Genomic DNA, 72,089 nt, shown 5'->3' on the forward strand with positions numbered 1-72,089 from the left:
GTGAGGTAACGTACTTTGTAGCACCATTGTCGAAATACCACACATGTGAATTTGCAGCAACTGGCAAGCATGCATCATGGACAGTAGGATTGTAAGTGCACTCTATGCTAAAAGCCCATTCTGCATCAACATCAGCATTATAGTCTCCTTTTACAGAAGACTCAACAATGGCTGCATTTGTAGTGGAACCAGTAGTCGTAGTGGAACCACCCTCTTTCTTCTTAGCCTCTTTGGCCTTCAACTTAGAACACTGCTTGATCAAGTGATCATTAGCTTTACAATAATGGCAACGCATCTTCTTTTTGCCCTTATCACCAGACGAATTGCTGCCAGTAGAAGCATTAGGAACATAACTTTTGCCACTCGCAGCAGAACCATAAGAAGTGGTCGCATTGCTGTTACCACCCTTTCTTTGAGAAGCAATAAAAGCTTGTTCAGTTGCACACTGCCTAGCCCTATTTTTTCTATAAAGTGACTCTTGCAACAACAATGTGAATAATGCATCAAACTTGACAACTTTAGGATTTCCTTGGGTCATTAGTCTCCAAGTACTAGCAAAAGACTGGTAGGAATCTGGTAACGCATCAAGAATAGTCTACACAAGGGAACTGTCTGAAATGACTTCATCTATAGAAATAAGTTGCTCATTGATATCCTTGACACTAGCAAGGAAAGTGTCCATATCATCTTCCTCATGCATAATCTTCGACTCCAGCTCGTTACGCAGCAAAGCAATTTCAGCCTCATTGCGACTTGCATAAAGACCTACTAGAATATCCCAAGCCTGTTTTGCAGATTTTGCTGAACGGATGTGAGGAGCAATGGTGCGCTTCACAGACAATGCAATCAATGCATGAGCCTGCACATCCTTGACATCCCAACGAGATTGTTCTACGGTAGGCAAAACAACTCTAATAGCAGGAATCCTTGCACCAAGACCTACAACATCCTCAACATTATTCCAGACTCCCTTTGACACAAGAACATGATGCATCATCTAAGCCCACATAGGGTAATTGTCCCCATCCAACCTATCCTCAGCAGCAAACATCTTGAACACATTTTTGTTGTTGTCAGCCATGGTAAATGCTACACATGATGTGAAAATTGCCCGAAAAGAGGAGAAATGAAGCGAGAACAACACGTGCTATATAGCACAAACCGTAGAAGATTGTAAGGCACCTGTTATGCAAAAAACGGTACTCACAAAAATTCTGCAAAAAATGACGAAATTGCCTATGCAGACCTGCCATTAGTGGAAACGGAGGCCGAAATGAGCCCGAATCAAAAATCTAAGCCCGAAATATTTTTCGACCTTCGAACGCTCGCCAGAACTCATTGACATCGGAGAAAGTAAGCAGGCATATGCTGGAGTAGCTGGTGACTAAGCCCGGGAGGATGCAACCTGGTCTGATACCAATTGTTGGAATTAGGGTTGTAGAGAAATGCACACAGCTTGGAGAAGACGAAGGAAGCTCAAGGCACACAATAGAGAGTGTGTTACTTAGTGTCCAATGGAAAGATAGATATCCATAAAGAGGAACAAAATGCACCGGCGGTCCTAGTGCGTTCACACACATCACTACCACATGTATATGGTAACAATTTTTGTCTATTTTGACCATTTTAAGCCTTTTTTTGTAAAAAAATGCCCTATTTTGTTCGTAAAATTCCCAAACAAGTTGGGAAAAATCCCTAAATTTGTGAAAATATTCCATTGGCCTCAAATTTCATGTTGAACCTCATTTTTATATCTGGGAAGCATCTTAGAAACGTCATTTATGGTCGCACACGAAACTTGCTATTTTTTGCCAAGATCCCCTGCATTGAACTTTCTAGGCAGAACGAGTGTGCCACTTTGAAACACTTGAAATTTAAAGAGAATTAGGCATGTTTCAATATGATAAACCATGCACCAGTGCCACATCTCAGGCCTCGCCTGCCAGGTAAGATATGTACACGTCTGCAACCATGGCATCCAGTTTTGCGTATATCCCACGATGTACACTGTAGCATTTAGTCCCACACATTAAGAGCATTAAGAGTGAGGTAGATATTTTTAGTTTTACATTATATACGTGCCACAACACGACATGAAAAAAAATGTGTCAAGAAGTGTGCAGTGTGGCTAGGAATGCGTCGGGCCTCTTAGTGTGAGTATTCGTATAGCACAATCAAGTAATTTGTAGATGATTTGAAGCAAAAAACACGCTTAAAAAGAACAAAACTCCAGCCATGAATTCTTCACTTTGGAAAAGAACAAAGATCAACTCAAAACTCTTGTTTGTTTTAAGATTAGGTGTAGCCTCGCTCCCAATTGCACAGATGCAGTGCTTTTTCGCCCTAATAAAAACCCTAAATTGACGCTTCGATTCTTTGGTGTGACCATTTTATAGAAGCTTCAAAAATTCATTGGGGAAGCTCAAGTGGTTATTTGAGGAGGGGAAACCCTAATTGGTGGCCTCACAGCCTCGAACACGTAGTAAAAGCAACATGGGACTACACTAGCACCTTGGATTGGAATGGCTCTATCTCCTTGCTTAGATTCCCAAAGGAGATCATTATTGGCTCTACAAGTTCCTTCTCACATTTAGAAACGATAGCACCATGGTTGATGTGGAATTTTGATCCTTTTTTTTGCTATTTTGACCAATTTAAGCCTTGTTTTGCCCAAAAATGCCTTATTTTGTTCGTAAAATGACCAAACAAGTTGGAAAAAATCCCTAAATTTGTAAAAATATTCCATTGGCCTCAAAGTTCATGTTGAACCTCATTTTTATACCTGGGAAGCATTTTAGAAACATCATTTATGGTCGCGCAAGAAACATGCTATTTTTTGCCAAGATCTCCTGCATCGAACTTTCTAGGCAGAACGAGTGTGCTGCTTTGAAACATTTGAAATTTCAAGAAAATTAGGCATGTTTCAGTATTATAAAACATGCACCAGTGACACATCTCGGGCCTCGCCTGCCACGTAAGATATGAACACGTCTGCAACCATGGCATCCAATTTTGCATATATCCCACTATGTACACTGTAGCATTTGGTCCCACACGTCAAGAGCATTAAGAGTGAGGCACATATTTTAAGTTTTACATTATATACGTGCCACATCAAGACATCAACAAAAATGTGTGAAGAAGTGTGCAGTGTGGCTAGGAAAGCGTCGGGCCTCCTACTCTGAGTATTCCTATAGCACAATCAAGTAATTCGTAGATGATTTGAAGCTAAAAACAAGCTTAAAAGGAACAAAACTCCAGCCATGAATTCTTCAACTTTGGAAAAGAACAAAGATCATCTCAAAACTCTTATGTGTTTTAAGATTAGGTGTAGCCTCGCTCCCAATTGCACAGATGCAGTGCTCTTTTGCCCTGATAAAAACCCTAAATTGACGCTTCAATTCTTCACTGTGACCATTTTATAGAAGCTTCAAAAATTCATTGGGGAAGATCAAGTGGTTATTTGAGGAGGGGAAACCCTAATTGGTGGCCTTACAGCCTCGAACATGTAGTAAAATCAGGAGGGACTGCACTAGCACCTTGGATTGGAATGGCTTTATCTCCTTGCTTAAATTCCCAAACAAGCTCATTATTGGCTGTACAAGTTCCTTATCACATTTCAAAACGATAGCACCATGGTTGATGTGGAATTTTGATCCTTTTTCTTGCTATTTTGACCATTTTAAATCTTTTTTTGCCCAAAAATGCCTTATTCTGCTCATAAAATACCCAAACAAGTTGGGAAAATTCCCTAAATTTGTGAAAATATTCCATTAGCCTCAAATTTCATGTTGAACCTCATTTTTATATTTGGGAAGCATTTTAGAAATGTCATTTATGATCGCACACGAAACTTGCTACATTTTGCGAAGATCGCCCCCATTGAACTTTCTAGGTAGAACGAGTGTGCCACTTTGAAACACTCAAAATTTCAAGAAAATTAGGCATGTTTTCATATGCTAAACATGCAGTAGTGCCACGTCTTGTGCCTCCCCCGCCTGGTAACATTTGTATACGTCTGCAACAACCAAGGCATCCGGTTTTGCATATATCCCACGATTTACACTATAGCATTTGGTCCCACACGTCGAGTGCAATAAGTGTGAGGCAGATATTTTTAGTTTTACATTATATACGCGCCACAACATGAAATCAACAAAAATGTGTCAAGAAGTGTGCAATGCCGCTAGGAAAGCGTCGGGCCTCTTACTATGAGTATTCCTATAGCACAATCAAGTAATTCGTATATGATTTGAAGCTAAAAACATGCTTAAAAAGAATAAAACTCCAGCCATGAATTCTGGACTTTGGAAAAGAACAAAGATCAACTCAAAACTCTTGTGTGTTTTAAGATTAGGTGTAGCCTCGCTCCTAATTGCATAGATGTGGTGCTCTTTCGCCCTGATAAAAACCCTAAATTGACGCTTCAATTCTTCGCTATGACCATTTTATAGAAGCTTCAAAAATTCATTGGGGAAGCTCAAGTGGTTATTTGAGGAGGGGAAACACTAATTGGTGGCCTCACAGCCTCGAACACATAGTAAAATGAGCACGGGACTACACTAGCACCTTGGATTGGAATGGCTCTATCTCCTTGCTTAAATTCCCAAACGCGCTCATTATTGGCTCTACAAGTTCCTTCTCACATTTCAAAACAATAGCACCATGGTTGATGTGGAATTTTGATCCTTTTTTTGCTATTTTGACCATTTTAAACCCTTTTTTCCCCAAAAATGCCCTATTTTGTTCGTAAAATGCCCAAAACAGTTGGAAAAAATCCCTAAATTTTTGAAAATATTCCATTGGCCTAAAATTTCATGTTGAATCTCATTTTTATATTTGGGAAGCATTTGAGAAACGTCATTTATGGTCGTGCACGAAACTTGCTACTTTTTGCGAAGATCGCCCGCATTGAACTTTCTAGGCAGAAGAAGCGTGCCACTTTGAAACACTTGAAATTTCAAGAAAATTAGGCATGTTTCAATATGATAAAACATGCACCAGTGCCACGTCTTGGGCCTCGCCAACCTGGTAACATATGTATAGATCTGCAAAACAACCATGGCATCCGCTTTTGCATATATCCCACTATGTACACTAAAGCATTTGGTCCTACACGTCAATAGCATTAAGAGTGAGGAAGATATTTTTAGTTTTACATTATATACGCGCCACAACACGACATCAACAAAAATGCGTCAAGAAAGCGTCAGGCCTCTTACTGTGAGTATTCGTATAGCACAATCAAGCAATTCATAGATGACTTGAAGCTAAAAACACGCTTAAAAAGTAAACACTTTAGCCATGAATTCTTCACTTTGGAAAAGTACAAATATCAAGTCAAAAATCTTGTGTGTTTTAAAATTAGGTGTAGCCTCGCTCCCAATTGCACAGATGCAGTGCTCTTTCACCTTGATAAAAACCGTAAATTGACGCTTCAATTCTTCACTGTGAGCATTTTATGGAAGCTTCAAAGCGTCATTGGAGAATCCAAAGTGGTTATTTGAGGAGTGGAAACCCTAATTGGTGGCCTCATAGCCTCGAATATGTAGTGTAAGAAGCACGTGGCTGCACTAGCATCCTGGATTGGAATGGCTCTATCTCCTTGCTTAGATTCCCGAATGATCTCATTATTGGCTCTATAAGTTCCTTCTCGGCTCCAAAAAGTATAGTATTGTTGTTGATGTGGCATTTTCATCCTTTTTTTTGCTATTTTGATTATTTTTAGCACTGTTTTGACCAAAAAGGCCCAAACATTAGGAAATTTCAGAGGTCATTTGGAGGGCCTTCTAAGAAAAATAGAATTTTGACCTTCTCTCTCTAGAAAATAGATGTGTTATGAGAAATTGTAAACTTGGAATAACCATTCAAAAAGTGCACTTACAAGTAGATTCTTGCCACAAAGTCATAACAGCCCTGATGATTGAAGAATTATAGTTTTCAGTTGCATTTAATCAACGTTCTAGAATTGGAGGGAGCTTCTTGTACATGGAATGTATGACTAAAGGAAAAAAGACGCATCCTTCCAAACCTGCTCTCTCCTTACTCTCTCACTGTTTGTGCGCTGATCTCAAAGAAATCCTCCCTTTCTTGCATTGTAGCATACATGGCTTCTTCTTCCACCCCCACAAATGTCCTCCTTTAAAAACCGTTCTATCATCTACACATTGACCTGGATCCCCAATATACGCCACTATGTAAGCGAGGCAAAACTAACATCAAAGTGACACCGATCATGACAGAGAGACTCAGAGCAAAGGGAGCAAAACACTTAGATATTTGGACAAAATCTTCACTCTATCCATTGAATCCCATGACCAATGCTTTCCCTACATTTTCAAATCACACTAACTTATTGACATTTTCAGGTAATGGAGAGAATGGATTGGCTACTTTAAAGCTCTAAACACCAAATCAAAAACTTATAAAGACATGTTGAAGCACCAAGCAGATGAGATTCAGAGACTTTCTAACTTACATTATGAGGACCAAAAGACTGTAATGCAATGCACACAAGAATCACAGGTCTTGCAAACCAAGGTACGTACATTACAAAACAAAAGAGAAAATGTTAGGCACTTGTGTCCGAAAGAAGAAACTACGGAATCTTGAAACGTTGAAGGTAGGCTTTGGCGGACTTAAGAAAATAATCTAAGCATTGAGGTGAGCATTGTAAAATGTCTAATTAATTTAAACTAATCTAAGTTTTTGCTTATGTTAGTTATGCTTTCGTTGTAGAGATTCTATCCATCCAGACAAAGAAAACATAGACCCGAAGGCCAATGTAGGAAAGCAATTAGAGTCATTGATAACTATTGGTCTACAAAGGATATAATGCATGACAAAAAGTTAAAGGTTTTTCAATGGGATGTCGTTGAAAAATTCATTTCAAAGAATGCAATGCCTGCCAAGCAAATATAGGGTACATTGGACTCCCTTGGCATTAGTAAAAGAGGCTACTGAGCTATTCAATAGTCTATATCTTCCATGTTTGTGAAGAAGGGAATGAAGTCTAAGCTTTTACCAATAGCTGCAATTCTTTGGAAGGAAAGACTCCAGCTCAATAATGAACATACCAAATTCATTGGATGTCCATTTCATATTCAAGATATTTATAGCTCACAGGGAACTACTATCACTGATGATGAGTACAACAATATCTTCATGGACCTGACTTTGCTGCAAACTAGAATGGTAGAGTTCTCCAATATCACATTCAAAGCGATAGGTTTCGTTCTACATTATCTTTTGAAGCTAGATGAGTGTGAGATTCTTAAAGAGAGGAAGCTAGAGCGAGTTACAATCACATTAATTAATAGGGCTATTTCCAAATGTCCCACTGATGACCCTTCAGGTAATAAAGTTATTTTCAATATTGCAGCTCTATAAAGCCCTCTATTGTACCTAAATTTTAAATCTATTTTTTCATATCTCATAAGGATTAATCTTGCAGGTAAAGAAAGAAGATCATAAAATTTTATTTTGGGTGCTCCATCAAACCCCTATTCCAGATATCATTGATAGGCAAATGAATCGAGGAGAGGCACTGGCTGTAGATGGGAGAGGAGACTTACAAGTTCAATGACATCTTGCAGGTGACCTCAAAACACTGAAGTGTATGTATAATTGTGGAATAGGTGCCATGGAAAAGTCTCCATGCTTGTATTGCATGAAGCCTGCAAAGGTGATGGATCCAAAGTGGTGGAGAAAGGCTCCTACTCGTCACAATCAAGACTCTAATTTCCAATCAGTCCTGGATATACCACTTGTAATGTCCATATTTGTACAATGCATGGTCTCTGCCGAATTGTAGAGAAGTTGGTATATCTGTCATTGGGTTTGCTTGGAAAATCAAAAAATCAGTTGAATGACAGGTCGCTCTAGAGGCTTTGGAACTAATTTTGTCAAATATTGGTCTACATGGGGGCAATGTGAAAATCCAACGAGATGAAAAAAGGTCAACCAATGAGAAAGATGTACCCTGCAAACCATCCATAGGTGGGGTCAAGGCATGCCATTTCTATCTAAACCTCAAGGTATGACATATGTGAAGCTAACAAAGCAAGGGAGAGTATATCACTCTACGTACATTAGCAAAGTTGAGCACTGGAAAAAACTTCGTTTAACAGTGAAAGACCAAAATCCAACAACTCGCAATACAAAGGGTGATTGTGGTGTTACATTGACACATTATTTCAAATGTGTGAGAATGATGATTGGTCGCAGGATAATCTCAGTCATTAGGTGAAATTTGGACTCACAAAGGGGCCCTTTAAGGAGTTTGACTTTACCTCTCTCTACCAAAACGTGTGCATGGATAAATTTTTGCAAACAAACTCCAAAGTTGGCAGAGTTTTGATAGTTAGAATGTCCTCTTCAAGATCTATCTACTAATATATAGCACGCCATGATTCCTCGTATTTTAGAAGATTCTTTTTTTGATTCACCTATGATGTGACAACTGTGTCGGAATCTAAGTGAATCAAAAAAAGAATCTTCTAAAATATGAGGAAACTCATGACGTTGTGAGCGGGATGAAAACACACACAGCGCCTCTATAACGACCCGACACACACTCTTGGAATGATACACACACACGCTATGGGGCACCACTTGGCTTACTCAACACACCTGGCCGAGACAGGAAACACACCTATGGAGTGAGCGGAGAGAAACTATCCACTTGCCCACTCCACACAAACACACACACACACACACACCCAAAAAACTCAGCTCAAAAGAGGAGAATTTCTGATGTTTAGATACAAATGAGCTTGGGCCAACACCAATGGGGCAAACAGCTCACACAATATGGGTAAAAGATACCAGATACAATCACAAACTAGAGCAGAAATTTCACTCATAGGAGAAACTTACACAGAAAAACAGCAGAAAAAGAGTGAGGAATTTGGCAAAATGGACAGCGCCATCGCGTTCGGAACGGCCCAAAACCCCAGTCTACAATGTCAAAGTGCTCAAATCCGACATCGGATGAGCAGTTTACGGCCAAAACAGGCTCCAAAAACCCAAAAAACACACCTGCGGCTGTTCCTCCTCTCTTCTCCACGTTTTTTCTGGTCTTCTCTCTCTTTTTTCAGTTCCCACACTTAGATTTATTAGTTGGGCACCCTTGGCCTTTTAGATGACCTCAAACGGACCCCGAACAGGCCAAAAACTGACCTCACAGTGCATAGTTGTCACCTTTTTGCATCATTCGCACACCTGGCACTCAGCTTTTTTCCAATAATGCATTTCGCCACCACGTGAAGTGGCCCCAAAAAGTGGTCCTAATGATGACCTTTCTGCATACCTCTCACCAGAAAACACCCACGTTGTGTCGGTCCTCATCCGCGTGCAAATATTGACCTCGTTCGCCCTCTTGACGCCACTAGATGCCATCTGACGCACTTGCTGACCTCACGTCGTCGGCCCGTGGATAGCTTCCTCGAGAAGTTTTGCGTGCTACCAACTTCACTTTATTGTAGAAAAAACACACTAGTACTGATAATAGTGAAAATCGCTGCACTATGTACATGCTGTCCTACCTGTACACATGTGGGCCCCACGTAACCACCTGGCTATGGAAATTGGGTAATCCTTTATTCGATGCACCATGCATGTGTATGTACATATACGCAATCCCTTGCTCAAAAAAACTCCTGACATAATTTTCCCATCCCCTAGCCTGCTAGATCATTCATGATCAGCATCAGCAAAGAGAGATATGAGACTCGCCGCATCACAGATCTCCTCATCCTTCACCAAAATTGCTTGCTCCACAGACAGCTCATCTTGCTCCACCATCATCAATCTAGCATGATACAATTTAAGACGCAATCCATTTACCCTTGACTTATGTAGAACACCATCCAGGTTAGCCAGCTGATATGTGCCATTTGGAAAACACTCCACTACCTTGAAAGGGCCTTCCCACTTAATTTGAAACTTCTTTTGGAAGGTGTTGTCCAGCTTACTGTTGTAGCGCAAAACCAAGTCATGTTTCTTGATACCCTTACTTTTGACCTTTTCATTTATCTTTGCCAAAGCCTTATCCTGCATCTTCCCATAATGCTCCAATGCGCTCATCCTATCCAACTAGACCTCTTGTAACTGCAAGAGCCTCTCTTTGAATGCATCACTAGGCGACCCAAGCAACTTCTCTAACATCTTGACCGCAGGCAACTCTACCTCCACAGGCAATAGTGCTTCCTTTCCATACACCAAATGAAATGGAGTAAACCTTGTACCTGTCTTCACTGAAGTACGGTAAGCCCATAATGCACTAGGCAATTCCAAATCCCAATTCTTTCCTTGGTGCTCTGTCACTTTAGAAAGAATTTGTACCAACTCACCATTGAATCTTTCATTTAAGCCATTACACTGCGGGTAAGAAGGAGTGGTATGCTGGTGCCTAATCTTCATCTTTGTGCATAAGAAGTCTAGCAGTTTAGCTCTAAATCCTGGCCCCTTATCTGAAAGTAGCTCTAATGGCACCCCAAACTTGCAACATATTTCATCATACACAAATTTTGCCACATCCTTTGCAGTGATTTGTTTTACTGCTATAGCCTCTGCCCATCTAGAGAGATAGTCCACTGCCGTCAAGATATAGCTTTTGCCCCTGCTTGCGATAGGTAACGGGCCTATTGCATCAATCCCCCACTTTTCAAACACATCAAACGCCATAATGGTTTTTTGTAGCTCTGGCTTCAACACTCTCTTCCCAAATGCTTGACATCTATTGCAAGACCTACACCGATGGTGAACATCCTTGTGCAAACTAGGCCATACATACCCCTCTTGCAAAATCTTATGCAAGGTGATCTTTATAGCAAAATGGCCACCACATGCACCTTCATGATTCTCTTCCAACACTCTGTAAAGCTCCTCCCGCCAAGGTACACGTCTCAACACGAGATCAACCACTTTCATGTATAACACGTCACCAATCAATTTGTACCTGTATGCTCTACGCACAAAGCCATACTTCTTAGACTTCTGAATCTCCTTTGGAATGATTCCTGTTAGCAAAAACTCCTCTTCTTGAGCCAAACTTTCCCGGCCATGATAAAGAGGTAAATTGGTCCTCAACACGAATAGCTCCCCAATCATGCCTTGAGCTGCTTCATGTGCCTCTCCATTTAGAGCACGTTCAATGTGTCTGATGCTCCATGCTTTGAACTTTTTTAACAGGCCTTTAATTCTGAAGCACATTTCCTTCAATGAGGTGTTCTTGCTCTTCCACACACCCAGCACTTGCTTCACCACTAACAAGGCATCACCTTTTATGCTCAACCTTCGAACCCCATGCTTCAAACAAATGTGTAATCCGGCTTCCAATGTAGCATATTCAGCCTCATTGTTACTATGCGCATCCAATTTGAACCCTCTCTTGCATACTAGCTTCCCCTCTGGATCATAAAGTGCTATACCCCCTGAAGCTGCATCATGGCTCTTTCTGTATGAACCATCAAAGAACAACACATGTGCATTGCTGATCTGTGGCACTTCTTCAACTACCTTTCTCACCACCTCTTCCTTAACAATAAGGGGATTCTCCTTGTAGGTCAACAAATCAGCTAGGGTAGCCCTTATACTATCTTCCACTAGAAAAGAGAACTCAAACTCTTGCAGCTCAATTACCCATTTCTTCACCACATTTGACATGTTAGTACCATTAATTAACTGTGGCAAAAAGGCATAACTCGTCAAGAAAACAAAAGGCCGTGGTAGCAAGTAATGACAAAATCGTCGACAAGCAAATATTACACTGGCCATCACTAGCTCTACTTCCGATAACTTTCTCTCCGCTACCAACTTCACTCGGCTTGCACAATACACTGGCCTCATATAATGGCTGCCCTTCCCCTTTTGCAATAGCATGGCTCCAATGGCATCATCCCCTACTGATGGATTTACATAAAAAACTTTCTCCCAATCAGGAGCCTGCATGGCTGACAACCCCCCTAACACCTCTTTCACCTCTTGAAACACTTCTTCACACTTGTCATCCCATTGCAATGGATCATGCTTTGCCACTTGTTGTAATGGATAAAGAAGCTACGAAGACAATGGAATAAACCGTGCCATGTACTTCACTTTGTGTATAAAGGTTTCCAATTGCTTCGTACTCATAGGTGATGGAAGAAGAATAATAGACTTCACCTTATCTGGATCAGCCTCAATGCCATTTTCTGACACCATATGGCCCAATAACTTCACCCTTGGCTGTGCTAGATGACATTTCTTTGGATTTAGTTGTCCTCCACATTCATCATATCGAGCCAATACCATCTGCAGCTTCTCATGGTGTTCAGCCCTACTGCTATAGACACAGAAGTCATCCATAAAAGCTTTAACACAACTACCAATGAATGGTTCCAACACCCAATTTGCTCTCTCTTGATAGAAGGAAGGTCCATTTGACAACCCAAATGGCAATACTGTGTAGCAATAGCAGCCCCACGGCGTAATGAAAGTTGTCTTTGTGCGGTCTTTAAGAGCAATCTTCAATTGAAAATAGCCTGAAAAACCATCACACACACTGTACCTCTCATAACCTGCCACTGAATCCAAGATCTGATCAATGAAAGGAAGAGGATATGGGTTCTTCTTAGTGGCTGAATTTAAGGGTTTAAAATCTATACAAATCCTCCACTTCCCATCCTTCTTTGGACTGACTACTACTGGACTCACCCATTCTGTGGTCTCCACAGGGACTATGAACCCTGCCTTCAACAACTTTTCCACCTCTTCTCGCAAGGCTTCCATTTGCTCTTGACCCATCCTTCTTAGCCTTTGCCGCACTGGCTTAGCACCTTCTTTCAGCTCTATATGCATCTCTTTGCCCTTGAACCCTCTGATCTCTTCATATGAAGTAATGAACAAATCAGGAAAACTAGCCAGCATGTGCAAATATATATCCTTCTCCATAGCTGAGAGGTCTCCACTGATCATTTGTGTCATCAATTCCTGCTTCTTTGACAACTCAACCTTGGTTTGCATCAGCCCTTCAATCACTTCATAAGGCCCTTCACTTTCATCTTCAACCTCATTCGCAAATGCAACTAAACCAATCTCCTGGATTTCTTTGTCCATCAAAAGAAATGCAACATCAGCATCCTCATCACTGCTGGTAGTGCTATCACTGTCCTCATCTGTCACGTGGGAAGAGTCTTCATCACTAGACTCATCCTCATCTTCATAAAGCTCCTCTAATCGTTTCCTTGTGTCCATATTATAAAGCTTCTTGGTACCTGTCTTTCCATAGAGGCTAATCGTACCATGTCGCCAATCTTGAACAGCTCCCACTGCACGTAACCATGGTCTGCCCAGTATAATAGGATATGCTCCCAACCCTGCTGGCATCACATGAAAATCAACCACTGCCTTTGCATCATATGCCTCCACTTCTAAGCTCTTTACAACACCCAAGCATTTTACTTTTTGATGGTTTGCCAATCTGATCCGAAAACCTGACACCCCAGCCACTGTGAGACCCATCTTCTCAACGCATGAGTGTGTTATGACGCATATTTGGGCTCCGCCATCCACATAACCTTGTCCCAAATTTTTCCTTTTATGCCACACATCTACTATTGGACAAATGTCTGGTAGCTCGTCCATTGCCAACACCTTCACTGAGCCTCTCTCTGGCTCTTTCTCCATTGGGTTAACCATCCTCTTCCACTGTCGCTTTAGCTTAGGCACCATCTCTATAAGCTGCCCAAAAGTAACATCTGCCTTCCTGCTCGTCACATCCTCCTTCAAGTCATAGCTTAATTGCCCATCCCCTAGTGGAAAATCTAAAACATGAAACTTTCGACGAGCTCTCCTTTTCCTCTTGGCCTTGACATCCTCGCCTTCATGGCTCTTTCCTTTCTTCTTACTAGGACCTGGGGCACTTCTTCCTTCCTTATCCTCTGTGGTCCTCTTCCCAATAGGCATCACTAATGTATCCTCTAGCTTTGATGCCTTCTCCAAGGTGACTACACTTAGCACTTTTGTCTTTCCCTTTTCCTCCTGGGTCAGTCCACTGGTTCCTTCGTCTCCCTTAATTTCGATGCCATAATCATTTGACCTAGTTAACACCTGTCTTGGCAATGAATACATGTCTCCCCCCATCCTTGGTGGCTTATCACATTGCGGGCTGATGTGACCCAACTCTCCACAATTATAACATGTGGGCGTCTGCCTCCAAAACCTACCATTGCTTTGTCCAACACCATTCCTAGGCCTTTCTTCACCTCCTGGCTGATTTGCAAACCTCCCTCGACCTCGATTATTTCCCACTTGACCTAGCATGTTTAGGATGAGATTCTTCATCAAATCTACCATTTGCCTCATGTCTTGCCTTAGCCCATCATCTTGCACTCATGTAGTGACCACTGCTGGCATAACCTGAGTAGTAACAGGAACTACTGGTTCATGATGAACCCCTGACATGCACCCTTGTAAAGACTCTATAGGCTGAAATTCAGACCTCATTGGCAAAGACTCCACCCCTAACTGGCTCATTTTCCTCAGCTTCCACTATTTGTTCCTTGCTACCTCTAGTGCATCCTCATATGTCCTAGGCTTCTTTAGCTCCACTCTCCAACGTATATTCTCCCAAAGACCAGCCAAGAACCTGTCCTTCTTCATCATGTCAGGCGGGGGTACCTGTGGTGCTAAGGCCTTGCACATTCGCTCCCATGCCAATGAAAACTTACGTATGTACGCATCTACTGGCTCACCTTCCTTCTGCACCAAAGTCTGTACTTCTTGCCACACTTTGTCAGGATCTTCTATCTTCACAAACTCCACTTCCAACCCATGTCGTAGATTGTCCCAACTCAACCTTACAGGTGGATCAGCCACACGCAACTCCTCTTCAAATGCTTTAGACCAAACTCATGCATCACTCTTCAAACAAATTTGGAGAAGGCGTAACATTTGCGTAGGGTCATGAATCTGGTTGCTAATGCAGGCAACCTCCATCTTTTCCAAAAATTCTTCCACATCTTCATCACTTCTTCCATGAAACTCGGGATAAGAGAAAGCCATGGCTACCCAAATTATGATGCTTTGAGAACCCCTTCGAACACACGTGCAAGAACCCAAAACTTTTCACTACCCAATCCCTAGAAACTTCAATGGAGCTCAGCTTTAGATAAGGACAAACACATGCACATCAAATGAGTTTTCGTAGTTGATCATTGGAATTACAACAGGCAAAGGACATTCCAGGATCTCTCTCAATCTTCTTGGCCCAAACATAAAGACTATGCGCTGCTGGAAAAAGATCTTCCTGGACACATGAACATTAATCTGAATTCTTTGAGTTAAATGAAAAGGACTGAACTGAGGGCCATTTTGATCATCCATTAAAGCCAACCATGAAGCTCCCAAGAAGGCACACCTGACTCAACCTCTGATTTTGCCAAAATTTCAACAGCATAACAGCGTAAATGGCTCAAAATACCAAAAAACCAGCCATCATAACTTGGGAAAATTTCGACAGAGTTTCCCCAGAAGTAGAGCAATGAGAACCCAAAATATAGACTGTCTATGTATGCATAAACTGTCAACAATAGAACCCGAGCATCAAGTAGGAATCACTAGTACATAGCCTATGGCGAGGTCACAAAAAAGGTGCTCCAGCTACCTGTATCATCGAAAGGATCTCCACATTTGAGAATCCCCCAGCTCAATAAAAACCTCACGCTATCGACCCTCACACGAAGGCTAATGCAAATCGCATATAGTCAAGTCTCAGAAATGACTATCTTCCAGACCAAGTCTCAGAAATGGCTGGGACTACCAAATACAACCAAGTATGGCTCCACAAATGCGTACAATGGCAGTTTCCACAAGTAACGTACAATCCAGCAGACAATGCGCTCAAATAGGCTCCAAGAGATGCATACCCACAACAACTACAAGTGACATCACTGCTAGTATATCACTGTACTCCAGCTACCTGTACCTATGTGAATCACCTGTACCTGTACCTGTACCTGTCCCTGTAACCTGTAACCTGTAATCTGTAATCTGCAACCTGTAATCCCGAATCTCGAAGCTCGAAGCTTATAAACTGAAGGTCTTGAGTTCGATCCTCAGTGGGGGCGCCAAAAGAATGTGAGCGGGATGAAAACACACACAGCGCCTCTATAACGACCTGACACACACGCTATGGGGCACCACTCGGCTTACTCAACACACCTGGCCGAGACAGGAAACACACCTATGGAGTGAGCGGAGAGAAACTATCCACTTGCCCACTCCACACAGACACACACACACACACACACACACACACAAAACTCAACTCAAAAGAGGAGAATTTCTGATGTTTAGATACAAATGAGCTTGGGCCAACACCAATGGGGCAAACAGCTCACACAATATGGGTAAAAGATACCAGATACAATCACAAACTAGAGCAGAAACTTCACTCATAGGAGAAACTTACACAAAAAAACAGCAGAAAAAGAGTGAGGAATTTGGCAAAATGGACAGCGCCATCGCGTCCGGAACGGCCCAAAACCCCAGTCTACAATGTCAAAGTGCTCAAATCCGACATCGGATGAGCAGTTTACGGCCAAAACAGGCTCCAAAAACCCAAAAAACACACCTGCGGCTGTTCCTCCTCTCTTCTCCACGTTTTTTCTGGTCTTCTCTCTCTTCTTTCAGTTCCCACACTTAGATTTATTAGTTGGGCACCCTTGGCCTTTTAGATGACCTCAAACGGACCCCGAACAGGCCAAAAACTGACCTCGCAGTGCATAGTTGTCACCTTTTTGCATCATTCGCACACCTGGCACTCAGCTTTTTTCCAATAATGCATTTCGCCACCACGTGAAGTGGCCCCAAAAAGTGGTCCTAATGATGAAATTTCTGCATAACTCTCACCAGAAAACACCCACGTTGTGTCGGTCCTCATCCGCGTGCAAATATTGACCTCGTTCGCCCTCCTGACGCCACTAGATGCCATCTGACGCACCTGCTGACCTCACGTCGTCGGCCCGCGGATAGCTTCCTCGAGAAGTTTTACGTGCTACCACCTTCACTTTATTGTAGAAAAAACACACTAGTACTGATAATAGTGAAAATCGTTGCACTATGTACATGATGTCCTACCTATACACATGTGGGCCCCACGTAACCACCTGGCTATGGAAATTGGGTAATCCTTTATTCGATGCACCATGCATGTGTATGTACATATGCGCAATCCCTTGCTCAAAAAAACTCCTGACAGCGTGCTATATATCAGTAGATAGAGCTTGAAGAAGAGTAAATTCTAACTGTCAAACCTCTGCCAACTTTGGAGTTTGTTTGCAAAAATTTATCCATGCGCCCGTTTTGGTAGAGAGAGGTAAAGTCAAACTCCTTAAAGGGCCCCTTTGTGAGTCCAAATTTCACCTAATGAAGTTTAACCAGAACCTTCATCTACTGAAAAAATCCTTCAAGACAACATGGACTGACACTCAAATTACTCATTACATGGTAAATTCAAAGCACCTCAAATAGTCTTAGTACTAAGTTTGTGCTTAAATTTCTAAATAAATTTCTTGTTTTGGAGCACATTATTTTTAATCATTTGCCATACTTCATCCAAAAGGATGGGAATCCAGGTATATGGAACACCCGAGGCTTGGAGAAGTCTCATTACATGGCTAGAAATGCCTACTTTAGACACACACAGCATGGAGGCTCTCGAAATAAGGCAAATAGTCTAAAGGATTTATTTCAGTCGTTTTATCGCAGAATCATTCACCGCATGCAGCAAAAGCAAGTAGTGTCCTCTTCAGCAACCGTACATGCAATCAGACGTTTGCAACTTCAAAAAGAAAGCGAGCAGACGCATTCAACAACTTAAGTGCTCTTGAAAGTCAAATGAGGTGGAGGGAGACAATGCAATATGCCAATCATAGGTGGAACAAGATAATTAAAGTTTAGATGATCGGAATGCCTATAGAATTAAATTCAATATGTACCACAACTATTTCAAACTTCTGATGATTTGCAAATATCATTTGGAACCTTGCCCTTGTGTCTAACCATTAAATGTTTGCCATACTCTAAGAGTTCAGTAGGGTTTTCTTTCCCTAAAGATAATGTCATTGTTGTGTATGTGTAGTAATATGCTGCACGGCCCCTAGTATATCCTAGCGAGTAACCAAAACATTCTCTCCCAAAAACCTTGTAGACGATGATAACTTTGTCAGCATTTTGTGGCAGCATTGGACCACCTAAGAAGGGAGATAGTGTCTTGAAAGCATAGGTTGCAGTATTCCCCTCTTGTGACATTTTGTTGTGGAAGATTAGGATGGGTGTTTCACATAGACTAGGAAGATATTGTCCTAGAGCTGTATCCCTACCATGGAACTATCTTCTTCCACGGCGAACAAAGTCGTCCTTTTCAGCAATCCATGACTGTAAACAAAAGAAGTGTGTGTGTGTGTGTGTGTGTGTGTGTGTGTGTTAGAGAGAGAGAGAGAGAGAGAGAGAGAGAGAGAGATTGGGCGGGGGGTGCAGGATGTTATACTATGAAACTCTCATCTTGCAAAAAAAGCTCATTCTTCCATAGGTTGACTGATCCGGTTGGCTCCTGTGCTGGTCGCTTAAACCAATCCTCCATATCCTGATCAGTAGTTGATGGCGTGAGATTATTTTGAATAGTTTGAAATGTAGCTTCATCAGGAAGGATTTCTTTATGCTTTGGTGCCTTTTCAAAGTAGAGTTTAAGGCGGTCCAGTGGGTTACTGAAGATCTACATTGCCTCGTCATCACTATTGTCATTTGAAACAAATCCCTTCCTCTCCTCCTGATACTTGGAGATAGTGGCCAGTGCAAAGTCCTCCCGCAAACAAAAAATACTTTGTATATCATAAAGAAAAATGTATGACCTATCTCCAAATTTAAACTCTGGCACTCCTGATAGCATTAAGGTGGCTTGCCACTCATTGAAACCTAACACATCTAGAGGTAGCTTGATATCTGAGGTTTTCACTAAGAAAAGATTGCTTTGTTCCACCTCTTTTGTTTCTTCTTCAAGATCAATGGACTCCTCTATCCCTGTCACTTCAATATATTCCTCATTCTTTTCCTCTTTTTCATCTGCTCGTAAATCATGTTCCTCCATGACCTCCTTAGGATATTTCATAAGACTTGTAAATAATCCATTTAAAAATATTAGAAATCCAAAGGATTCTTGAACCAGTTTGCACTCCCGTTCATGTAAGCTGCACCAATGGGGTCTGTACATAAGAGGCAGCTGATTGTACTTCTTGTAAGACTCTCTTTAAGAATCACATTCTTTTAAATGGACTACCACCATTTCACCAACATTAACCCTACTCTCTTGAGTGTGAATCTCAAACTTCTCTCATTCCAGCTTCAAGTGTTCACTCTGTTCAACTATAAACACATCAAGATTAAATGGATCTTAAAAAATGCAAGAGACCAAGTCATACTTAACACCATCTCCAGAAGAAACTGCAAAATCTAAAATCCTTTCTCATCATTCACTATAGGGTCTTCATAAATAACTACCTCTTTTTTCTTTGGGATTGTTGCAACACATTGGGCATTCTGCAAAGTAGGTGCTGAAAAATCCACATCTCTCTTAAGTGAGTTCAGTAAAGTAAATTTTGGAATAGAAGGAGACTCCATTTTGACACATGGATCAGTATCAGGCTCCTCCAAACTCATGGCTCTGCACCAATTATATCAATGGGTTTTGTGAAGTCTACATTCCTCTTCATTGAAGTTTTTAACAGCTTCGACAGTCTTCTCAGAACGTTTTCTTAGCCGATGATGCTCTCGGGATCTATTTTCTGCCTCTTCCTCCTATGAGATCTTAATCTTGCCATTTATTTTATACTGATAAATATAAGTTTCTTCAAACATAAATAAAAAGAAGAGCACCATATGATCATATAGTTTTGAACAAACAATAGCTAGGTATCTCACAATTATTTCCAACTAATCATATAGACAATAACACAAGATGATTAGCATGTGTGCATCCTTTGATAGAATGCAAAATTGCTCTCTAGTTGTGAAGAGAAAAAGTCAATCAAGTGGATCACGGCGCGTGGAGTACATAAACAAAACTCCACAAAACTACTGGCGCTCCGTGATCCACTTGATTGGCTTTTATACAAAGTAATAGCTACCAAAACATCAAAGAATTTTATACTCCGAAAAAAAACTTTGTACACTTCAAAAGTGGATCACGGCATGCGGAGTACATAGACGAACCTCCACAAAACTACTGGGTGCCATGATCCAATTTGCTAGGTAAAATGTTAAATGGCCTTTTTCATTTTGTAGTACAATTCCTAAACACAACTAAACTATGGACCAAATGAAAGTGAAGAGATTACCTTTACCTTTGCCAGGACTAGACATTGCTCTTGGAGTAGAGATTCAGGACTTGGAATGTTGTTGTTGGTCTTCACGCTTCTAATTCCTGCACCTTGAAGGAGGTAGAGGCCTTTTTAACTCTCTCTCTCTCTCTCTAGACTCTACCTCTCTCTCGATATCTATATTTGCTTCTCCAATATAATTTCTCTTTTCCTCTTTACTAAGTTACTCTCTCTCTCTCTCTCTCTCTCTCCCCTTTTCACACAATAATATATATTACCGTTAGCATTTTTCAAGAAGCATGCCGAATATTATTGTACATGTGTTAGCAAGATATGCAATAAATGGCTGGTACCACCACAATAAGTACTTTTTTTACGACCAAAAAATACGTGTACTATTTATGGTAATTCATGATAAGAGAGAGAGAGAGAGAGAGAGAGAGAGAGAGAGAGAGAGAGAGAGAGAAATAGAAAGGGAGGGGGAGAGAGAGAGAGAGAGAGAGAGATAGAGAGACCTAACCAAAGAGACAACCTCTGCAACCTCCGAGACGACCTCTGCAACCAAGGCGCAAAGCTCCTTCAAGCATTTCAGCCAATTGAAAACAGCACGTAGGGGAATCCGCCTCGTATACTCATTTCAAACCACTTCTATCCACTAAGAGAGGTATTTTTAGAGTGTTTGTTGATGTAGGAGAGAGAGAGAGAGAGAGATAGAGAGAGAGTTTTCGAGTGTTTGTTGGGTTTGAAAGAGGAAGACAAACACACACACACACACACACAGATAGTGTTTTTGAGTGTTTGTTGGGTTTGAAGGAGGAAGACACACACACACACACACACACTGAGAGAGAGAGAGAGAGAGAGAGAGAGAGAGAGAGAGAGAGAGAGAGAGAGAGAGAGAGAGTTTGGTGGATACGGTGAGTACAGGCATATGCACACCAAACCCTATAAACACTCACTCGATTTTTAAAGAACGCTGTGTAATTCAACCTATGATGATTTGTAATTGTAATGTAGTTTGACAATAGCCTCCTAGCCTCTCTGAGTCTACACCCTTGTAAGTGGCGGGATGGCTGTGGGAAAGCTCCTTTAACTTTTAAGTCAAAACCCTCAGTTTGGACTAAAGAGATATCATTAGTTTTGGAAGATTTGAAAACGTGCACTATAGGAGCCTCTTGTTGCTACAAATTGTAATCCTCTTTTCTCCTGAACTAGTAATCGGAATTCTTTTCCGAATAGCACATTGCATTCCTTGTCTCTTACTCTACAATCTAAGTGTAATCATTCTCAATTCCGTTGTGGTTTCCGACGCTTTGCTTGTGAGCTAAATGCATTGATTTGGAGGTTAAGACTATTAGTTTTTGGTGTTTTGACCATGGATAAGTGTTTCTATGCTTAAGGAGGACTTTTTCGAGTACTTCTATTTCAGTTTTCTTCACATTTTTTGTGATGGATTGTGATTTATGTACCTTCCCAGATGGTGAAATAACTTGGTAGGATTGTGCCCTTAGGTGTTGTGATACCTCTCCTTAAGTTTCATTGCATTCCGAATTTGTTTGGATGCAAAAAGGCGTGATGACCTAGAGCGATGAGATTGAACGCATACTGATTGTCTGACTAGGAAGTGGTTGATTTTCTTTTTTCATAGAATGAGTAGCCCTCTGAGTTCACTTTGGTGATATTGATACTCTCATTGAGTCTCTGTGCCCCATCCCGAGTCGCTTCCTTGCATATTGACATTATGTTAGTACAAAAGAGCTATGCTGCAGACGTCCGTCGTGGCGATCCGCTAACATTGGCGCCGTTTGCCAGGGAAACCGATCCTTAGGTGGTGAGTGACTCAGTGTACGAAAAAATATCCCTTCAAATCTTTTGATACCCATTCCGCTTACACATATACAATGAAGCAGCTAGACGTAGGTTTAGTGCTTGGTAGAGACTGGAGTCCGAGACTAGCGAGTGCTACTCGTTAAGAGCAAAGAAAGATGTGAGTGAAGTACAAGATAGTATTTCGCTCTTTGATTTTCCCATGCTTGGAAAGGACTATTCCACCACACACTTCGTTATTATTTTTGTTCTGTTAAGTTCATTTATGTTTGCAGATTTATTTCAGTTTATAGGAGTAGGTTAGGAAACAAATCACACCATCATTTGGGGCCAAAAGGATCGAGGAAAAAACTGTCAAAAACCTTATTTTGGTGTTGAAGACCATAACTCTAAAAAGTTGAAGAAGCGATGGTCAGAGCTTCAAATCTGAACCAAACCCAGCAAAACCTTCAAAAAGGGGATAAAGACACTTGCTGAAAATGGATTGTGTAGAAAACTTCCATTTTGCTTGCCAAACATGTATCGCGATCCATGTACCTTTTTTACAAAATGGCTAAACTTGTTTCCTTTGCTTATAACAGGTTCTAAGGCATTAGAACCTTGAGTCTGGTCAGAAATAGAGTGCTAGAAGATCACTTAAATCAAAATATTGGGGTGAGTAGAGTAAAACCTTGGAAATTGGGAAAAATAGGGAAAAACTGAACTTTTACTTGTCCAAATTCAAAAAGGGAAGAGAATTGGGATCAACTAGAAATAGAGAACCAGCAAAACCAAAAATCATTTCTAGATGCTTCCCAACATGGATCGCGATCCATGTTCTAGGTAGACATCTGAGAGTAATATTTGACCAATGTACTCCTAATTACTAGTTGGACAACTTTTCCAAAAGGATCCAAGGAACAAAAGTGAAAAAACCTGATCAAAATATCAAAACAAACACAAAATCTTGCTTTTGACTTGAAAAAAAATTGATCAAATCCAAAATGATTTGGGGAATAGCATTACCAGACCTTCTGTCACCAGCTCACAAAGTATCAGCCCAAAATCGTATCAAACATGGATCGTGATCCATGTACCTTTCTAGAATTTTAAGCTAATATTGGGCAAGTAGAAAAGTGATAACAATTGAAGCAATTTCTCCCAAAGGACCCTTATCACAAAAGTTCAAAAAGAGGGCAAAAGAGGGCAAAAGGGGGCAAAAATAAGATCAAGGGAAAAACCACTAAAACAAACCCTAAAATTGACTTTTGGCTGACCTAAAAAACTTCAAAACATTCAAAAACCATATAGCCAGCATCACTAGGCCAAGGACTTGTTGTGGGCCAAGTTTTAGTGTATACTGACACTAAAGAACATGGATCTCAATCCATGTTCCCCTGACACCTTCTGATATCACATTGGCACCATAGCTAGAGGGCATCATAGAGAGTTTAATGGTCCTGTCAAAATTGAATTTGGATACAAAAAACCATCCCAAAAGCCCAAAACTGGTAGAAGCTTAGACAAAGTGACAAAATTAACCTATCTTTTAATCCTAAGGCCCATTCTAAAATTTTTGATACTATAAGACCTCATAATCATGCTGAAACTGATGGTAGCAACAAAAGTTCATTTGGCTTCCCAACATGGATCGCGATCCATGTACCTCTGAGTCAGAATAGAAGCAAAATTTCACCTGACAAATAGCTAGTCCACTGTACCCTAGTGGATTTTTTTCAAAATTGAAATTGGACCTAAATTGTTGATGTTGTGTGAGGAATTGTGTGCTACTGAAAAACCTAGCTAAATTTTGTCAATTAAAAGCAAGAACTAAACAAGAAGGCTGTAAGCTCACAGCTATAAAGCAAATTTTTGACAGGGTGCAGGTACTAGAGGATACTACCCAACGGGCAAGATCAAACAGGAGATTCAAACTAGTTAATGTTGTAACTCGGTTTGGATTTTGTATTTACCAAATCTTCATGAATTTGCGACCAGGAAGATTGTACCAGAATAGGAATCCCAACATCTTTGACCAAGGGAGCAATCACTCAATGGAAGAAAGTGTGAATCAAAGACCACTGCTACCTTTGGAACCCATTTTAGAGGAGAGCTTCTCTAACACTTTGTCTGAGAGATCATACAGCCTCATGACTGAAGATTCTAACAAGTTAAACCCTGAGGGAACATCTTCGATGGGTGCAGGTCGTTATCAGCCTACATCTGATGTAGAATTGTTGTATTTGAAGTTTCACTGTGCTTAAGGCCAAAATCTATAAGGATGGAATGGACCGCTACTTTGTTAAATTGAAAAATAAACCGAGCGAGTTCACAGACCTTGTAGATGTTGATTATGACGGGGATAGATATTTTGACCGAGAGGGAATGATGTACCTAGTGGTTTATAACCCTTTTATTGTGGATAAATAGGGAATGACTGGCACCAAGGACAAGGTAGATAATGAGATGGCCGATGAACCACCCAAAATGGAGAAACAAAACGCGGTACTCACATGCACCAATGAGACAGAACTTAATACAGACAACACATATGTGGGGCTTCATAAGTTCAATAATGGAGAACAAACACTCTATTACAGATGTGACGAACCCCGCATCAAGGAATTGACTGACCAAAAAAACTTATATGTTTACACGTACACATAGGAGAGAAGTATTCAAGTGGTCATAATAGACAAGTATGGCTGAAATTACTCTCCAATGGATCATAAGTAATTAGAGAGATATACATATTTTGGAGGACCACTCCACCAATACTATGTAAATCTGGAAGAGGTAAAGACCATGACTACTCACATCAGACCTGAGACTGTACATGTGAGCCCCATGATAACCAGAGTGGAGGAGTCTTTTGGACATGAACAAGTCCCAAACACAGGGCCTTTAGGATCAATGGTGTCTAGGGCTTCTATGAACACACATAGGGGCAATATTGTTCCTGATATCACTTACACCACTAGAATCCCTCCGACTATTACATGAGATTGACTTAACCAATGTATAGCAGATAGGGAACCACTGGTAGTACCAAGAGGAGATTATGAACCTAGAGAAGCCACACCAGGCGGACCAGGTGTTGTTAGAATGGTTGTAGAGGCCAGATGTATGTGACCATCTCAGGTGGAAAAATGCGTACCCAAAAAGTATACTAGATTTGGAGATCGGTATGCCCGTGTGTCGATCTTGAAACAAGTGTTGAGAGTACAACAGGTAACAGTTTGAATCATTTTGGACACATATCTTGAGACAAAAGTGTGATTTTGCACTTCATGGAAGGTGATAGGTAAAACTAGTGTCTCGAGAGCAATTTTGAGCTTTAAACTTTGTTGTGATCATATATTCTTGTTACTTATGATGAGGGATCTAAGATAAAGACAGTTCCAAAATCTAAGCACATAGACATCATACGCGTATGATGTGTGAGGTCAAGATCTATCAGTCTAATTACACTTCTGACCACACCAGAAGTTTGAAAATGATGTGTTAATATTTTTTGCAAAATTTCATCTCATTTGGACACATATCTTTGAATTTAAGAAGATTCTTGCAAATCCAAGAAGATACACGTGTGATTTTGAGCAATTTTGACATCCAAATTTTATTGTGAGCACATATTCTTGATGTATGCATCAAGGAGAACCTTGGGTAGAAACATAAGAGAAATATAAGCCAGAAGACATTATATGCCTATAAAGACTTTTACGCCAACTTTGGGTCAAATCAAACATTTGAGTATACCATAGTGTTCTAAAGCATTAAAAATGTTGCTAGCCAAAATTTCATTGCATTTGGAGCACATTTGGGCTAAAAAGTGCAAAAAGAAAAAAATTGGACAAAGTTCATGGTTGTATTGACCATAACCTGCACAAAAAGTGTGGAAATTTAATTTTGAAAGCTGCTATGAGTTGCTTGAGTGATAAAGACTCATTGGGATAAAAGTCGCTTCATTTTTTCACAAAAGACATCATACACATATGATGTTACAAGTGCCAAATTAGAGTCCAAACTTACATTTAAGCTTACAAAAGTGTTTTCCATCACAAAATAGGCCTAGAGACCATATTTCATTCAATTTAGATCACTTTTGTCTTAGTTAGCCTCCCAAGGAAGTTGCAAGCAACCAAACAAAAAAAAGAGTGATTTACCTGGCTAAAAGTGTCAAAATCACAAACTAAGACTTGGAGTGGTTAGACTACATCAAGGAGAGTCTACAATTAAATTTTGGAGCAATTCTAAGTCACGAGACATCATACACGTATGAACACTCCATGCATAGGTTGAGGCCAGATAGGAACTTTGACTAGTCAAAGGACTTTCTTTTGACCATAGAATCCCAAATATAATTCCAAAATAAAATTTGGACACCTATAAATGGAACAGAGCATGTATCCAATGTTGATACTCTAAAATCACTAGAATTGACCTACATGAAGATTGAAAGTGATAGAAGACTAATTTGACACTAACTTGAGCTCCTGATATCGGATTGAGAAACCTTTTTTATCAAAACAAGTCTCTAGAGTAGCTCTACAAGGTTTAGTGTGACCCTAAAATAACAATGAAAGACCCTTTGGATCATGCATTGCTAGTTAGAATTCAAAAAAACACTGAACTTTGTGTTCCTTGGTTGTTACAAAAGCTGTTGGTGATGGTGATGACCTAAGTTCCTAGTAGGGGATGTCATAAGAATCATCACTGTCGCTACTATCCTCAACAAAGTTGAATTTTGGCACTTTCCCTTGGTGGTTTGGCTGGTTATGGAAAGTAGCTATTTGTTTGCTTTTGGATTGTTGTCTCTAGAAGGACTGTTCTAGCCAATTGATTAGCACCTTGTTATCTCATTGCCATCGCTTTCTTCTTCTTGGCTGATTCTTTTCTTCTTCTGTAAGAGCCACATATGAGGATGCTTCTTGCAGTTGCGTTGTCAGGGGATATGGGTTCGTGAGGTAAGCCGGATCAGCACCAGGCTGCTTGCTGTGGGAAATAAGAGAGACTCAAGACGCATGACACAAGGAAAAAGATTCTTTCAACACTTTAAATACTTAAAACTTGACAACCGAAATGGTTTAAACTGCTAATGATTAGCCGAAGTGGAATTCGATAACAAATGTTTGCCGTTAACGGAACTGATGGAGTTAGGAGAGTTTAATGCTCTTGAATTAGATCAAGACTATAAAATGTCCACTTATGCTCGCCATTAGAGTCTTTATAACTTGATTAGGACGTAAGTATTCAAAAAAATCCCCTTCTTGATACCCTTGTATCTCCCAAATACAGTAGAGAGAGATTATGCTCTCTCCTTGCTTACTCGAGAGTGAGTCTCCTCTAGTTTACCAGAAGGCCGAGAGAGATAGAGCCCTTGATTAGCCTTTTTCTTTCCTTCTTTGCTAGTTGAGGTCGAAAGAGAGAAAGAAAGAGCGAGCTTTCAATTTCCTTATTTTGCTTGTCCGGCCTTGCTTCTTCGTAACCCCTCGATTGCTCCTCGTTTCCCTTACATACTCCTCTCTTAATTACGGCCGAGAGAGAGAGAGAGAGAGAGAGAGAGAGAGAGAGAGAGAGAGAGAGAGAGAGAGAGAGAGAGAGAGAGAGAGAGAGAGAGAGAGAGAGATTGTCTCCTTTCCTTTACTAACTGAGTACGAGAGAGATAGAGCCCTTGATTCCCCTTTTTCTTTCCTTCTTTGGTAGTCGAGGTCGAAAGAGAGAAATAAAGAGCGAGCTTTCACTTTTTGTGGTGAAGAGATAGCTTCATCATAAGTAACGGGATCTTCAGAAGTAGAAAAAGCATTATCAGCAATATCGTCATCATAAACATGACATGAGCCATGTTCAAAATCAATAGGCAGATCAACAAAAATATCAATATCATCATTGGCAACATTTGGAATGGATGGTTGTGAGGAGGAAAGTTGCTCTATAGGAAGAGTTTCATCTTCTGAAAGAAATGGAAAAGCCTGAAGCAATGATTTAGTATCATCAGAATCATCCATGGACCATGAGCCTCCCATAAGCTGTTCGTTAAAAGTAGCATCACGATTCATAATTACTTTCTTGGAGGAAGGGTCATAGAATTTGTAGCCTTTGGAAGTGTCAGAATATCCAATAAAAATAACTTTAAGACCAGGAGCATCAAGCTTTGTTCGTGTTTCTTTGGGAACATGAATATAAGCAATACATCCAAAGGTTCGAAAATGAGATACAGAAGGAATGTCACCTGTCCTGTGATAAGTATCTTACAAGAGGGTGCATTAGTAGGAAGATGATTCTGAATAAATGTTGCTGTCAAAGTAGCTTTAGCCCAGAAAACACGAGATAAGCCAGAATGAATCAGCATACATCTTACAGCATTGAGAATAGTGCGATTCTTTCGTTCAGCAACACCATTCTGTTGATATTGGTCACTCTCCTCTTTCTAGCACACCCTTGCGGTGTGACAACCAAAGTGCTATTAGGCTTGCAAAAGACTATGTTCAACATAATAAGTCAAAGCACATTGCTGTCCATTATCATTATGTTAGGTATGAAGTACGCAAGGGAACCATTATGGTTGAACACTGTCCAAGTGACCAGATGATTGCAGACATTTTGACCTAAGGCCTCAATGAGTCACGTTTCATCCTCTTGCGCTCGGAGCTTGGAGTTGCTTCGGCCTCACTCTTTCTAGATTATCTTCTTTTCTATTGTAATAGCTTTGTACATTTGACATTGTAATCTTTTAGGTACCATGCACTATGCACACTCCACATTTGCACCTTGTGATATCTAAGTCACTTGAATATTTGTACATAGATGCACAATTCACTTTCACATCCTCACCGCTGGTTCATATTTCACATTGTATAGGGGCTTGGGTTTTTCCCTTGAACTCCCCAAGGGTTTTTTCATCCAAAGCTAGAGACCTTTGTTTGAGTGGGGGTGTTGGAGCTATATATGGCTCACTCTACTGAACTTGGTCTCACCTATATATTTGTATCTTGTCCTCAATATGAATCAGTCTTTGGGAGCGTATATGGTGTGTCTCTTGTCTCGTCTCTCTCTCTCTTTCTCTCTACATCTCAACAGAATCTCCAAAGGGCCCTATTTGCTTGGTTCTGACCCAAGTTGAATTTACATTGTACCCACCTCCATTCGGAACAGGTGGATTGGAAAAAAGCATTTAATGTTATCAGTAAATGCTCTGTATCCTTGCCCACATTTTCTGTCTCCAGGACTATGATCCCTATGTCTGAAAGAAAAAGCAAGCCAAAATTACTATTCAAAATTGGTCTATATTTGGTGTCATAACCAAGCGAACATTGGGCCTAGAGTATCCCTTAAGGTCTCTATTCACTTGGTTCTGTCCATGTGCTAATTTCATAATAGGTGACATGACTAGAGTCAGAACCATGTGAATAGGGGCCCCAAGAATCTTTGAAGGGCCCTATTCGCTTGGTTCTCACCCAAATTGAATTTACGTTGTACCCACGTCCATTAGAAACAGGTGGGTTGGAACAAAGAATTTAATTTTATCAGTAAAAGATATATAGGCCTACCTACTCGCTATACTCAAACATAGCATTGAATAACAACTCAGGCACGTTCACATAAGGAGTAAATATTCCAACCATGTGGTGCATGGAGAATCTCAACTAATACGTAAGATTTGTAACTATGTCAATCTTGAGGTTGCGAGACTTCTAATCCTACCCTAACGACCACTCTTGTCCTTTGAAGTGTTGTTCCACTTGTGCCCTACCCCGGTATTGCAGTGACTTCGGTGCGCACACAGGGAGAGAGAGAGAGAGAGAGAGAGAGAGAGAGAGAGAGAGAGAGAGAGAGAGAGAGAGAGAGAGAGAGAGAGCATGTCTCTACAATATCCAATGGCACCAAGTTGGATGGTGATGTCGCAGGTCGCTGAGAGCAAGAACCAAAAGATGGCCAGGAGGAAGAGGAAAAAAAGGGAATGCAAAGGTGATGGCGACGTGGCAGCAAAGGACTCAAACCAGTGGTGTTCACTCAATGCAGGATCACGTGAGGTGGCCAAGGGAAAGAGCGCAAAAAAGGTGAAGGCAAGGGTGGTCTGTTTGTTCTACTTGGAAATGGAGATGGAGATTGCAACGGCGACCGACATCTGACTCTAAACGGTCACTCAAAAAAGGCACGTGGGTTGTGCTTACAAGGACAACCAATTTGGGAGTAATAAACGGGCTCAGAATCCCATGCAGTACGATCTATCAACCACAATCTCGAGTGTAATCATGGGCAATCGAGGTAAGCATACTAAGGTTAGAGGCAATACCCCCTCGAAACATTTTAACTATACCCTCGTCCCAGATGAGCGCTCATGCAGTGAGCAAACAGTAAAATCTTGAGCGCTCTTCTGCCTCGTTTTGCCCCGGGGGGTTCACTATGTGTAAAACTACTATATCACGTGCATTCAAGACATGTTTGTAAAACCCCTTATCTGTGAATTTTGTTAAGAATATAATGTACCCTTTTCTTTTGAAATCTATAAGTTTTTTTCAAATTTGAAAAATTAATGCCCTTCTGTATATATATTTATGTAAGTTTTAAGAACTTTAAATACCCTTCTGTTGAACTCATGTGATAGGTTATATTTTTATTAGGTGACCTCCCCGGGCGTTTTGCATCCTCTACTACCCAGTGTTTTAACTATGCCCCTGTCCATGCTACACAGTAAGCAAACCATCTCTTTTGTGCTCCCAACCCTTTTTGCACATCCTCCTCTTACTCTTGTTCTGGAGCGCTTTAGTGACGTAGAACTCTACACACAGTGAAGAGGTATGCTACTACACTTTTGTGCACTTGTATTTGTGAGGTCAGCACCAAGCGAACAAGGGAAGGAAAACTCTGTTCGTTGCACATGTACGCTTGGTACTGACCATCATCTTTATTAATGATGATTGCTGTTATACTTTTTTGAGGTCAGTGCAAAGTGAATAAGGGAAGGAAAACTCTATCCATTGCATCTGTTCACTTGGTACTGACCACCATCTTTATTAATGATGTTTGCTATTATACTTTCTAAGGTCATTAACAAGCAAATAAGGAAAGGCAAACTCTGTTCGTTGCACCTGTTTGCTTGGTACTGACCCATCGTTGCACCTATTCGCTTGGTACCGACCATTGTCTTTATTAATCATGTTTGTTATTATACTTTTCTAAGGTCAGTACCAAATGAATAAGGGAAGGCAAACTCTATTTGTTGCATGTGTTCGCTTGGTACTGACCATGGTTGCACATGTTCGCTTGGTACTGACCATCGCCGTTATTAATGATGTTTGTTGTTATACTTTTCTTAGGTCAGTACCAAGCGAATTAGGGAAGGCAAACTCTATCCATTGCACATCCTCACTTGGTACTGACCATCGTCTTTATTAATGATGTTTGCTATTATACTTTTCTGAGGTCAATACCAAGCGAGTAGAGGCAATACAACCGTATTTGGTGCACTTCTTTTCTTTGTGCTGACCCTAGAAATCTTAAGTCTCTTGTGCAACAAATGACATGTCATTTTATGTTATGCTTTTTGTAGAGATCCCTCGTGCAAAGGCCACTCCTAGAAGGTCAACAAGTGACTCTTTGCATGCTTAAGCAAGAAGACGCCGATATGAGACGCACAGAGGTGTCCTGCAAGAGCTTCGAAGGATCAAACAACACATGGAACCGGCCATTCCACGTCTTCCTTTCCAGCGAGTAGTGCACGAGATTTGTGAGCATTAGAGAGCGGGCATGCGATGGGCCATCAGTGTACTTCTTTGCCTGCAAGAAATTACAGAAGACTACCTCGTTGAATTCTTCAGTGATGGATATATCCTGGCTACCCATGCAGACCGTGTTACTATCATGCCACAAGATTTTGACACTCTTCGGAGGCTATGCTTCTGCTACAATAGGCTTCTTCAGCCAGTACCTATCCGAGATAGTAGAACCATGGATTTTTTAAACATATTCCCTCTTCATCCTCGTGCACGACAGATAGAGCCTTCTAGGGTTGAATTAAATAGCAGAAGGACACGATCACGGGTCGAGATAAATGACACAGATGGGTAGGTTGAGCCAGCCAATGAGGAACATGAGCAGGCCAGGGTGGACCTTGAGGCGGTCATTGAAGAAATAGAGAGAGTTATGGAAGGACTAGTTATGAAGCAAAATGAGCAAGGCATGGAGGATCCGGAGCGTGTAAGGGAGGAAACTGTGCCACTAAGGGAGGAGCCTGTGCCAGTAAGGGAGGATCCTGTTAGGAAGGAGCATGTGCCTGTTAGGGAGGAGCCTATGCCAACAAGGGAGGATCTTGTACCAGTAAGGGAGGAGCATGTGCCATTAAGGGAGGAGAATGAGGCAGCCACGGATAAAGCTCAAGAAAGGCAAGGAAAAGCCTCCAATTCATAAGGGCCATCCAACGGGGAGCCTTTATCAGAGGAGTTGATTATTTTAGAGAAAATCAACAAAGAAATTGAAGAGGAGTTGCAAGTTCTGATTAGTGCAGCACCTCTGCATGCACATATACTACTGTCTGAAAGTTCAGAGGAGGCCTGCATTTTCAACCTCGATCAACAAGACTTCCTGTGCATGCGCAGTTTCTCCAATGCAACGGATGCCATCGTCAACATTGCTATGTGGTACTTCTCAAGCTCTTTATAAGTCATGCTTGGTTCATTAAATGGATCACTTCCTTTAAGAAATGGTTCAATTCCAAGGGAGTCAGTGGCTTATGGAATTGGATAGTTAAACCACTCACTTGGTATTGACCCATGTATTAGCGGAAATCGTCAATGTTGCTATGTGTTACGTCTCAAGCTTTTCTTTATAAGTCATCCTTGGTTCATTAGATGGCTCAAAACCTGTAAGACATGGGTCAATACCAAGTGAGTGAGTGGCTTATGGAATTGGATAGTTATACTACTCACTCGGTATTGACCCATGTCTTTGCGGCAGTTGTCAACAATTTTATGTTACATCTCAAGCTTTTCTTTATAAGTCATGCTTGGTTCATTAGATGGATCACTACCACTAAGACATGAGTCAATACCAAGTGAGTCGGTGGCTTATGGAATTCGATAGGTGCCCCAATCACTCGGTATTGACTCATGTGTTTGTGGCAGTGACAGCCCGTTGAAATATCTAAAGTCTAATCTCTACCATTGATTCATGTTAGGCACGCTATCTCGCTTTTGCCCGCTGACGTTCATAACAAAATATATGTAATAGATCCACTGATCTCGCCTATGCTACAAAACAATGGAGTTTCCTTTTTTGGGTCTGTTAAGCTGGTTTAGCAGAGTCAATTTTGATCTAGCGCGTTTTCTGGTCACAGCATACAATTAATCGTGATTTTCTTCTTGCCTTGTAAAAACCATGTTGGATTTAGGATCTTTCTCTTCATCTTTGATGGTTTTGGTGTAGTAATCATTAGAGTCTGTTGTTATTTGACCTTGAAGATAAGATTGCCTACTACAAAAACCTCGGGCAAAGCAGGTTGTTTCACGATCATGTAAAAACATAAGGCACATCTGGATACATTTGGAACTAGTATCTCTTTGTAATTTGTTACTGACTCAAGTGGTTACATATGTAGTGCCGCGAAAATATTTGTATGTTGTGTAGAGCATGTTTTGTCAGAACATGATCTAGGGACTACCATCCGGTACGAACGGGTCACCATGGCCACACAGGTTGATGACGATAGCTGTGGTTGGCGAGCTTGTTTGAATGCCTTGTTGCTACTCAATCAAATTTTGGATGTATCAGATGTAATTAATCATGTTGTTTCATTGTTTGTTTGCTGCAACGTTTGTATAAAAAGAAGCAACATCTTTACTTACTTTCTTATTATCATGCTTCTACAGGAACTTCAATTACATAACTACACCTCCAATGATGTGCGACATTTTTCTATAATGGACATCCAACATATTATAATCTCGGTAAACAGATGTACAAGAGAGGAAGAGGTGAGAGCTGAGGAGTTTGAACAGGCTCACATTGACGAAATGACGCAGCGCTACAATCAGACTCAAGAGGAGGTTCGAAATGCAAGAAGCAATCAATCAATATTATGCGGACATCGCAGAAGTAGAGGAATGGGCTACACGTCAACGGCAAGAGAAAGAACAGAGGGAAGCTTCACAGGTGCAAGATGCATGGGAAGCCATAGAAGAGGCCTATGATTTTGAACAAAGTGAAAGGATGCCTGAGACCAGTGTCCCCCAAGGGAGAAGAAGACGCAACCTGGGGAGAGGTCAAGGGACGAGTGGTAGCAACCACGGGAAGGTCAAGGGGCCAATGGCAGCAACCGGGGGAGAGTTCAAGGGACCAATGGCAGCAATCGAGGTAGATGACAGGGGACCAGTGGCACCAACCGCGGGAGAGGACAGGGGAGCAATAGCAGGGGAAGGGAGCAATAACTACCTCTCTTTGTATACATCTTGACAGAAACAACACAATTTGTAAAGTTTTGAGACAATGAAAAGTGTACATTTTTTAAACATTGTCTGAGCGGCACAAAATGCCTATGTATTAGTCATTTTGTAGAGTACATCATGGTTTGCATGGCATCAAAGCTCATTGCATGCACAATGTATGTGACCTAGCTTTCGGTGTAAAAAATTAAGTGAAGTGTATTTGAGAGGGACTCCTTGCACAATGTTGTTTTCTCATTGCGTCTTGGAATCTAAGAAGAAGAAAGAGTTAGATTCTATGTCTCAATGTATTAAAAACAATCAGAATTCATCCATTTAGTAAGAACCTTTCTATTGTTGAGACTAAATGCATACAATTCCGGCAAAAGTGGAAGTTCTTCACATGTAAGATCTCCCCTGAGTTGTGCAAGAGTTGTGCTTGACATTGTCTCCATCATAGTAAGTAGGCTGTCTCGAAAGTAGAGCTCCATTGATAAAGGTTTTTTCTCGAGGCTAGACTCTGTATCTTGGTCGACTAGAATAAGCTGCCCACTAAGAAGATGATATCTAAAATGTAAAACGACACTATGAAATTTTGAGAGCTTATAATGAACTTGCAAATTATGGACTTCTTTTGCAAAATATTGATTTGGCCCTGTGACTGTTTTCTATCCCAATTATCATCGAAAAAGTCCAAACAGCTCTCAAACTTGCAAATGAACATTGCTGCGGTAGTTCTTATTTGCTCATCGCAGAAGAAATATACAAATACTTCAAGAGGCATAAATAGTGTGAGCGGAAATATTTTTGTGGCAGTTGAATAGTTGAGGGACTTTTGTATATCCTAAAACAACCTATTCCTAAAGATTTCACTAGTTTGCGAAGCTAGCAAAGACCAATCCTTGCTGTCAAAGGATGGAAGTGACAAAGGAGCTACACGACCCCAACCAAAGAAAGTTCTCGGTTCCAAATATTACATATCATAAAAGAATATTCCATTGCATGCAAGTTCCTTGTGTTGTCTTCCTCGGTACATTTTCTCACCAATAAATTCATGGAAAGCATAAAAAATCCCAACTATGCTCTCAACTGGTTGCCATTCCTTCCTATTTGATGGATAAATATCTAGAACATAAAGATGATATCCACCACTTAACCTTCAAATATAAGCATGCACTAAGTGAGATGCTCAAAATAACTTAGAGTTGGGTCGATGCCGTGGAAAACTTGGAGGAGATGTTTGCAACCTTAAGTTTGCATGCTGGAAAGCATGTTGTATGAGGACCTCTTTCACCCGCTTGTTTTGTCCAAACACTTTAAACTCTTTAACTTGTCCCTTGAAAGCCTCCACAAAATCATTGCCTTGCCTTCTCTTCCTCCTCCTAGTTTATAGTAGTACCCAACTTCCAATAGTTATTCGAGATGGTATCCATGCTTGATCATATGTAGTATAACTATTTAAAATGCTGACAGAGTCAATGGTAGTGCTAGGCCTTCGAGAAGTAGTCATGGTGTGCACTAGAATACACAGGAAATTTAGTGCAATTATGAAAAAGGGAAGAAAGTTTTGAGAGGGAAGTAGAGCTACTCAAAGTCATATTTAGGCGAGAACATAGATACTAGATGGAGTCTTCAATGAAAGTTCTGAAATTCATTGGTACAGAGTTAGTACGACTTATGGCATTTATGCCTTGAAAGCGTGAAATTGTGCAATTTGATGAACAAAAATAATATTTTCTCCCTTTTTTCTAAAAGAGCTTGGCTCCAAAATTTTGATTATCAGTGTAACGTTAGCCTCTTCCTCATTGATTGAGCACCACTCTCTCTCTAGAACTGAAAGGCCCAAAAGTGAGTCCAACTTTCTCCTAATGGCACGTAGCTACTCCAAAAAGGACCTTGCTCCAAATCCCCTTTAGGGCACATTTCCACCGCCAGCATTCAAAGAGTTTTTTCAAGCACTTCAAACCTCGAGTAATTCAAAGCCTTGATCAAAGAGGGAAATTCATTTTCATAGTGAAGAGCTACTTCACACAAGCTATGAAAAGGATAACTGTCGAGCTTCAAAGTTTCCAAAATGATATTGACTTTGAGATTTAAGCAAAGGCAAAGTGAGCACTACCTAGTGGAGAATGACTTCACATAGGAGTGACGAGGTACTCTACATAGGAAATAAGGAAAAAAAAAATCTCTCTCTCTCTCTCTCCCCCCCCACTTTGCACTATAATTTTATTTATATTAAAAAAGGGGAACTGCATCCAAGCACAACCAATTGCAACACACATTTCTATCATCACTCAAAGGGAAAACTATGCACTTGTGAGAGGAATGAAACAATGTCTATGAGAGTCTCCAAGACTCCTCCAAGATAAGACCATCCTCATTGCACAATGGGGGAAAGGGAATAGAGAGTCATTCATTGTCTAGGAGAGTCTCCAAGATAAGACCATCGTCATTGCATAATGGGGGAAAAGGGAATAGAGAATCAAACACTATCTAGGAGAGTATCCAAGATAAGACCATCCTCATTGCACACCTGACAAGCCAAATTATGGGGATATCTTATGAAAAGGAGTTTATTCTAGAGCAACAAGATGGAGCCAAATGGAGTAAAAATAAAAGCATTGAGATCCAAAATGAGCACACAAAATTAAGTAAAAAATGAACAGACTTTGGGCATTATTATCATGTCGTTGCACGACAATTATCTGCATTTCATAGACGAGTGCAAACATGCACGTGAAGCTTGGCAAGCTTTAGAACGTAATTTTGAATCTAGAGCCAAAAGAAGTAAGGTTAGCCTCAAAAGGCAACTTTATAACTCCCTATGGTTGAAGGGGAGGATATTTCTAGTCTAGTCAATAGCTTAAGAGCATCGTCACACTGTTCACTTACATCAAGTGCAAAGTGCTCAAAGATGACAAAGTAGCCGCTACTTTTGAGTGCACTTCCGGATTCCTCTGACCATATACTCATAGTTCTTGAAGAAAAGGATCCAAATCCACCACTTCAAGATATCATTAATTCATTCCAAGCTAAAACATAGAAACAAGAAAAGAACTCACCATCCACTTCAAGAGCAAGAGCTTATATTACCACATAGTCCAACACAGAATGTTCCACATGTGGTAGACTAGGTCATATTTCCAACGAATGCTATATAAATAATGGTTGCATAGTTTGTGGTAAGAAAGTGCATTTTTCTCGAAGATGCTATCACTAAGAAAAAGACAAAGGCAAAGTGAAACAAAGCAACAACAGCAATAATAGCACGAGAAGGACCAATGCCAACAAGCCACAAGAAACAATCTATGTAGTAGATGATCATCATCAGAAGAAGACAAAGGATTTATTGCTATTATAACATATGTACTATGAGGGTACAACTTCTATGAATGAAGGAAAGAATGAATCTCCCATCTTTGGATTTGAGGCGAGGTCTCTTAGAGCCTTTGTGGAAAAATGAATGGATGAATGACTTGCGTCTACCATAGTCCTAAGCCTAAGGGGAGGGTTGTTGGGAATAGGCTTTGTCCTATGATCCTAGCCTTTTTTGTGAGCCTCTCTTTAAGAACAAAATGATCATAACCCATATGATACACCTCTATATATCCTAGTGAAATGCAATGGTGGCATATAAGCATGTGTTCATCGGTGGTATAAAAACATGTGGGCACACATGGAAAAGGACCCGAGGTATGAAGTAATCAATGATGCTAAATAAGCAACTTGCAGTAGCTCTATATAATGAGACTTTGTGTACACACTTTATCAATATATGATCAAGCTATCTACTTTTATTGTCTACACTCTACTCAAATTGTCTCCCTTGTGTAAGAAACATTGTCATTAGTATGTGAACACCATGAATGGCTCTCTTTTTAATGCTCCCTAGATCCATGGGATTACAAAATGATATCCCACTTTTCTTTTCAAGGATGAAAAATCTTCTCCAAGGGGGCAGTAGTGTGAGGGAAAGGGTCCTATGGTGTCGATGAAGGCAAGGCCAACCATATGTCAGATATGTATGCTAGGCAGGGTTATACAAGATGGCGAGCGATTATTTGCGAGAAAAAAAAAAAAGACAGTTTCTTAAAAAATGTCACTACTAGTAAAACAAATTTGAAACTGCAATGGTTAATTACACACAGTATTTTGGTTGCAAAAGACAAGTTACTCTCAACTAAGGAACTCATCTTGTAGTTAAAATTACCGCATACACAAGGGACACATAGAGATAGACAATAAAGTATGCAAGAGTTATAGAGAGACAAAGATGTTATCATATACATGTGGTAGTGATGTGTGTGAACACACTTAGGACCGTCGAGGCATTTTTTTCCTTTGCTCGTGCATTGTAAATACGCCCATCATTCTAGGGCTATCTATCTTTCCATTGCACACTAAGTAAAACACTATCTGTTGTGTGCCTTGAGCTTCCTTCATATTCTCCAAGTGGTGTGTGTTTTCCTCCAAACCTAATTCCAACACTTGGGCTTAGTTGCCAATATCTCCAACACATGCTTCCTCATTTTCTCTGATTTCAGTGAGCTTTCATGAGTGTTTGCAAGTCAACAAATATTTCGGGCCAGATTTTTTATTCAGGATCATTTTGGCCTCCGTTTCCCCTACAGGCAGAAATGTGAAAGCTATTTTGTCATTTTGTGCAAAAATTCTTTCAGTGCCGTTCTATGCATAATAGGCCCTTACAGTCTTTTACGGTTTGTGTTATATAGCACGTGTTGTTCCCACTTTTTGGATAGTTTTCACATCAGGTGCAACATTTACCATGGCTGACAACAACACAGATGTGTTCAAGATGTTTGCTGCTAAGGATAGATTGGATGAGAAAAATTACCCTTTGTGGGCTTAATGATGCAACATGTTCTTCTGTCAAAGGTAATTTGAAACATTCTGTAAGGCATTGATGTACGTCCTAGTTCTGAGGATACAGGTGATGTTGAGGATGCTGCAGGTCTTACTGCTGTTAGAGTTGTTTTTCCTAGGGAAGAACAAGCTTGTTGGGATGTAGAAGATGCACATGCTCATGCATTGACTACATTGTCTATGAAGCACACTATTACTCCTCACATTTTTCTAACAAGATCTACAAAACAGGCTTGGGATATTATGGCTGGTCTTTATGCAAGTCACAATAATGCAAAAATTGCATTGTTGCATAAAGAGTTAGAGTCAAAGATTATGCATGAGGAAGATGACATGGAGGCTTTCATTGCTTGAAATGGCAAGGGGACTGGAACATGCTAATCTCCACCCAGCCATGCCCTATATAGACCCTTGGCCTGCTAAATATAGGGACCCCCTTGACTGCATGTCCATCCTGGCCCTTGGCCGTTACTCGTCCTACCCTTGTCTTGACATTACTCCCCCCTTGGAGAAGCGTTTTTGTCCACGAAAACACAAGTGATGGTATCTTCATAAGAACACTAATGTTTTCTACCGTAACATCCCTCATGGATCCAACAGTTCATTTGAGCAGAACCCAGCTCAGTAGGAGGTTCAATGAAACTAAGAGTAACATTTTGGTTTTCTACATTGTTGTCCATTTGTAACCATCTATTGGTACCGGTTCCTATCCAAACATAGTGTGTAGACTCCATTTACAACACTCATGAGCGTTGTAAATGAGTTTATCACAAGAAAGATGTACCAAAAAGAGTACCTCTTGTCACTTTCCATGAAAGTAACTTGTTGAAATAACTCATTAGCCAAGTTTAGTCCTTGACTTGTCTCAAATTTCATCATCAGTAAACAACCCCACCCTAATGAGTGTTCAAGGTTGAGAACTTGACTTATACATGAAGAGACTACCTAGTCACAACATGTGTTAACTGATAGTAAGTAAACTCCAAGAAGAGAAATAAATGCTTATTAAGTGGATTTTTTGGTGCTAATGTACGCACTTTGCATATCCTTTTAGCCCAAGGTTACACTTTGCAATCTGCAAATCCCCTTGGGTACTAACAGTACTAAGGTGTGTTTCCCCCACGGTTTGCAGACAGTTTTCCTAGACGACTGGTAAACGGGGAATCACAATAGCGTATAACATTGTTGAGGAATCAACAATGTCAGGAATAACCGTCATGGTTAACTTGAAAAATCCACAAACACACAAACCGAGCCATGACCTCTATTGGTGATTAGCAGACCCAAAAGTAATCTCATAGAGATAGTGCACATAGAGTGCAAAATGCTTCATAAGCAATAGCCTAAAGAATATGCATGCCGTTCTAAATCAGCCTTTGCTAAATACTAGGGCCCATAACACCTAGTGTGTAGTTAGCAAGAAATAGATACGAACCTGTATATCCATAGTGATCTTTGCCAATACTTATGGCAAATGTGATGCATGTAGCACACATTAAAAAAGAATGTAAATAGTTCTAAAAAGAAACTAAATACTTTCAGTTGCAATCTTTTTCAAGCCTTGCTGAAACATCTGAATGGCAATGGAAGCCGACAATTTTTGGCCACTGAAATTGCTCTTGATATGTCGTGTTGAAAATGTTCTAGAAAACAAATGTGACCAGCACCTAGGGACTTTGTCGTGACACATATTTGAAGTAGGGGACGCGAGTGTTAGTCCGAGAGACTCATATTCACCACATGTGGAATATGTCTCAACTAAGGATGTCTGAAAAAAGAACATCCTTCAAGTACAAGATGTACTTGTGTGTGGAGGCAACTCTAAACACTCCACGACAAGAGTAAGAGGGACCCTCATTCATTGCTCCACACTGGGTAAACCGAAATCCTTGAGTCCCTAGACCATGTTGTATCCCATGTGACAACCTGTGCCAAATCAAATCCTACAAGTGGATTCATAACAACATAATGTAATTTGGACACTACGGCCCAAAATTCTTGTTTTGACCTGCCCTTGGCATGGCCCAGAAATATTCAAGCGTATTTAAACAATTTGAAAAAAAACAAGCAATGCATACTAAAAACTAGAATAACACCAAATCAATAGATGTGTACCTGGAGATTGAACTGAATGTTTACTTACCCGTATTGAAATACAGAGGAACACGTCGTCCACGTGTGAGAAAACAAGCAACATTGTACTAGAAACCCTGAATGTTGCCTTCGCAATCCAAACCTGTTGGGTAGAAGCTACATAGTCAAACGCCTTGGTAAGACCCTTTGTAGAACTGCGCAACTAGCAGGTAACGGGAACCAACCTAGTTAATCGTGTACAGAATGATGAGAAGCAACTTAAAAAGTTGAATTTTCATGCTACCGCGTGGTAGATTGTGGAATTCTTTCCTTGAAAGTATAAAAGATCAAATTGTGATCCTCAATGCATATGGGGTGATTTAGTAAGCACTTGCTAGGTCGTACCCCAAAACTATGATGCCATAGACACTCGTAGTGCTATAGAGAGAGCAAGAAATCCACACAAGTGAGATGCCTAGCTCATGTCAACAGCCATGCTGTCTCAACTGTTTGCTTCCTCTAGACTCCATGGTATATAAGCTCAGCTGATGTAAGTGCAAGAGTATCAAAAACGCAACTTGGGCGTCGCGCGAGAAACATATAGTGCAAAAATGACACCCTAATCCTCCGAAATGACAAGACTCCTACTCTTCCATTAACGTCAAGATGGTCGATGTGTACTCCACTGGGCAAATATGTTCGATCCTAAGAACAATCACCCAAGGAACGGCAATAGTTGGGTCTTACCCAAGATCTGACAATGGCTCTTAGCTAGCCTGTGTGTGGCTCCTAGCTCTTACGACAATTAGTGTTCAATCAATAAACCGAGGGAAACTAATGTGAATGGAATCTTGGCCCATTTCTAGCTAAGAGTTAGAGCACCTTGGCTCATAATGACTTCCAAACAAAACATGTATGAAAAGCTTCTGAAGAAGTTTTCATTATTCTTGAGAGAAATAAGAAAAAGAGAGAGAAGAATAGCATGCTGGGCTGAGGAACTTGCAGCTTATCCTATAAGCATGCAACAATCTGCCTGTATACCACTCTCATCGAGAGAGGGAACAAAAACATAAGCCACAGCTTGACCCGCTTACCATGTATAGGGTCCTGAGTTTAGAAAAATGACGTAAAATGGCACTTTGCCTATGAAATAAGTCTAAATATTATGTTCTTTGTAGTGTTGTTGTGTGTTGATAGTGAGGCAAGCTTTTCCATGCATGGGAACCCCCCCATATATCTTTGCCCTTTTACCAAAATATTTCTTATTATATAAGTTACTTTTGATTTTTCTTCCCTTTTTCACAAAAGTTTTAGCCTTTATTAAATAATGAAGACTTATGCTAATCAACCACGATGTAGCATAAATAAGTAAGCTTTCTTTGTTGATCTCTCTTTTGACCTTAAATATTAAATATATATATTTTAGTATTTTCTAATATATTTTTCATGTATGTATATTATTCCACCCTACCAAATATTTTATTCACTAGTTTTCATTTTCAAACCTCAGCACCACTTTCAAATTTCAATAATACCTCCATCTAGATGATTGCCAATCTTTTTAAAACTCTAGGTAATGTTTTCATGCACATGAAGGAGCTTACACTTGAAGGCAAGAGAGAAGTCCACTCAAAGGGAACCACCAAAAGACTTTTGCAGCCACAAATAATACATTATTTGGCTGAATTTTTTAAGTAAAGAAGAACCCCGAATCTGAAGGAGCGTTCACAATGAAAGATGTAGCTCGTGATCTCAAATTTTAGCTCAATTGTTTTCAGAATTTTTGGAGTAATGAACACGGAGATATGATTTTTGTAGTGGACCCCAGTTTTCTTGTGTAATGGTGACATAGGCCATCCCCAATTTTCTTCCCTCTAGAATGGCTATGGTTCTATAAGTCTTCAAGCATGATTACAAGAGACAAGGCTCTTTTAATGAGGTCTTGGCAAGTCTAGAGTGATTCTATCACCATTTTTGGAGGATCCATCCTCATCAACAACTGTCCACCTTTGACAATCTCTCTTGTAAATTTCTTACCTCTCTCTTCTCTCCCTAATAAGCTTATGTCTAGCCAAAGCTAAACTATTGTAAATATCTCCTATTCTCTACATCCTACCCGCATTCTCTCATCTTCTCTCTTTATTGACTCTGGTATTTTAAATAATGAGGAGACAAGATGGGAGCCATAGTCACATGCACCCCATTTTCCTAGTCACCAAAGTGGGACACTCACCTCAAATAGAAATATTGTTAAATCCTCCCCTCCTTCCCTATATAAGGAGGCCATGAGAGCTCACTTTGGAGGGGAGAGAACACACACACACACACACACACACCTATCCATACACACTCTTGTGATACATGCTTGTAGCATGAACCCTAATCACATAATCACAACACCATCATCATCACCATCACCATGCACGAAAAATGAGCACCACACCTCCACACCACTTGTAGTTAAGGGTTGAAGGAACAATTTCAAGAAGAAGAAGGGTGGACACACTCATGATATTCCTCGCCATCAACTCCCATCTCTCCATTATGCCTCCTACGATCTTGTCCCCTGATGCATGGTTTTTAGGACCCCTTCTGAAGATGCAATAAAGGCACAGTCAGTTGTTGGGGAGATGAGGATACTCTAGTCCAAGGGATCTCGAAAGAGAAGACAACTCTACTTCACAAGCACCAAAGAGTAAAAAGTGCCATGGACAGAAGATACGTGGGAACGAGCTCTTATGCATGCCTACAACCTATATCTTATAGAATAGCCCATTCTAGGTGTGAATTTCTAGTGAAATTTACACGAGGATGTTCGTGTGGACTCACAGCACAGCATACTCCGTTTTCACTTTTTTACCGACAATAAATATTTTTTACCACAGTAAATATTTTTTACCTACAGTAAATATTTTTCACCTACATGGTAAATACAAATCACTTTTTACCTACAGTAACTTTTTTTACCCATGGTAAATATTTTTTACTGCACCATAAGTATTTGGTAGGTAAGAGTTCACTGTTACTAGAAGTAGTGATTGGGCATCAACAATGCAGTTACAGGAGGAGAAAAGGGGAAAATCTTATGGTAAAGGTGAGTCAACAGGGATAAAGACTTTTGAGTTGAAAAGAGACATGCTTATTTTTTCAAAGAACACATGTCAAAAGAAGCCATGGTCGAGGATTTTTTGAGAATTTGATATTCAGGAGGACCCAGCAGGTCCCCCCCTGACATGTGCAAAACCTCCAGTTTCAACAGCCACCTTACCTGCTCTTAAATGCTGGTCAAGGCCTTATCCCCATGTGTCACAATCAAAAAAATCAGCATTTATCCTCCCCTCTCACATCACTCTAGAGAATATCTTGATGGTGACATATCAGGTGACCTCAATCTGTTGACCACCCTAAGCAAAAAGTAACCCCAATCAGTGGATTTAAGCATGTTTATCCCTAATCCTAAACCCTCTCAAAAACCTATATAAGGAGGCCTTCTCTCACTCAAAAACAACACTTCACCCACTTCACCAAGGAACGAAGCTATGACAACATTGCTCACAACGAGGAGCTATGGATGGAGCTCTACTCTCTCTCCCTCTCTCTCTCTCCCTCTAGTATGCTACATTACTAGCCCTAAAACCTAAATAAGGAGTCTTCTCTCATGCTCCATGGCCACCATCCTCGCCATCATTCTCTAAGGTATTGATGTGTTGCTAGTAGGATCATACCTACTTGCTGGGTTGATTGTTTTTGACAAGGGATTATGCCATCCTTGGCTTGCTTCTCTATATCCTTGTTATGTATGATCAGATGCCGTTGTATTGTTAAGCTGATGTCTTGTGTATATATATGCTACATAAGGTCCCTAAGATTCATTTCTATGTGTTTTGCCATATGTTTTGATGCCATCATAATGCCAGAAGTCTCACTTGCCTATGTGCACTATGTGTGAGGTCCCTAAACCTCTTAATTTAGGGTGGTGCCCCCTTTGTTTTGTTCTTTGCTTGTTTGCATGAGGTGTGGTTTGTGGAGTGTGCACGAGTAGAGAGGCCACTCGATTGCACTGCTATAGAACAACGCTTTTATGGTCACTTGTGGACTCGCCCATCTATGACAACCATGGCAATAGCATGCACAATTTGTCTAAGCCACTGTTTGGGATTCATGCAGTGCAATTATTCAACGTGTCCTCATTATATTAAGGAACAAGAATTCAATAGTAGAGATTTTCATGGATATTTGAACAGACAGGTGAAAAAGGACTACCTTGCAATGGAAGAGAATACAACAATAACTTGTCATTATTGTCAGAAGGTTGTTACTTGTGTTGCTGCTTGTCTTTGCAAAATCTAGAATGTTTTGCCTAGAGATGGTACAATGTCGCGACTGGCAATACATGTTGGTAAACATTGTCATAATGTTAAGGCAGGAACCTCTAGGGCTGCTATTTCAAGAGTGCGGAAACTGGTAGGTGTAGTACTAAAAATAGAAAATGGTGGCCCAAGAAAAATTGAAATGTTGGTGGCTCAACAACTTGTTCTTCACTCCTTGATTGGTGAGGAAGATGAAGCTACATCCGATGTACAATTCAATGATTTTTTGGAAGAAATGATGCCACTGGTTCAAACCAAAGGGTAAGAAAACTCAATTTGGTTCCTTGAATTTGTTAATTTTTTAAACTATTATAAGTTTAGCCTTCTTGTGATGCATCGTGTAGGTTTTCTTCAATTGTTTCAAAGGAGAGGAAGAGTCAAGGTGTTGTTATTGGGGATGGATATGATAATATTTTATTGCTTCAAAAAAAGTGCATGTTTCCTTTTTTTCATGGGAGTAGATTTCCTGGACAGGGTGAAGAGGATGACAAGTGCTTCCTATTTAAAATGTCCACTAAAGAACCAGGTTCTGGGATTGATCTAGTAAATCGGATGAAAAGAATTGAAATTGGTGACTTGAGAAATGCGTGGGTACATTTTGATTTTACCCATAGAATAGATGGATGGGCAACAATGTCATGCTCAGTTTATGATCCAAGGTAATCTTTAAGTATTTAAATATCTCGTATTTTTTTAATCATTAAATAAAAGAAGATGTGTGAAAATTTTTATGTTTGAATATCTTGCAGCATACGATCACTACAAATAATTGCTATATGTGAAACTAAAGAGGAGGATGCAAAGACTCAAGTTATTTTTTGGGAGAGCCTTAATTCAACAATGGAAAAGTACGGACATGGTGCAGCTGACTTTGCACGTTTTATGTCTGATGAAGCTGGTGCAAATTGGAATGCTATTAGAACAGTCTTGAATGGCGGGCGAGATAATATCATGCCTATTTCATTGGGAGCAGAGTCTCCACAAATATGCTAAAAAGTGGATACCTCAACATCTAACAAATCAACACATTGATATGTGTGAGGAATGGAGAGCTTGTAAGACCATTGTGCTTGCATCTCAAAAGGCACTTTCAATTCAAAAGTGGTGGAGACAACATCTATCTACAGAGAGCATCACAAGAGTGAGCAGATGGTTTAAATGGTGGGAGCAACGAATTTCACACTAGGGAGGAATTGGAACAGATGTAAGTACCTTTATGACAATCTATATTTTTAGAAAAATTTCTTTTCATACATGAAATTTATAAATTTTAATTCATGTTTTTTTGCATTTCATAGGGTGGTCTAAGTCCGTGGGAGCGGGCACAAATTCCCAATGTTAATTTATCAGAAAGTGTACATGCCAGTTGGTTAGCAGGTGAAGGTGGAAAGAGAAAAATATCCTTGTATGATGCATGTGTAACAGATGTTATAAACTCATATATTCAATGTGCAAAGCGTTTGGGATATACTACTGGGCGTTATATAGGAACGGGTCCCACAATGGAGACCCTGCTTTCTCGAGTTGAATCTTAGCAAACTCCAACTCCAACCAACGTGGCCCATCTATTACACGAGGCTGTTGCAGGGACTCCCATGTATGCGCAGCCAATTTTTCATGGAGACAAAGAAACAATACAACGCAAAAAGAGGGGCAGAATAGGAACAAGTAGCTCCCATCGGCCGGAATATGTCATGGAATCTAAGCAACGAAACCATCAAGGTCGACCAAAAAAAATCAAATTTGATACCCAAGGACCAGGTATTTCTAACATTCCACTGCAAATTAGTGACAGTGATGATGATATTGGATCTCAAAAAGAAACAACCACACCTTTGTCATCTCAAAGAAACAATGTGTTTGAGAGTGATGTGCCACGCACTCAGCGGGCCCTCAGGAGAATGGCCATTCAAAGTCAAAGAAAATGTTTTGGAACAGTAGGGAGAAAAAATTGTGACAATGTCTTGCATAGTCTCTCAATTGGTCTTGTTGCTCCATGTATATGGTCTGAAAGAATGTTCAAGGGTAAAACAATCGAGCAATGGTTATGGTTTTGTAATCATGATATTTTGCATACCCAATCAATCAAAAGATAAGTCAAAGATTTACCTCCTACTCCAAATGTTTGGCCAGTAGCAAGAGGGACAAATATCTCCACACAGCAACTTGCCGCGCTGCATCAGAGTGGATTTCGGACAGAGAATTCAATGGTAAATCCACAACCTCTTGCTGGCGACTGCAAAGAAGGCGGTGGCAGCTCGATGAAGAAAAAGTGGAGGCATGGAATCTCTAAAGAGGCCATGAAGAAATTGGAAGCATGTAATAGTATGACAATTATATTTTTGGATGAAGTAAAAAGGTCTCAAGAGCATGTAATTTTCCGAGTTCTCACTGAAAATAGTTATGAGATTCATATAAAACAGAGTCCAACATGCACGTGTCAGGATTTTCAGAAGTGAGAGAATACCAACAAATCCTTTTTGGCATGCAAACATATGTACTATGCGTACACAAAAGTGCTCGGACTTGAACCTAAGGAGCACATGATTATTCATCAGCCAACCCTCTCACCAATGGACATCGCTTTTATTCTTGGACAACCAAGGAGGATTTCTCCCTCCATTTAATTACAACTGGTTTGGTATGCTTCTTTCACTCAACTAGAATATTGATCTATGATATGAAAGTGTTTTTCTATATTTATTTTGGTTTATTATACTTGTGATTATTTATCTTGAAAAAACATTGCTTATGCAGCAAAGGATTTCAAATTTCAAGCAAAAGATATGAAGCATCTTGCAAGCTATTTGGGAGCAAATTACTTGCCTTTTAGAGTGACCATTACATTTATGGCAACTATCCTTTTTTGTACTCAAATATGTGTCTGTGTTGTGTCCCTTATGCTAAGCGGAGGCCTCTTTATATAGGCTTAAGAGGTGGTCCTTAACTACTGGTTATTGCAAGTATCGCTTGGTCACTGTAGAAGATCTAGATGCCTCTCTAGAGAGAGAAAAGGTAGAGATAGAGGAAAGAGTGGGATGGGAAGATTTTTTTACAATCCACTAGCCATGGCTAGGTTATTAGGGAAGGGTGGGGGTTTTAAGGTATTTACACGAGTTTTGTCGATGGTTCGGATGGTCGGTGTGAGTTTTCAGTGCTGTGGTATTCGGTTTTTGTCGTTAGAAGCCGAGATGTTATGTGTTACCTCCTTTGGATGTATCATACAGTCAATCCTTTGGCTAGACAAGACGTGCATGCAATAGTTGGCACAAAGTTACAATTTCAACATGTTTTCTGTCGTATGTTTGAACCTAGGCAAGTAGCGGCTATCAATGCCTCAATCAATCCGTTCATTTTTCCATTGATTCGCTATGATCTAATCTTTGACGTTTATATTTTCATTCTACTTTGAAATTTGATTTTTCAACACGAAAAATAAAAAAAGAAAAAGAAATTTTTGAGTAAAACCAGCAACATGGATACAACTAGGAAAATGAGTGGCAACTGTGATCGTCGCCAACGAAGGAGAGTGAGAAGAAGAGCTTGATATACCTCTCCTCTCAACTTATGAGTGCTCCAAAAACCTTCGCTTTGTTTTATCCTGAGTCGCAAGTAACTCAAAACACAAATTTCCATCATAATGTTGTGGAAGTTCAGCAACTTGCAAAGGAGCTCCACATAATGTTAACAGATCATTTAACTTTTTTGCCCCTGGATTTTGTTGAATCCAAATGACGATTGACTGAGTTTTGAGCTGTCCTATATAGTCACCACTACTTTCAAGATGCACAATGCTTAAAACATCTTCAAATATCTCTTTGTCATTTCCTTTCTCATTGTCAAATACCTGTATAAATGTGTCTGAATGAAGCATCTCAAACAAGCTCGAAAAAGAACCATCTATTAAGAAATGCTGATGACCTTCTATATCCCACTGTGGTTGCAGCAAGACTTTTGTTAGGCCACAATCACTTTCAATAAGAGCAGATAGTGATTGAAAATGGCAAGATGGAGGCAGTAAACTCTGCAAATAGTAAGCACTAAGCAACAATGAGTTTCCCTTCAACTGAACGTCGTGGTTGACTATCTGACCACCAACCTTCCAAGTTATTGTTACTTTCATGTTGGACATATTCTCTCAAGCAACAGATTACAGGGTGGAGATGCAAGAAAACTGTGGTGGATTAAGTGAAGGTGGTGTGATCCCAACTAAGGGGGAGGGCTATTCGCTAATCCTTGGAAGACCTTGGCTTATGGCTATGAAAGCTAGGCAAGATTGGGAGACAGGTTCCCTTGAGTTGCGACCAAATCATAAGGTAGGTGGCAAGCAACAAAAAATTGTGTATGACATGAAGCAGGGTAGACAGCAAGACCTAGAGATGGAGACTTCTATGGATGAATGGAGCACAAGCAACTGCTCTTCATCTGAGGAGGATGCTAGCTCTTTGGAAGTCATGGGTATAATACTGCGAAACCCAGAAGGAGAAGGTGGTAAAGACTCTCTAAACAAGGAAGAAGCCACAGGCTTAGAGGAGATGCTAGCTAAGGACCTACTAGAAGAAGAGAGAGAACCCTATTTGCAGGTACTAAAGAAGCATGTTGGCCTCTTTATAACTGATTACGAGCACATTAAAGGAGTGACGGTAACCCAACACCATATCCAATTAAAGGAAGGTGCCGTCAACCTTGTTGGTGATGAGGTATTTGCACAGGTTGAAGCTCTAGTAGGTCATGTTTCTGAGTATAAAGAGATGGTTGTGGAGACGTTTACATAGGGTTTGGATACATGTTTGAAAAGTGATCAGGTTTGCTTGGCTATGCAGCAAGTGGAGGAAAATGGTAGGGTCTTGCTATGTTATGTGATGCTATGGATACATGTGTTATTGGAGGTTGCTTTACATATATTTTTGTGTCAATGGCGAGGTTTTTTTGAAGTGGACTATACCATGGAGGGTTCTGTAGGAGATGGTAGGATAGCTGCTTATGATTCAGGTTTCTCAAGTGATGGCAAGTATGCTTATAGTGGACACGAAGGATTATGGATGCAGGGTGACGAAGCTCCGTGCTATAAAGAGCTGGAAGGGTGGCCTGTCTATTGGCCTACAAGTGCAAAGGAAGGCTTGGATATACATGTTTTACAGGTTGATGGCAATGAGCAATGCTTTACTTTTGATCCAGGTGGATTCTACACCATGCGTGGGGGAGCTTTGAGCTTTCCATTTGACCCTGGAGGGTGATGCAGTAGCAGATGCTTTTTTCTCTATCTCTATCCTATCTATATAGCCACTATACTATCATTTTTCTTATACAGTCTATAGCTCTATGTTATATAATTCTCTCTATACAGTCATTTTTTACCTAAATAATACTATGGTTGAGCATGAATGCTCAACGAGGGGTTGGGCAAAAAAAAAAAAAGGAAAAAAAGAGAAGAAAAAAAGAAAAAAAGAGAATGCTACCAGTGAAAGCGGATATTGACAATGGATGGGGTATGGCTTTCAAGGGTCTAGGAGACCAGTTGTTAGTCATGGATGGATACAATTATTCATCAGAAAGGACTAAACAGGGTGCATCAGCCAAGAAAGCAGTAACATGGCAAATTCAATTGGTACCAGGTAGGTAAGTATTCAAGAGAACCCTATTGTAGCACAACCTACAGCTAGAGGCATCAAATACCTCTAGCTTAAGGGGGAGGGCTATATGATGCATGGTTTTTAGGACCCCTTCTGAAGATGCAATAAAGGCACAGTCAGTTGTTGGGGAGATGAGGATACTCTAGTCCAAGGGATCTCGAAAGAGAAGAAAAATCTACTTCACAAGCACCAAAGAGTAAAAAGTGCCATGTACAGAAGATACGTGGGAACGAGCTCTTATGCATGCCTACAACCTATATCTTATAGAATAGCCCATTCTAGGTGTGAATTTCTAGTAAAATTTACACAAGGATGTTCGTGTGGACTCACAGCACAGCATACTCCGTTTTCACTTTTTTACCGACAGTAAATATTTTTTACCTACAGTAAATATTTTTCACCTACATGGTAAATACAAATCACTTTTTACCTACAGTAACTTTTTTTACCCATGGTAAATATTTTTTACTGCACCATAAGTATTTGGTAGGTAAGAGTTCACTGTTACTAGAAGTAGTGATTGGGCATCAACAATGCAGTTACAGGAGGAGAAAAGGGGAAAATCTTATGGTAAAGGTGAGTCAACAGGGATAAATACTTTTGAGTTGAAAAGAGACATGCTTATTTTTTCAAAGAACACATGTCAAAAGAAGCCATGGTCGAGGATTTTTTGAGAATTTGATATTCAGGAGGACCCAGCAGGTCCCCCCTTGACATGTGCAAAACCTCCAGTTTCAACAGCCACCTTACCTGCTCTTAAATGCTGGTCAAGGCCTTATCCCCATGTGTCACAATCAAAAAAATCAGCATTTATCCTCCCCTCTCACATCACTCTAGAGAATATCTTGATGGTGACATATCAGGTGACCTCAATCTGTTGACCACCCTAAGCAAAAAGTAACCCCAATCATCGGATTTAAGTATGTTTATCCCTAATCCTAAACCCTCTCAAAAACCTATATAAGGAGGCCTTCTCTCACTCAAAAACAACACTTCATCCACTTCACTAAGCAACGAAGCTATGACGACATTGCTCACAACGAGGAGCTATGGATGGAGCTCTACTCTCTCTCCCTCTCTCTCTCTCCCTCTAGTATGCTACATTACTAGCCCTAAAACCTAAATAAGGAGTCGTCTCTCATGCTCCATGGCCACCATCCTCGCCATCATTCGCTAAGGTATTGATGTGTTGCTAGTAGGATCATACCTACTTGCTGGGTTGATTGTTTTTGACAAGGGATTATGCCATCCTTGGCTTGCTTCTCTATATCCTTGTTATGTATGATCAGATGCCGTTGTATTGTTAAGCTGATGTCTTGTGTATATATATGCTACATAAGGTCCCTAAGCTTCGTTTCTATGTGTTTTGCCATATGTTTTGATGCCATCATAATGCCAGAAGTCTCACTTGCCTATGTGCACTATGTGTGAGGTCCCTAAACCTCTTAATTTAGGGTGGTGCCCCCTTTGTTTTGTTCTTTGCTTGTTTGCATGAGGCGTGGTTTGTGGAGTGTGCACGAGTACAGAGGCCACCCGATTGCACTGCTCTTTTTCCCGCTATCATCCCCTTCTCATTTTCCTGCCATACGCTACCTATTGTATTCATCTTTTGCAAGCAATCAACACACTCCATCTTGGTGCCATACTTTGTGTCGCTTTGGATATATCTCATTGTTTTTTCTGCTTATGTTAAGGTGTGCGGATTCGCCACCATACACACACACTCTCTCTCCCTCTCATATTCCTATCATCTTGCTACTTCCATCTTGAGGTGTGCGGATTCACCACCTTTTGTATGAGAAGTGAGCATACTTTCATGTATCCCTGACCTCATTATGTTCCTTACCACATGCACGAGTAGCGAGCCCATTCTCACTCACTCACCACTCCTCTCACCTTATTCTCTGACCACCCCATTCCACATTTGGGTGTGGATCTTGAAATTGTTTTCCATGGCATGTTTCATTGTGTATATGTATGCGTCCTAGCCGCATATCTTGCTAGGTGGTGCCCTTATTGCGTATTCCCATGATGAGGCCATTGTGCATAGTCTTGATGTAGAGGCCACCGGGTCTATTTTTCACTTCCGCCTCTCATTTGGTGCCCCCACGGAGGAGGGCTGACATGTTTACTTCTCTTCATGGACGAGTGGCTTCTTGAATTCTCTAATTGGACCACTGAAGAGGAGGAGCTTCAAGTAGGTTTGACACAAGTCATTAAGACACTCTTGCCAGGGTGTTGTATTGTTAGCATAGAAGAAGTGGTAAGACCCTCTTTCCCTACTCAAATTGTTTACATTTCTCATCATCCCCGCAAGCGTAAAATCAAGTCACAAGCTGCATCATGCTCACATTGTAGCCAAAAACCGCACCTTTGACATGAGTGCAACCCAAAGTGAAGAAAAGGCCATCATTTTCTCCCTCGATATCCGCACAGGCGTTCTCACATCAGTAGGATTTCAAGTAGCACCAGGCTTCTCTACATCTACGTCCACATCTTTGCCACCTATTCCACCTACACCCAGAACAAGCCTTCACAACTTGAGGAAGCTACTACAAACACGTGGTCCCTCCCTCTCCCTTGCACCAAAAGATTCAAGGGTTTTCCAGCGTTGACAATCACCCCATCTCCAAAACAAAAGGGTAAATCCTCCAAATTATTTCTATACCTCACTCTCATCTCATGACCCAGGAACTAGAAACAGTAGCATGGATTCTACGTCGTCTAGCGAGTGAAGTGGCGGAGCTTGTCATCGACAAGGTCTTTGACACAAGTTTTGCTTGGCGGAAAGACAAGACCCTCCACCTTCAAGGGGTGTTTCTTGTGAATGAAGGCTATGATGACGACTTTACAGCTTGCTATGTATCCATCCAACTTGGATTAATACAAGTGGTAAGAATCACAACCTACCTCATCACACCTGTGTATACACTAGATGGAACTCTATCTTGCAGGAAAGTGAAGTTGCTCAAAGAGAGAGAGTTCAAGCTTTTCCAAGAGCTTGCTAGAGGGATAGTTCTAGAGCTAGAAGACGAAGACAACCTTGTCCTCTAGTACTATAAATTTGACCTCGACTACCAAGAGCTCTACACCTCCGACTATAACCTTCCACCACGAAGGAGAGAGCCTTTTCGAATTATCATGTGATGGACCCAACGCATCAGCCTTTTGCAAGGAACCAAACTTATGCACCACAACGAATTCAATCAATCAAAGTAATCTTGGACCGCACTATGTTTTATGAGCAGATCATTACAACCATGTTTGGTAGAGAACGACTGCAAGAGATAAAAACCTCTTCTCTACCCTTTATCCTCCCTATGATTAATCATGAAGTGTCTTTTGATATAGTTATTTTCATCCTTGTATAGTATGTTTTCCATCTACTGAGCACCCATGTATTGAATCTCTATTTTTTTTTAATTTTTTATTTTAAAGATTTCTAAGTCGAGTTAATTTTCTCACTCTCACAATGGCAAGTGTAGCATTTCCAACCTTTACCGATAAGGTGGGTGAGGATGATGCAGACTTTCTAGACAACTTGGAAATAGCATGTGTCATCTCTGTGAGAGATGATGATGCTTCGCGCTTGCGCATCTTCCCACTTCTAATGAAGGTGGAGGCAAGATCATGGTACAATGCCTTGGCACAAGAAACCAAGGAACGGTGGGACTTATTAAGAGCAGCCTTTGTCAATCGTTTTGGAGAGGGCACAACATCAGAGAAGCTATGGCAATTGTTGACAGAGTTGAAGCAGGGCAGTATGCTGGAATACGCATCGTATGAGTCAAAGTTTGTAGATTTATGGGGGCGATGGGTTGCATCGCTAAGAGAGGATGAGGGGGCACCTGATTTCCTAAAGAAGGATTGGTTTGTGGCTGGGTTATGGCCAACTCTTAAAGAGAAGGTGAAGGGAAGGTTTCCTGCTACGTATGAGCTAGCAGTTGAAGTGGCCCGCCTTAACGACAAGAAGTTGCGCCTACAAGCTAGGAATATCAATGAAGAGGAAGCCGTTAGGACCCGACCACCTCTAGCACCACCTACAACAGCCGCCCAGAGGATTCAACCACAAGAACCAATTGAAGATTAGCAAGACCTGCTCAATCAAATCACCAATCAACTTGAGAATCTCTCAGTCCATTTGATACAACAAGGGCATGCACACAATTGCAACCAAGAGCAAGGGAGAGGACAATGAAGGCAAAACCAAGAATACCATTGCTACAATTGTGGGGAGGATGGTCCTGGCATGTACTACTGTCCACACCCAAGGAGGCAGAATTTCAACAGAGGAGCCAGGCAAAACCAGGTTTCACCACCGAGAGCAAGACCACCACCACCGAGGGCACCACAACAAGCACCACCCGTGTAAATCCTACAACCACCCATTCAACCACAACCACCACCACCACCACCACCACAACCTCTCATTCCACCCTTACCTCCACCACCAGTTGGCAATCAAACAATAAGCGTCATCAGTCTTGAAGGTAAAGGAAAGGAGAAAGTGGAGGAGGATAAGACCAAAGTTAAAGGAGTAGATGCCATAGGGGTAAAACGCGCTAGGCATGGTGAATCTTCCCAAAAGGAAGAAAAGATGAAGACTAAAGGGGAATCTAGCAAAAAGCCATCCAAGTCACGAAGTAAAATTGACATTGTAGATTTCTCTTTGGGCGAATGTTCTAAACCATATGATTTGGTTCAAGATGTTTCTGTGCAGGGCCCAAAAATCACCTGGCCCCAATTACTCCACCTAGCACCTAGGGTGAGGAGAAAATGGACAAAGATGGTTAGCACTAGACGACCAAAGCCAAAGATAGTGGGGCTATCTCTAGGAGGAATCTAGATGACATACTACCAATGATGGATGCTTACATCAAAGGGCAACACATCTCCAATATCTATATCGATGGTGGCGCACAAATATGCGTCATGAGTGAAAAAATGATGCACCGTTTGGGTTTAGAGGTGAGTCGGCCGGCACCATGCCGAGCCAAAATGGCAAATAATTTAAAATTTCAATGTGTTGGTGTCATAAATGCAGTTAGGATAAAGGCATTCAACACCGAGGTAGATGTGGACATCTTTGTCATGCCACACAAAGGGGAGGGCTATCCTATCATTCTAGGGAGGCCTTGGCTTATGGCTATGAGAGCTAAGCAGGACTGGGACACCGGCATAATCCAGATGAAGGATGCAAAAGGGAGGCCAATACTTTACGACATGAAGAAAGGTCGGCAATGAAACATGGATCTAGAAACCTCTATGGATGAGTTTTCTAGTGATGAATCTTCAACCACTTTAGAGGAGGAGTCAACAGGGAGTGAAGGAAGTGATAGCTCCATTGAGGTAATGGGCCTCACATTCAACCACAACAAGGTGGACCCTCCAAATTTGCAACCACAGGTGAAAGTGGTGAAGACACTTCAACTACCCCTATGGCACGAGATTGGTGGAAGACGACCAAAAGTTATATTGACGACCACTTGGCAAGTCCTTTCTAGAGAAAGACTCATGCAGAGAAATGCAATTGAGGTCTACTGGAACTTTAGTTTTTCCTTTCTAAGTGTGAACATTGTGTGTAACATTAATTTGGGAAGCTCTTTAAGTTGGGTTGCAACAAGAGTGGAAGGATTGACATCAACAACCAGTGGAATCAATCTAGGACACACCCATCAAGGAAGAATGGTTTTGCATACTAGTGGTAACATGGAGTCATTTTTCCAAATGTGGTTTGCAGTTTATCTTTTGTACATGGTGGGCTCTCTTGTGCAACAGGCATCAACCATGCAATCTACCCATGTGGGCAACAGGTGTCTATCAATTTGGCATCAAGAAGGACAACAAGCAAGATTCGAGGATTATGGCTTCTTACTCCCTTTAGGCTATGTGTCTGGACGAGGAAGCCATGCATAGTGCCCCTTTGGAATACTTTCAAGGACTGATCAAGTTCTTTCCATACCTTCTATCATTTATGCAAGAGTTAATTCTTGTGCAACTTGTGGACTCAAGAATCATTATAAGTGTGATCTTATGAAGAAGGCATTATTGCATACAATGGATTTACGCTTAGTGTGGGACCGAGGTGGACATTGAAAAGAACTTTGGGGAGCCTCATGCTTCCAAGGGATCCATTATTCCCTACAAGGATCTACCAGCCACCAAGGAGAAATCCTACTCTATTACAACATGCTCAAGTACAGAGCTAGAGGCATGAATACCTCTAGCCTTAGGGGGAGGGATAATGAGGCAAGCTTTTCCATGCATGGGAACCCCCCATATATCTTTTCCTTTTTACCAAAATATTTCCTATTATATAGGTTACTTTTGATTTTTCTTCCCTTTTTCACAAAAGTTTTAGCCTTTATTAAATAAATAAGACTTATGCTAATCAATCACGATGTAGCATAAATAAGTAAGCTTTCTTTGTTGATCTCTCTTTTGACCTTAAATATTAAATATATATATTCTAAATTACATTATATATTTTAGTATTTTCTAATATATTTTTCATGTATGTATATTATTCCACCCTACCAAATATTTTATTCACTAGTTTTTATTTTCAAACCTCAACCCCACTTTCAAATTTCAATCATACCTCCATCTAGATGATTGCCAATCTTTTCAAAACTCTAGGTCATGTTTTCATACACACAAAGGAGCTTACACTTGAAGGCAAGAGAGAAGTCCACTCAAAGGGGACCACCAAAAGACTTTTGCAGCCACAAATAATACATTATTTGGCTGAATTTTTTAAGTAAAGAAGAACCCCGAATCTGAAGGAGCGTTCAACATGAAAGATGTAGCTCGTGATCTCAAATTTTAGCTCAATTGTTTTCAGAATTTTTGGAGTTATGAACACGGTGATATGATTTTTGTAGTGGACCCCAGTTCTCTCGTGTAATGGTGACACAAGCCATCCCCAATTTTCTTCCCTCTAGAATGGCTATGGTTCTATAAGTCTTCAAGCATGATTACAAGAGACAAGGATCTTTTAATGAGGTCTTGGCAAGTCTACAGTGATTCTATCACCATTTTTGGAGGATCCATCCTCATCAACAACTGTCCACCTTTGACAATCTCTCTTGTAAATTTCTTACCTCTCTCTTCTCTCCCTAATAAGCTTATGTCTAGCCAAAGCTAGACTATTGTAAATATCTCCTATCCTCTACATCCTACCTGCATTCTCTCATCTTCTCTCTTTATTGACACTGGTATTTTAAATAATGAGGAGACAAGATGGGAGCCACTGTCACATGCACCCCATTTTCCTAGTCACCAAAGTGGGACACTCACCTCAAATAGAAATATTGCTAAATCCTCCCCTCCTTCCCTATATAAGGAGGCCATGGGAGCTCACTTTGGGGGGGAGAGAACAAACACACACACACACACACACACACACACACACACACACACCTATCCATACACACTCTTGTGCTACATGCTTGTAGCATGAACCCTAATCACATAATCACAACACCATCATCATCACCATCACCATGCACAAAAGATGAGCACCACACCTCCACACCACTTGTAATTAAGGGTTGAAGGCACAATTTCAAGAAGAAGAAGGGTGGAAACACTCATGATATTCCTCGCCATCAACTCCCATCTCTTCATTATGCCTCCTACCATCTTGTCCCCTTCTCATTTTCCTGCCATACGCTACCTATTGTATTCATCTTTTGCAAGAAATCAACACACTCCATCTTGGTGCCATACTTTGTGTCGCTTTGGATATATCTCATTGTGAGTACGGTATATGCTTGTTCCTTGCCATTTTTTTTTCTGCTTATGTTAAGGTGTGCAGATTCGCCACCATACACACACACTCTCTCTCCCTATCATATTCCTATCATCTTGCTACTTCCATCTTGAGGTGTGCGGATTCACCACCTTTTGTATGAGAAGTGAGCATACTTTCATGTATCCCTGACCTCATTATCTTCCTTACTACATGCACGAGTAGCGAGCCCATTCTCACTCACTCACCACTCCTCTCACCTTATTCTCTGACCTCCCCATTTCACATTTGGGTGTGGATCTTGAAATTGTTTTCCATGGCATGTTTCATTGTATATATGTATGCGTCCTAGCTGCATATCTTGCTAGGTGGTGCCCCTATTGCATATTCCCCATGATGAGGCCATTGTGCATAGTCTTGGTGTAGAGGCCACCGGGTCTATTTTTCACTTCCGCCTCTCAATAGCAACCAACAATCATAGTAATAATCCATCCTTAGTCTGTCCTTGACATAGGTGCGAGTGTGATAGTGGAAGTGTATTTCATAGGGCGGTAGAAGTGAATCTATCTGTCTAACATGCCGTGCATGCAAAATTGAATCCCTTGGCAAAAATGATGGCCTCAAACAGAAGAGACAAAACCACAAGTTCCTTGTGCAGGTTTAGTGGTATGGAGTGATATTCCCTATTTTTCTAGTTTCCCAAACTTGTGTGCCACTGGCCGTGATGCCAAGTCATTGGGCAGTACCTTGGCACAAGGGAGAAGCCTTGCTTCATGGAAAATTGTCAAAGAACTTTGCTTTGCACAAAAACATGAGTTTCCAATGTAAATGTATAAACATGGAAAAATAAACATTACTGAACATGATCTAACCTGGTGAGTCAATTGTAACCAGTTTTCTAGAGATGTCGGAAGAAAAGCTCGTTCCATGTAGATCATAACTAGGTTTGTTGCGTGGGAGAAAGTCGGCGTACGTATCATATACATGCCCTAAAATATCCTGCATGCATATGAAGAAATTCCACAAGGGTATGTGCTCATAGCATACCCCGAAGAGGAAAAAAGCTCAATGCAAGATTCTGGGATTGAAGCCTTGCTCATAGATGGCTATTGATATACAGAGAGCATGAGAAAAATAATCAACCTTGTCGAGCAATTTCAATTGAAATTGACCAGTACTGTGTGGTAAGCATCCTCTGTCAGCTTCAAGAAACAGTAAGAAGGAGTTGGACATGCCGAGCAACTTGCTGCCTTTAACAAGTCCAAAAATAGGATGTGCATGTCTCCTTGAGATACTAAAAAAATGCAAATTTGCTATACTGTATCATCAAATTAAATCACTAAGAAGCCGTGTTGCAAAGCAAGGTGGTTGGTACTCAAGTCATGCTTGATGCCAAATTTTGGTGCTTACAGTAACTTTCACAAGCCATGCTTGTGCTATGCATTCCTAAAGTGTATGCACGTCTATTGCATATCATAGCTATCAAGAAGATGCTCCATAAACAAAAATGAATTGCGTACCTTATTAAGTACACCTACCGACAAGTCTTGCTAACCCAAAAATCAAATGTGGTACCGAGGAGAAACTGGAGCTTGATACAACCTTGCTTCTCCACCACCATGCCCTGCATGGATTCTGCAAAAATCCCGTACTTGTCGTCGATCGTACGTCAAAGTATTTGCTTGCTTATCAGATGACTGCTAAACACTTGTGTCTTCACTTGTTGTTGGCTATACGCACACCTTGACAAACATCTTGTGGAACCATCTCCCCTCCAGACATGGTCTTGAAGCATGCTTTTACTTCCATAACCATAAAAAACAACTATATCACAAAACTCCCTCAAATATGAAGGGATTGTCGCGTCAAATATGAAGGGATTGTCATGAAGTTCATGGCTTCACGTCAATATCTAGGGTGGATAACCGAAATCCGTGCTTCCCTGGAATCCATTATTGGGTTGAAAGCCACTGATCAATAACCTTTGTATGTCCATGTTCTCGGGGACCCCGTCCATGCCTTGCATGAATTCAAGTCTATGACCATCCTCTTGGCCAAGATTCTTTGCCTTCGGTGTACTTAAAGAAGCCGATGATCCACCACCAAAAATTATCTGTCTCGTGTGTTATTTGGTATTGCTGTAGCTTCCCTTTGCAGCTTTTCAACTGCAAATCGGCATTTTGACATGGCCATGTGGCTTTGCATGGCAGTGCATAGCCACCTGATAGTGTGAAGGTACCCTTGGGTTGCCCATGGGCACCCTAGGGCGCCCAATAGTGTGTGAAAAAAAATAAAAAAATAAAAAAAGCTTGAATTTCCTGGCTATGGCAGCACTACCTTCTACGCAAGGATACAATTGCCGAGAACGCGAGCTGCCGTGGGATTGGAGCCGCCCTCCTATGACGAGTTCCCTTCCTTGGTCCTGCGCACACGTGATAAGCTCCTCCTTGTTGCAGATGGTGCTCGATGCCATGCTCCTCTTGGATCATGCAAGGGGCGGTTCATGCACCCAGCTTTCCCCCCAAGCAGTGGCTCCCATGGCCCTGCCTTGTCGGCTTCTCTTCCCACCTTCCCCGCCTGTGGAGCAGTCCTTCCCATGGCCTGAGCGAGAGAGAGTGCCCTTGAGAGGCCATGCCTCATGGGCCTGAGCGAGAGAGAGTGCCCTTGAGAGGCCATGCCTCATGCTGAAGTCGATTGAGAGAGAGAGAGAGAGAGAGAGAGAGAGAGAGAGAGAGAGAGAGAGAGAGAGAGAGAGAGAGAGAGAGAGAGAGAGAGAGAGAGAGAGAGAGAGAGAGAGAGAGAGAGAGAGAGAATCCATGAAGGACATGCAAAGCCATGCCTCGCCATGCTCTCCATTGCTTCTCCTCCATCACTCCCCTCTCTCCTGAGCTCTCTTACCAGTGAAAGGGCAAGGGGACTGGAACATGCTAATCTCCACCCAGCCATGCCCTGTATAGACCCTTGGCCTACTAAATATAGGGACCCCCTTGATTGCATGTCCATCCTGGCCCTTGGCCGTGACTGGTCTTACCCTTGTCCTAACATTGCTAGTGTCAAGGATATCAATGAGAAACTTAATTTTCCAGGTGAAGTCATTTCTAACAATTCCCTTGTGCAAAATGTTCTTGATGCCTTGCGAGATTCTTACCAAACTTTTGATAGTATTTGGAGACGTATCGACCTAAATCTCGTAGATAGTGTCAAGTAGTGGTATCAATAGAAGCCATCCGTAATGCCCTCAAATGAGGGAGCACTCTCTCCAACATGAAGCAAAGGGACCAACACATCTAGTATCACCACAACCAAATTTCCCAATGTGTTGATGCATTGGAGTGAAGACAAAGTGGAGCACACATCATAATGTCTATGCGCAAGCACTCCCTACAGAAATTAACATACACATTTTTTACATAAATACCTGTATTTCCCCAAAGATAAAATGATCTTCACTCTAAAGCCACCAACGTTATACCCAAGATAGGTGGCGGATCATCAGCTATATGGTCAACAACTATCTACTTGTCCTGATCCAGCAAGTTTGTTGCTTCAAATAAAATTCTAGTGTCCCAAAAATGAGAGAATTCAAAAAACCATAGCTAGACCAAATGCCAAAGAAAATTTGAATCAAACTTACAAGCGTGGTTGGTTGTGTCAAATGGCATAGGAAAAGATGTTAGATTAGCAACATCTATGGTTGTTATGAGTGGTGGAAAATCCATGAACGGTGTTCCCTTCATATGTATTGCATGTTACTCTCTCAGTGTGTGTGTGTGTGTGTCTAGCAAGGACATGTTCTCTATTCATATCGATCCACAAAGGACAATGTTCAAGCTCCCACTGCGAGAGATGATGCATGTTTAGTGGATACAGTTGCTTGCCATGTGACATTTCTATGATTCCTTTACCCTAACCCAAGACCTGCACTCTAGCTCTCATAAGATATGACTGTTCTTCAAGAGCCTTTTCCAATTGTAAGACTACATTTAGGTTTCAGACAAAGTGAAAACATTTCATTAAACATAGTACAATGATTGGTTTTTTTTGTATTGTCACAATTTGAAATTAATTTTAAGAAAATAAATTAAATGAGTTTAAAATCTGAATGACTTGAATCCACACAAATATAATATCTATGTACAATCAAATTCATGAAACCATACTCTTTAATCATATAATTGTGCATCTGCAAAATGAAGTGAAAAGGGTTTACCCGCCTCCCAAAATACGTCAATGCTATCAAAACCTCTCTGTGGCAAAAGGAGAACCATTGATTCTTTTTTTTTAAACATTATCAAGTGATAATATTTTGTCAACACCATATAACAAGGAAAGGGTGAAAAAAACTTCCGTTTTGATGTGCCAGACAACAATCAAAACCATTTTGCGGTGCAAAAGGTGGAAAAAACCCCTCTCAATGTGTCGTTAGTGCCGCTCAAAACCAAAAAAAAAAACCTCTCAATGTGCCGTCAACATTGAACGGTGATAAAACTCGTTTTGTGGCATCAGAACCATTCAATGTAACCCCCTCTAACGTGTTGTCAATGTGGAACGATAGTCAAAACCGTTTTGTGGTGCTCGTTTGGCATTGATAAAACATTGGGAGAGGGGATATTTTTTTCTAGTTCCAAATGTCATTCGGCATTGACGGCACGTTGAGAAGGGGTTGCACCACATAAAGATTTTGACCACCGTTTTGCATTGTCAACACATCAAGAGGGGGATTTTTTTGTTGGTTCCAGCTATCATTCAACATTTATGGCATGTCAAGATTGGGTTGCACCATGTAACGATTTTGATTGCATTTTGACACATTGGGAGGGGGTTTCTTTTTTTCACCCTTTTGACATATATAATTTATGTCAAGAGAGGTCTTTTTTCTAGAATATTATGCAAACAAAACATTATCAATTGATAAGACCAAAAAACAATTGGTTTCCAGCGTCGATGTTGGGCATGATCTAGATTGTTGGTCTACTAGTGCAACCAATTGTGCCAACGTGGATTGGTTGCAACAATAGACCAATGGAGTGTTGTAGCTAGCATGCACCATTGAACGGAGGCAAACGGTGGCCTTCATCATGGCTATTGCACACTGTGAGAAAACCAACATCTAATGAACGCATCACGAACTAGTATTCCTCTGCCATGTAAGTGTTACTGCGGGAGCATCTATGAGAGCTCATACATCCTCCATCACAAAGGAACCCTAGTGATGGTTAAGCACCATATCTAGAACATATATCTTGTAATGTTCGATGGCAATACACCTTGCCTGCGAGTACGCAGTTGCAACAATGAACTTCACGACTATATCTTTAGCCTTTCACAGCAGGATGCCATGACTGTGTGTAGGAGATCTCTCTCTCCCGTAGCGCCTTTCGCCTTGATGTCTTCCAAACATGGCATTTCTCTCTTTCTCTCTCTCTCTCTCTCTCTCTCTCTCTCTCTCTCTCTCTCTCTCTCTCTCTCTATGTCTCTCATTTTTTATAGTTCCCTTTGTGTAGACTGTTCTAGATACATCAACAAATTCTTATTAGACTTTTTCTAGTCCTTGGAGACTTATGACCCACGAAAATTCTGATGTTGTCATGTTTGATGCATTATACACATTTCTGTTGCAAGATTTTCTTTCAAAAAAGATTAGGGCTAAACATCAAGCATTTTGAACAAGATTTTGGTGCGGCTCAAATAAAAGGTTATAGCAGGAATGTAATAACTTCTCATGGTTGTTTGATGAATGGAAAATCATATTTTTCCAATGCTTCTGTAGGTTACACCTCATCTGGTAATTCTGAGGAAAAAGGCAAGAAGGAGATGCATTTCCATTTTTGTAAATCTAATGATAACTTGATCAAGCAATGCCCTAAATTGAAGGCAGAAGTGGACCAGCAGAAAGAGACTAGTTTCACTATAGGTACAACTATTGTAGAATCTTCTGTGAAAGGATATTGTGATGTTGATGCAGATGAAGAGTGGGCATGTAATGTTGAATGCGCTTATGATTCTTTTGTCCATGATGCATGTATGTCATGTGCTATAGATTCACATGTGTGGCACTTTGATAGTGGTGCTACAAAGCACATTACCTCGCATCGTAACTTGTTTACCTATCCTTCATGGGAATACAATCACTTGTGCCAACAATGCCTCTTATCTAGTCAAGGGCATTGGAAAGATTGTGCTGACTGCTAAAAATAGAATATCTTTCACACTTGTTGATGCCCTTTGTATACATTGGATCAAGAATAGCCTTTTATATGTATCTGCACTTTCTAGACTTGGTCTTGTTGCCAAATTTGTAGATGACAAATGTACAATTCATGATCTCAATTTTGGTGATGAAATTGTTGCATCTGGTATTTTGTGTCACAGACTGAATAATCTCACTTTTTATGACAAGTATGGGTACACTTGTCCAAATACAGTTGTCGATTCAAAGTTTGTTTCAAATGAAAAACTTTGGCATGCACATTTTGGACATCTGATTTTTGCCAATTTCAACCTTTGTAGAAATTTGATGTGGTTGCTTCTTTGCCGCCTCTTGAAGCACTTCCAAATCATGTTTGTGAAGATTTTATTTTGGGTAAGATATAGTGTTTGAAGTTTCCAAAGGATGGTTCAATTAGGGATACATGCGGATTGCAATTTGTGCATAGTGATGTTTGTGGGCCTATGAAAACTCCATCCTTAGGCAATTGCAAGTACTTTGTGAATTTCATTGATGATTACCCCAAGCATGCATGGGTGTATCCACTCAATGCTAATTCTGGAGTGTTCATGCGCTTCAATAAATTTCTAGCTATGGCTAAAAATATTTCTCAATGTACTATGGGCATCCTCTGTTGAGATCAAGGGGGGGAATATATTAGTCTAATGCATTTTTGGCTGGTTGTGGCATAAAACACAAATCTATAATGTCAAATATACACCTTAGAAAAATGGTGTTTTTGAAAGAAAAAACATGTCGCTTACAAAGATGCCTACAAAATGGATGGCTTCCACGCAATCAAAATATGACGCACTTATAGAAAATGACACATGGACTTTAGGTGATTTTCCTAGTAAAAAGTTCATTGGTACAAAGTGGGTTTACAAGTTGAAACGTAATCAAGATGGTGCTACTGGTTGCTATAAGTCTCAACTTGTTGCAAAAGGTTATGCATAGTTGAAAGGCATAGATTATGCACAGAGTTTTGCTCCCACTTGTTGTATGACTGCATGGAAACAAGTTTGAAGTTGAGTCTTCAATGATGCTAGTGATCTTGCTAATGTCACACTTTATCAGAATTCTATTGGATGCCTTGTTTATCTATGCAATATGAGGCTAGATATTGAATTTGCAATCTCACAAGTCAGTAGATTTATGCATAGCCTAGGGTCTAAGCATTGAAAAGCTATCAAGAGGATTTTTTTCTACTTTAGTAGAACTTTAAATCCTGGGTTTTTCTCCCAAGAGGGGACCATTGACACCAAATTTACATGCTTTTTGGACTCAAATTGGGCCAGTTATTGGGACACAGGAGTGTCTCCAAGTGGTTTTTGTTTCACACTCGATAGTTCATGCATATCATGGTTGAGAAAGAAGTAACATACTATGGACACTTACACTTGTGTGGGTGAGGACAAGGCAATCTTCACAGCTATGTTTGATTGTGTATGGCTTAGACACCGTATGGCTTATTTGGGTGTTGGATAGGCTATTGCAAACATCATCTACATTAATAGTTTGAGAACCTTAAGTATTCTTTGGGTGTTGAATATGACACTAATAACATCATCTACCCTGACAGTGAGAGAGCCTTATGGCTTATTTGGGCGTTGGATAGGAGATTGCCAACATCATCTACACAGACACTTAGAGAGACTTAGTAGTTGTGAGAAACCCAAATTTTCATACTCACACAAAGCACAATTAGGTATATAACCATTATGTCAAAGAGAGACTCTTAGAAGAGGAGAGTCTTATGTGCTCACATAGGAAAACCTTACAAATCCTTTTACAAAGGCATTGTATCATGAGAATTTTAAATCTTTCTCTCCTTTGTGGATTGATCATGTCCTCAAGTAATGGAACTTCCCTATGCACTATGTGCTAGTTGTGAGAAACCCAATTTTTCATGCTGGCACAAAGCACAATTAAGTACATTACCACTATGTTAGAGAGAGACTCTCAAAACGAGTGGATTATGTACTGACATAGGACAACCCTGTAGATATTTTTATGAAGGCATTGTCTCGTAACAAGTTCAAAGCTTTCCACAAAGCTTTGGGCTTACTCCCCTTTGTGAATTGATCATGTCCTCAAGGCATGCCACTTCCCTATACACTATGTGCCAGCTCTCGTTCACCGCATCACTCCAAGGCATTAAGAAGAGGATGGGGTGTAGGGGGGTATTTTTATTTGCCATGAGCTTATGGAGGTGATTAAAACTTTGATGAATATTTGTACGCCATGTGTGCAAGAATGGTGGGTTTGTAAGAGATGTGTAAGAGTGGTCAAAGGATACAGTTTTTCCCGCAAAAAGGAGGTGGAAAATTTTGCAATTTTTGGCCTTTCATAACTCCCACATGGAGTGCAAGGTACATAGTTTCATAAAGTGCATGTAATTGTGGCTAGTGACAAAGATGAGAATAGATATGATGATCTAGGACAGGTAGTCTCTACAAGTTATTCAACAAGTGAAGGAAATCCTAAAATAGAGTGCATTAAATACTCTGCATACTTCTCTTTCAGGTATAAGGAGTACCATATTCTTGTCACTGATTGTTTTCTTGCTCCTAATCAATATAATTGTTGTCAACTAAATCCTGATCAAGTACAAAACTATATGCTCTTCTTTGGAGAAAGTGCAGATTGACCTTCATCATGTGCTTATTTAATTCCTGTAAAGAGTTGTGGCCAAAAGTCTGGAGCTCCAATGACACGTATTGAGGTGAAAGAAGAAAGACTTGTTGAATACAAGTTTTGGATCATTGATGGCCAACACTCAATTTATGCAACCAAAATGTTAAGAATTCAAGAAATGGAAAAAGATTGTGGATCCCAGGATCTAATCCAAGTTTATGAGAAAAGAAAGGCCCGGATTGTTGTAGATCGATCTCCACAAGTTGCAATAGCCATAGAAACCTTACAATGGCATTCTCGAGCATCTTCGCAGTCAGTGGATATTTCAAAAACACCCATCACGTCCAAACATTGGAGAAAAGAAGGGTGCAGAATCTCGCACACCTTGGCATGTATATTTGTTTTTCCCTCTCTCTCATGGATATATAATGAGAAAAAATCTAAAACTCTTATATATATATTTTTTGGTTTTGCAGGCCTTTCTCAAAATGGCAAGGATTTTTGACGGTGCATCATTTATCACCAAAAAAGCTCATACAATCACTTACTCTAATCCTATTTATGATCGATGGATGAAGATCATAGACCAATTAGAGAGAGAGAGAGAGAGAGAATAAGAAACCAAAGGCCGCGGTTTTCATCTATTTGTGTGGTCTAGACAAAGATGAAGTAGAGAAGATTCAAACAAAAATAGAGATTGGAGTGTTTGTTTTGTCTAAGGGTGCAAAGGACACATCAAATGTAATATACATGCCTGGTCGTATCAAGCAACTGAAACAAAATCAATTTATTCAAGATGAGTTTCTTGAGAATTCAATGTCCTCAATGAGGAGAATCCATGTGAAAATCAAGAGGAGCTTTCTACCACATACAACATTGATGATGTTCTTTACTCACATTTCTTGACACTTTGCGATACTTGGATGAGATCACAACTAAAATGTGGTACAAAGAAGATTTATTTTCTAGAAAAGGTAAGAAATTATATCCAATAAATGATCAACATTGTGAAAGACAAAGCATATTCAATTATAGATCTTCCATGGTCTATATATTTTGTGAGTCTTCAAATGAAGGGACGATCTTACATAGAGCGCCATCTAAACAATACTATCCATATAGGGTTTTGTATCTTGGATAACACATGTTGTTAGCGTGCAAACGAGAAGAAAAGTGAATTCCCATATAGACTTGCACGAGCTACACCGTCGGAACGAAGAAGTATTGCACGACCAAAAACACCTGTGGTAAACACCTGTAGAGATGTACACCTTCTTTCATCCTCTTACACCATAATTATATTTTTTGCCAATATGTACATAATCTAACCTCATATTTTTCCTTTATACAATTCACTCCCACATTTTCACCCTCACCCTCGTGAAAACAAAAAAATGATTTCTACTCATTGGTCACGTTTATTATATTATTTACTTGCATACCTTTTCCTCTTTCACCCAAAATAATTCAAAGAGGGACCATATCATATGATTCCAATATCTTTCCATATCCATAACTCCTCCATATTTTTATTATTATTTTTACTCATTATTCTAACACCATGTGCTCATTGAGCTAAAGTCCATACACTAGTCCCACCATGTATATATTTCTTTATTCACAAATAATCCTCCTCCATGCATGTGTCAAGGGTAACTTGGATGCTTTGTATTGTGATATGACAAAGGAGGGGCTCACTCTTGGATGCATTCTACAAATTCAACAAAGGAGGGGGCCACTGAAGACTTTTTGTGAAGAAAAAACAGGTCTTTTGGTGGGATTTTTAATATCCATCTTCACTCCGAATTTGGAGCGGAGGTCAAAAGAGAAAATGTATCCCACGCTCTTAATAATCACCTCAAATTGTTTCATGATTTTTGGAGCTACCAGCGGTGAGATATGATTTTTTGAGTGGACCCCAATCTGCCCACTTTTCTCACAAGTAGCCCATAGTCTTCTCTCACCTCTTTCCACACTTCTACACACACACACATTCCTCTTAATCCCTCACTCAAACCTACACCTTCAATGGTTTCCCTCACCTTATTCACCATTAACCTCCCCACTTACTTCCATAGCTCTCATATGAGCTCCACATGTACATACACCATCTCTATGCCTCTCTCTATTATCTCCAAAGTACAATTCCATCTTAACCCTTATATATATACATAAATTCAGCATGTGTACCATGCTTAACCTCTGAAAATCAAGAGATCTCATCAACGGAATTACCATTTTTATCACGATAATCAACCTTGGAGGCGGTGGCATAAAGAAGGGAAGACGAAGAAGAAGATCGATAGTCATTTTGAGAACCTACACAAGTAAGTCCAAAACCTCTTCGAGCTTCACTATCACAAGGATTTGCTCACTTCATTCAACCATCTTACTTCAACCATCCACCTCATCCTACCCATTGTAAATGTAACATTAACTTTCTAGTGATTACTAACGACTAACATACTAACATAAAATAGCATTGACCTAACCATAAAAGACACCTCACCTCAAGACATGTGTATAGTAACTCTCTCTCTCTCTCTCTCTCTCTCTCTCTCTCTCTCTCTCTCTCTCTCTCGCTCGTTACTTACTTTCACCTTATCTACCATCAATAATGCTCTCTTTTGAGCCCAAACCCATGACTCAAGCAGACAAATAAGGCCCGCAATGTTTTGATATTCAAAAAATCATAATCCTGATTTGTTAGCTTGTAAATTAGGATTTTCAATAATCTTTATGAGGGGTCTCCAACCTATAAATAGGCCCCTCTCCTTCTTGTAAAACAACCTCCAACATCTCACATAGCACCCCAACACTCTATGCGTGAGGAGAGACTTAGGTGTAGCAACCACTTGTGAGCTTCACTCTTGGTGTGAGAGAAGCCTTCAAGCTACACATTGCAAGTGAGAGAGCGTGAGTTCCACAAATCTCAAACCCACTATTGTATATGCTTCTTCATCATCAATAAATTGAGGTTTGGTGTATCAAAGATGTGATTCGACGTTCAAATCTTCGTCCTTCCATTTGTGCAATACGGTTTGGTGAATTCAAGGTGACTTGTGTATTTTGAGTTTTTATCAGTTGATCTTGATTTTAGAAAGTGTTTTAGTGTGTTTTTCATTGCTAGTTTTTTGTCCATTGTAAGAGGGTATTGTGGTGAGAGTCTCCCACACCCTCATTAGGAGAAATATGAACCTTACATGGGCCTTGTAAGGAATCCTAATTTTTAGGGATTAAGGCTAATGTTGTGTGGGGTTTAGGGGGCAAGGGCATTGAAGAAGGTAGTTTTGAGTAGGCTTTTCTAGCCTTTTTTTTAGACAAATGTAGGATGTGGACCTAAAAGGTTGCTTTCTCTCTCTAGCCTTTTTTAAAGTGAAGGAAGCATAGGGGTGTGTCCACATCAGCAATCCCGTGGGTCAAAAAGAGTCAAAATTTGACTTTTTTTTTTTAAAATCATTTTTATTTGTTTTTTACTTAAAACTCCCTCCCAACATATATACATATCCAAAAATCATTTTTTGACCCATTTTTTAACCCACAAGCTTAGAAAGTCCATTTTTTCAAAAATCTTTTCCCCCAAAAAGTAATAAACATTTTGTTCTCTCATCCTCCTCCCTCCTCTCTCCCTCTCCCTCTCCTCTCCCTCTCTGCCCCTACCTTCCTCCTCCTCCCCAATCTCTCCCTCCCCTCCCTCCCTCCTTCTCTCCTCCCATCCTGCTCGGCCTCTCTACCCTTCCCCCTCTATCTTTTCATCATTTGCTTCCTCACGCAACAGCTTCCATGGTGCTCATGGACATCACAAATGGTTTGCTTCCACCACCACGTACTCCGCACACCAAAAGCATACATATTCGCTTACCCACGGCATTTGCACCGAAGACCACTAGTGAAGGTGATCAAAGGTCATCACAGGAACGTCGCACCGCTTGTGAGACCAATGTTGACA

The sequence above is a fragment of the Adiantum capillus-veneris genome, chromosome 8 (assembly GCF_014529385.1).
Source record: "Adiantum capillus-veneris isolate H3 chromosome 8, ASM1452938v2, whole genome shotgun sequence".
Classification (NCBI taxonomy): Eukaryota; Viridiplantae; Streptophyta; class Polypodiopsida; order Polypodiales; family Pteridaceae; genus Adiantum; species Adiantum capillus-veneris.